General features: G+C 43.5%; 1 protein-coding gene and 1 long non-coding RNA gene across 2 annotated transcripts; one reads left to right on the top strand and one right to left on the bottom strand.

Moving 5' to 3' along the window:
* The first annotated feature begins 9,350 nt into the window (after window positions 1-9,350).
* Window positions 9,351-11,071, top strand: LOC124679516. The gene is made up of 3 exons (XR_006995005.1): window positions 9,351-9,408; window positions 9,804-9,910; window positions 10,962-11,071. It is a non-coding gene; the product is annotated as an uncharacterized LOC124679516 (long non-coding RNA).
* Window positions 11,072-20,423: 9,352 nt separating this feature from the next.
* Window positions 20,424-35,102, bottom strand: LOC124673635. The gene is made up of 6 exons (XM_047209677.1): window positions 34,679-35,102; window positions 33,941-34,155; window positions 20,814-21,353; window positions 20,749-20,766; window positions 20,545-20,639; window positions 20,424-20,433 (listed from the first exon to the last, which is right to left on the bottom strand). Exons 1-6 carry the CDS (start codon window positions 35,100-35,102, stop codon window positions 20,424-20,426), a joined length of 1,302 nt encoding a protein of 433 aa, XP_047065633.1.
* Between the last annotated feature and the right edge of the window lie 15,672 nt (window positions 35,103-50,774).

The raw sequence follows: 50,774 nt of genomic DNA, 5'->3' as shown, positions 1-50,774 counted from the left end.
AGGTGCCTTGGGCTCTGCTTCCATAACACTCTGATCTGTCAATGAGACCAGGACATTCTTTTGGTCAATTTCAGGGCTGAGATTGTGTGAGCCTTTTGATGCCTTCTTTTGGTCAATTTCACCTTGTTATTTTGGTAAATTTTATATGTGTATTGAAATATGCTTAAAAGGTGTTGGATGAAAAGGCAAGTGGACTGCAAGTATTCGTGCGGAGGAGAAATGGGAGAGGGGGTGGTTCTAGAATCTGGAGATGGAGCCTGGAGGAGGGAGCTCGAGAAGCGCCGCAGGGACGGAGGTGGAGGATCAGGGAGCGGCTGTACTGGCCTAGCGAACCAGAGGGCGTCGATGCTGACCTGATACACCGCTGAATCTGTTCTACAATTTCTCCTCTCCAGGTATGGCAGTAGTTCCCTATATATACAAAGCAGTTCCTCACCTAAAATAAAGGGCAAATAACCACTGTACATATTCTCCTCTGAAATAATTGGTAAGGCTCACGTACACGTGCTTTCTGTATATAGTGCTGAAGCTTAGTCAAAAACTGGATCCTAAAGTGCAGTCATTTATCTGACAAAGACCTGATGTACATGTCCCTCTGCCCCTCGTAGCAATATCATGGCTCGTTTTATCGTTTTGTCAAGCCAAGCATGCAACAATACATTTACAAACAGGCCAACACCACACAAGCATTTAGTTTAAGGATAGATTACAGTACTTCCAGAGATAGATGCATGTTATAATATGCTTATCAAAGATTGAGGTCAATAACTGCAGTATTGACTCATCAAAGATTGAAATGCTTTGAACTCAGTATGTGACAATATTTAATATACGTGAGGGTGACTATGGACTTAGTCTTTGTGCTTCCCAGTGCTGTCAACCATCGATGGAGGGTATGATCATTGGATTACTGGTTCCAACTTTGTTTCATCATCATCTACTAGAAATTACCTTGCGAGTCCGAAGTTACTCGACCATGGGCTTTGTACATGTTTTAATTTTTTTGGTGCTACTGGATTTTACAATTGAAATTCCATTTTTAGCTCTAATTGTCTGTTTCTACTAGATTTAGCACTCCCAAGTGAACTCCAACCTGATGGTTCTTGCCAGGCCTGTGAAGAATCCGCTTATTATGCATCTGTTCTACAATTTCTCCTCTCCAGGTATGGCAGTAGTTCCCTATATATACAAAGCAGTTCCTCACCTAAAATAAAGGGCAAATAACCACTGTACATATTCTCCTCTGAAATAATTGGTAAGGCTCACGTACACGTGCTTTACGTATATAGTGCTGAAGCTTAGTCAAAAACTGGATCCTAAAGTGCAGTCATTTATCCGACAAAGACCTGATGTACATGTCCCTCGCCCCTCGTAGCAATATCATGGCTCGTTTTATCGTTTTGTCAAGCCAAGCATGCAACAATACATTTACAAACAGGCCAACACCACACAAGCATTTAGTTTAAGGATAGATTACAGTACTTCCAGAGATAGATGCATGTTATAATATGCTTATCAAAGATTGAGGTCAATAACTGCAGTATTGACTCATCAAAGATTGAAATGCTTTGAACTCAGTATGTGACAATATTTAATATACGTGAGGGTGACTATGGATTTAGTCTTTGTGCTTCCCAGCTGTCAACCATCGATGGAGGGTATGATCATTGGATTCTCGGTTCCAACTTTGTTTCATCATCATCTACTAGAAATTACCTTGCAGTCTGAAGTTACTCGACCATGGGCTTTGTACATGTTTTAATTTTTTTGGTGCTACTGGATTTTACAATTGAAATTCCATTTTTAGCTCTAATTGTCCGTTTCTACTAGATTTAGCACTCCCAAGTGAACTCCAACCTGATGGTTCTTGCCGAGCTCGTGAAGAATCCGCTTATTATGCATTTCCTTACTTATTTTACTTATTCACGATGAGGATAACTCAATATTTAATTTTTTATTTTAATATTTAGGTGCTAATGTGGATATACTTTTCATTTCAAAAACTCAGAGGGCTGATTCAATTCCATATATGCAGCCAATTATTGTTGCTTCAGATGGGGTAAGGCCCTGAAAAGTGCCTATACTATTAGTTCTCCCTCCCACATTTAAATTTCCTTATATCGTTTGTGTCATAAAAATTGCATTCAAGAAATTGTTCTCATCCGACCTTCTTGAAATGTTTATAGGCAATGGTGGCTCATGGAGATCTGGGTGTTGAACCTGTGTCATCTGGTGAAATTAATTCTTTTTTGGCCCACTTCATAGATTTCCTCACATAATCTGTCAGAGGCCGTTCATTTTCTTGTTTGCGATTTATTATTATACTGATGTCTGTTATCTGCCAAATGAATCTGCAATGAGTGTGCTCTATTGTTCTATTTCTTTTATCATTTCTTGTGATGGATCTTCATGCCTACAGCCTACTGCCTGTACAGTCAGTTTATTTTCTATTTTATGGTGTCCGAGTAGTATACGTAAACGTTAATACCTTGCTTTCCGTAGAGAATCTGAATAACTAAGGAGTGAATTTAGAAAGTTTGAGAGTGAAAATATGTCAGGTCACACATGTTGTGTGCAACATAGGTTACTTGCAAATTGTTTTCTGGTTACTACAAGGTTCTTTTATGAATGTTCCCTTTGCTCACATTGGATATTCCAGATATAAATTATTAATGTACTTTCATCGCGAAGATTCTATGAGTCAAGATGCACGGTCATCTTAATACTATTCTTGCACATTGAGTATGTTTTCTCCGTACAAGGGATATTGGTATTTTAAAAATAAAACCATTTTAATGGCATCCTTCAAATTTATTATCATAGACATATGGTGTACTAAAGTTGCCCTTCACTGAAAAATGTACTCTGAAGTATGCTTTCTTGACAATGTGAGTCTTAGGTTTCACTGGAATTTAAGTTATTTTTGTATGTTTGACAATGTTACTCTTAGATTTCGTTTCAACAAAAGTCCGTTCGACGGGAACTTGATTTGATTGATGAAATGCCAATGGTGGTGATGTAGAATTATGATGTCGGTGTTCACCATTCCTGTTCTCGGGCAATTATGTTCTAAGGCAATTATGTTCAGTAAAGAGTTATGGCTTAAGCTACACAACAAGGGTGCCTTTGTTCTGCAGTTTGGTAGGGTAGATGGCTTGATGTTCTTTTAAGTTCCTGCAGTTAATCATTAACAGTGTGGTTCTACAGTTTGACCCGAGATGGATGCCTTTGTTCTGCAGTTTGGTGGCCTGATAGGGTACATGGCCACAAGGACAACTGAATCAACTCGTGCATGTGTTTCTAAACAGGGGATGTAATTAAGCTCTTATTCCTGATAGCCTACAACCGGTATGATCGGCTCGTGTATGTTGCTTACAGGCTTGAGTACCATTTGACCTTTTGGGACTGTAGGACAAATCAACTGTACTACTATTTTCCAGTTGCTCCTTATTTTGGTAGGATTGGAGTTTTCTGATGCCAAGTGTATGCATGTGTTACACATTGAGTTCTAAAAATTTGCTGGTCCTTTTTTCACTGCTTTAGCTCTTTGTTCCATTACAGGAGATATCAACTCACTTTTCATAAATGTGGGTCTATCTGGAATTATACTATCATATAGGAAATAATATTACTGTGTTAGCCTTCGGCTAAGATGAAAAAAAATGGTGCTACCTTCTCGATACAAATATGTTGACAACCAATAATGTGTAGTTCTACCTTTTCTTTTTGCAGTTTTGGCTAAGATGGAACACCAAAACTTAGTGTATGTCAGGTCCACAAACACTGAAGATGGAGAATGAGTCCACAACCACTGAAGATGATGTCAGGTCCAAGGAGTAACATATCTTTGTTTCTATTTTGAGAACATCTTCGGGGACATTTTTGTTTTGGTTTGAGTAAGATCGTGGGGGAGGGGAAGAAAATAAGCCGGACTAATCCAAAGCAAATAAATGGGTATGTAAGCCAACGGAGATGTTGGCGATGTTGGATGCTCCCGCATCCCCTTCGCCTCCTACTATAGTCGAGTCAATCGCTGCTAGATCTGTTGGTTCCTCGACAACATAGCCGGTGCTGGTTGAGCTGATGATGGCCGGGCTGATGACGTAGGCATCCACGACGGTGGACCTCAAAGCACCCGCGCTCATGGTGGACTCTCATTTTCCACGCCGCCCGCTCTTCTCCTAGCTTCCATCGCCGCCAATTGTACTAGATCCGTGCGAGAAGAAACCTACACTAGCGATGGAGTGAGGGAGAGGGAGAGAGGTTTTTGGTGATTTCGGCAATGGTGGTTGGGGAATGGGGGGAATGGATGAGGTTGTGGGAGACGAAGGTTTTATATGCGCTGACCCCTCCGCTCCCTCGCCACGTAGATGTACACGTCATCGACCCCTCCGGTATTAGTCCTGGTAAGCCCACTCCCAACAAAAGAATATTTGAAAGTTATTAAAATGCCTTGCATAGGTACACTTAGCCAGATCGACGAGATTCTAATATTTCGTTGCCATCCGTTCATAAAAGTCTTCAGTTGTAATGCAATCAAGTGACCAAAAAATGAAGTTTGTTATGCAATACACCAAATTCAACTACGAGTAGCTCCAATGCCCTGCTTCCCGAGTGTCTCTAACAAGTTGAAAGAGGAAGAGGCAAATGTGCATGTGACAGGAAGAAGAAATCGCAGCCATTAAACCATACCGCTCGAGTGATATCAAGTGGGGTATCCAAAGGAGATTCGAAGGGAGACACTGAGGGCATTTTCTTCGGCCTACCCCATCGATTATACTATAACTCAACCGAAGCAAACGGAATAGCCAAATGAGAGTAGAAGGGTCGTTGAGGGCATTTCCTCCAACGAAACACACTGAATATTACTATAGCTCACCATGGATGGCCATTTCACCCTAATACTCCCCCTTGCTATTGCGATGATGGCGGCAGTCGAAAGAGCTACACTTCACGCTCCCGAGCCTCCGGTATTGAAATAAACCAAGACTTATGGTGAGAAAACACAGTAACCAGAGAAGAGCTCCAACACACCCCGTCGGATACTACTATAGCTCAAATTGGATGCCCAAGCTCAAATTGGATGCCCATTTAACCTTAATACCCCTTTATTCAGTGGAAGAGCTCCCCTACAACCTTCGGTAATAAAATAAGCCAAACCTTATGGTTAGCCTCTATCATTTGCGCGATAGCGCAATGGGTCATCTAGTATCAGAAAGGGCCGTGGCCCGTGGGTTGCCAGGCGTGAAGCAGAGGCAATCCTCAAAGGAAAAACAATGACCGTGTCTGGTTGGGGCGTTTTCTATACACCGACCAGGTCCAGTTAGTGCATCGCTAAGAGCAGACGCCAGGGTCAATTTCCTGGCCGTCTTCTTGGGTCGCGATCTCCTCTTCGTCTTGGGTCGCGGTGACCACCTCGTTTGGCCTGCCGACTTGAGGAAGAGTCTCGTGCTCTCGTCTCGGCCGAAGAGTATCGTATCGCTGCCAGCCTGCCTGTCTCCAGCAAAGGATCGTTTTCCGTCTGTTGGCTGCTCCAGCCACCGTCATCGAGTGACACCTGTTGGTAGCAGAGGACACCACCCATTTGCGCCCGAAGCGCGCTCGTTAATTTGGCCGCCCGCCCGATCGGAAGATGTGAGCAATTAATCCTTCCCACTTGACGTTTTGTTTCTCGGATTAATTACTCACGCGCGTACACATGCGTGCGTGCGCGACGGAGTCCTTCTCTTCTCGTGAACCAAACTTGCAAATCGTTTCGATGGCTGGCTGTGCTTTACTGCACACGCATTCCTTTTAATTTGTTCACCAAATCCATCCGCTCAGTACCTGTTTTTTCCCCCTCTCTCTCGCTAAATCAAAACGTTCCTTATTGGGCGGGCGCGCGGGCGTGTACAAACAATTAACTGCAACTTAATTTGTTTCTTCTTCTTCATGCTTGGCCTCAGCGTCCATCGCTTGCTACTCAGCGTTTCTTCTTCTTCATCCTCTAATTCTGGCCAGCCAGACTTGTTGTTCCAAATCAACCTGTACATTTCTTTCCACACATACAAATATGTCTAATATACCAGCTAATGAATCATTATTTCTGCATACAATTAACCACATCTAAAAATCCACTCCAGCACAAGTTCCTCCAATTACAGCCTCTGATGCATGCTTTCAACAAATAGAGGACCTACAAATATGACACTCCTGGACGATCAACACAGGCAACTGAAACCAAGCGCCAAATGCTCAAATAACGGGACAAAACGAAGCAAAGTCCCTATTCTTCCTCTTGCAATTCAGATATTACGAGTGAGGAGTCTCACCAGCTTCAGACATTAGGAGCTGTTGCAACCAAAGTGAAAAGCAGTAGCATCCTAAGAAACAAAACGCCCCAATTCTTCATCTTGCTAGCTGCAGCTACTTGGCTATTTCCCCTTGCTAGCTAGTATTTGACTAGAGAAATTAAATCACGGTTCCTATATTCTAATTCTTGCAAACAGCAGTGCATTAATCCTCTAGCTTGGTTGATCGTATCAGTACAACTAGTGAAAAAGTTACTATCAACATTTTACACACAAGCGTGGTTCTGTATATGAAAAGAACTGCAGCGACTGAACCACACTCTGACGAAAAGAGATGACAAGTCTCACCAGATGCAGGAACGGCCTTTACTCGGCGAGCACATCGGAGACGGAACCCAGGCGCTGCGTCGGGCTGCTTTGCGGAGCCGGCTCATGGAAAGAAGGGCGCCGGATCTCGCGTCCACCGGCGCCAGGAACTTGGCCATATCCTCCTGCCTGCGTCAGATGGACGGTTCTTCCCTTCGTGACGCGCGTCCCCGTCGCTTCGTCCAGGTGGCCGGTGCGCCATCGCCGGCATGCAACGCCCTTCCAAGATCCGCGACTCGGTCCGGCGAGCTCGACGGAGCTCCACGCGCCAGCATACCGATGCGCACGCGCGTCGGCGAGCAAGCCGGCCGGGACGCCGTGATTTCGACCGCGCCGCCGTGATGGTTCTCGTCGGGAGTGGAAGAAGCCGGGACGGCAGAGCAGAAATGACGAGTACCGTCCATCTGGATCGAATTTGGCTATGAGCAGCGGCCCACGTGGGCTTCTGCCCATGATTTCTACTGTATTTTTTTCTAGCGAATTTGCTCATCCTTTGTATTCAACACGTACATTCTATATTGTACTAAAAAATATTATCGACGAGTGACGCACGTAGTACACTTCATGCAGCCCAACATAGCTCATCCATGGCAGTATCAAGAGAGAAAAAAAACTCCACCTCACTAGCTTTGCACGTAGTAGCAGCAATATTTGTGTTATAGTCCGATGCAACCCGACCTCCGCTACCAATATGCTGCCATTACCCATAGATTCTATGCTTCCGAACGCCATGCATACTAGCTAGGAGTCGGAGCTGGACTTGTCGGAGAAAGCGATGATGAGCCCATCACAACCTAGTTTCCCATGGTGGAGACTCCCACCCTTGGACAGCCTCCTCGGCATCAGCGAAGGTGGGGTGAATCGAGGGATGGATAGGAAATGAAGCTAACTAGGCATGACCATTATTTACTTCGAGCTAGGAAGTTTAGATGCTTGGATCCAATGTTGTTTTGGCAGACTATGTACATCATCAGGTGTGTTTGGTTGATGCCCACACTAGCCCTACCAAATATTTGGCAAGAGTTGGCTGCCAAATTTTTGGTCAAGGAATCCTTGGCCCACGTTTTGCCAACTTTTTGGCAAGAATCTGTGAGGGGGAGAGATGGGCATGCATTGGCACCCAAAATTTTGGGTACAAACCAAACAATAACTACAACTCTATGGGCAACCAATTTTTTGGCGGGGCAACTTGGGGAACCAATCCAAACAAGTCTAGATAAAAAGTTGAGTAATAGCAGTACATATATACAATCTTTGTTTCTAAATATAAGACATTTTGGCATCATTTAATATGTTCTATATTCCTTGATCCGATAGTAGGGGTATATAAGGGTGGTGTAAAGAGAAAAATAAGATGGAATGGCGCGAGAAAGGGTCGCGGGACCTAGGGTGTAGAGATTCTTTGAAATAGCCCAGGATAGGGTTGAAAATATTTCCCCTCTTGCATTGGGTTCTAATATGAGTATATGAGGGTGGTGTAATAGGAAACGGCGCGAGAAAAAGGTTAGAAATATTACCCCTCTTCCATTGGGTCATAATATGGGTATATAAGGGTGTTGTGAAGACAAGAATCATATTGGATCACCACTTTCGACTGAAAGCTAGGAGTAGACATTGTGGGGCCCATAAAATGGAGCTAGGAACGGTCGAAAATCTTCCTCCTCTTGAGGTGGGGGGGAGTCCTAAAATCACATGGAATCACCACTTTCAATGAAAAGATAGGGGTAGACGTAGCAAGACACACTCGAATGAATATTTCCATGAAACAACATAAGCAAGGGTATAAAATCTTCCCCTCTTGCATGGTGTCCTGATATGGGTATATAAGGATGGTGTGAAGATATAAACCAAATATAATCAACTTTTCTGTTGTAAGCTTGGGGTAGACGTCATGGGGCCCACAAAATAGGGGTTTTATGTAATTGATACGAGGAAGGGTCAAAAATCTTCCTCCTCTTGCGTGGGATCCTAATATGGGGGTACATAAGGGTGATGTAAATAAAAAATCACACAAGAATCACAACTTTAGACAAAAAAATCAAGCGGTAGACGTTGTGAGACGCCAAATAAGGTTTCTCCTCAAAGAACATGCGAAATGGTAGGAAATCTTCCACTTTTGCATGGGGTACTAATATGGGTATATAAGGGTGGTGCAAAGATAAAAAAAAAATCACATGAAATCACCACTTTTGATGGGTATAGAAGAAAAAAAATGAAAAATGTGAAACCATTCTCTCATTGAGGAGTATGTAATGTAGGTATTGTATTGTCTTCCTGTTCACATTCACCTAAAAGAGTATATCACAGGTCCGTCATATATTTTAAGGTGTCTCGTGGATCACCATAAGTAATAGTACCTGGTTAGTAGACCAAGAGAAGCAACAAAGGTGACGCCACAAGTTGGGTAGAACTTCACGCGGAAGAAGTAGGAATTGGGTTCTCGATGATGCGCTCGATCGAGGTGGCTGAAATAATAGGCGAGGAACTGATATTATTTAACTTATTTCCCCTTCAAAACTTAGAAAGAAATAGTAACTCCCTTGCTAGGAAAAAAACTCAAATCACAACAATTTATAGCTATTTGATCTAGCTGATTAGTTTTTTCATGAGCAATAAAGAGGAGCTCGATGCAGCATGCAACAACTGCGGCTTTGCATACACACATGTCGTTGTGACTCGTGATTGGAATAACCTAGCTAGAAAAATGGTACTTGGTCTGCAGTCTCCGCCGTCAGGTCCCTAAACTTTAAAGGTATACAGTTTAGCATGCACGAGACTGTGCAAGTTCACCATCAGTATTGTATGTTGGTAGTACAACTCTAGGTTTCACTATGAGATAGATCAATATGGTCGAACTCTGTTTTGGTCCAAGCAGTACGTACATATTGGCACGCAAGTTTTAGTGTCCAAGCGTTTTTGCTTGGTAGGTAATAACGAAAGAACAAATGCATGAACAGTTTCGATTTTTTTGCTTCTTTATCTCTTAAGCATCCCAAGAACAGTTTGGGTCACCCCTGTTTCCATTCCAGATCGATCTAGAATTTAGAATATTGATATCTAGGAAGCTGTACATTTCTTAGGCTTTGTTGCAGTATTTCTTCACTTTATACCCATTGGTGTTGCTAAGCGTGCACAATGTATTTGCAGGACGTTGGAGACGTGGGGCTGGAGGTGGCACTCCAGGAGGCCTTCATCTACGTCTCAGGATAAGTTTCTCAGGAACCTCAGCTTTGTCCTCGCCGGGAACATGGCCGGTGAGATGCCTCTCGTATTTTCTCTCTATCCTCATTTGGAAGTATTGGAGAGGAGTGTCGATTTGGGTAGAACGAACGCAACTTGATCTTTAGTTTTTTAAGCATAGTAGATCATGACAGTGCTCGTTGCATGTGTGTGCTAGTCCTAGCATATTAGAGATTGAGGGGATACCTATTTTTTTCAAAGCATGTCGCTCGTTGCATGTGTTTGCTTGATCCTTAAATTAAGAATGTGCCAGCATAGCGGTGAAAGGTTTTAGTTACGCTAATCATCATCCGGCTTTGATGCTAACTAACAAAAGGATCTCTCCTGGCATAGGTTGCATTGGTTGCCTTGCCACGAGTAAAGTTAGTCAAAGTACTAGTACCCAGTATAATCTCTGACGCTCTAAGAATTAGTTTGATCCAGCATGTAAATTTGTTGCTAGCTAATTGACTAAGTCCCTTAGCTGGCACATGATTCAAACTTGTGATTTTCTTCTTCTTCTGTTCTTCCTGTGTACTTTACACAGACTACACAGACTAGTGTATTCGATATAGCATTCTGCTTCACTGGATCGGGATTGATAATCCTGGTAGTGTAAAAAAAATGATCTTGCCTGGTTGTTACTGTCTCTTAGTGTTTGATACTTGTAGTTGCTGTTTGTAGGTTCATGAGGACATTTTTGATTTAGCATGAGTGCAATGACTTTGTATAGATTGGTCTGGGTAGGAGCTTACACATTTTTTTATCCAAGGTCCGCAACTAACCAGCAATTCTCTTGTAATGTGAGCACATCGGATCCTGAAGTCTGTTGATCCTATGATCTCAACCTTATTCTATTTTAGCTAATAGGTATACTTGTTTGCAACTAAAATGCACTTGTTGTGGTATGCATTGAAGCATCATCCTAGTAATTTCTTATTGTTACATGTGAGGTGACCAGGAAGTTTATCTTCATGGGCACCTGCAATTTCTAATCACAGCTTACTAGTTATAACAAAATAAAGTTTAAGGTTGTTGCATCTTTCGCAAATTTGATCTATATTCTCCTTTTTTTTTGGTCGCTAGGGATTTGGCTTGTGAAAGAGGATGCCTTGATTTTCTCCCAGTTCAGCGTCTCGTGCATGGCAATGATCCCTGTAGCAACTCCTGATATCAAATGACTGCTGGAACCCTTCTCTTGCAAACAACAGATGTAAGTTCTCAAACCACAGTACGCATCCGGTATATTTCACATCATAAGTGCTGCATATGAAAGCACAATAAAACACGCGTTCCTCATTTCAATTGTTTTGTCTGTATTCGGGTGGTGTCAAGCTGCTTGTCAGGAAGGCTCACCGTGGTGACCTCGACAATGCATCCAAAGGTACCTCCTTGGCCATGCTCAAGTTAATTGCAGCATATAATTTCATATGCGGTGCAGAATCTTGTTCTCCATAGTTTTGTCTGGTGCTTACACAAATTTGATTGCCTCACGCTTATATTAATTGGATTGAACTAAGACTAGGAGTAAAAGGTTAATTAGTGGTTTTGCTCATGGTTTGTTTGGGCTGCACTTTGATGTGTTAGCTAGTTTTTGGTTTGTAAGTGCTCTTGTTTGTGCTAGCCATTGCGCAAACGTGCAATGGAGTCGTGGCCGCTTGATCTTGTAGCAATGAAATTATGGAAACCATGGCTGCCGAATCCATGTTTTTCTTCTTGTTTCTTCAATTGATGTTACAGTTGGTTGGTTAGGTACTAGAGAGTGAGATGTATGGCCTGGAGCATATTCAACTATTTTTTTTTGCATGCTTCATCTTATTTTACCACTGCTAGACCAATTCGTCATACTATGCAGTGTTTTGCTGAATGGTTTGTATTGAATCGAGTCCATTCCAGATCGATCAAGAATTTTAAAAAATTGATATGTTCGAAGATTGTACATTTCCTTGTGGGGAAGAACAAGCTAAACAAAGTTGTTCTTGTTAGGCTTTGCTGCGGTATTTCTTCACTGCATACCCATTGGTGCTGCTATGTTTGGTTTTCCATTTCATTGCCAATATCCGTTGACTTCTAAATAGCTAAAAAAGTTGTTTTCTTGTTGTTATGTGTTCCTTGTTTCTTGGTATTCCGCCGGCATGTCTGTGAACACGCGAGATTGCTATCACTAAGCGTGCACACTGTATTTGCAGGACGTTGGAGAAGTAAGGCTGGAGTTGGCGCTCCAGGAGGCCTTCCTTTGCGTCTCGGGATTAGTTTCTCCTTGTTCCTGTACGGCTTTGTTGTGGAGATATAGACAGCGGCGACACCACGTCCTCCTCAGCAAGGCCGCTCTGCTGCAGCAGGCCGCGGAGAACTTCGGCCCTGTCCTTGCTGGGAACATGGCCGGTGAGACTCCTCTCGTATTCTCTCTCTATCCCCATTTGGAAGGTCTTGGAGAGGAGAGGATATTTGGGTAGGATGAACCCACCTTGATCTTCTTCGTAAAGTTTTTATGCGTAGTAGACATGACAGTGCTCGTTGCATGTGTGTGCTAGTACTAGCATAGAACATAATGGGGGGGGGGGGTACTACTTTTGTTCAAAGCATGACACTCTCCATGTCCGTCTACTTGATGCTTAAATTAAGAATGTGCTAGCATAGCAGTCAAAGGTTTTAGTGACACTAATCATCCAACCTTGATTCTAACTAACAAAAGGATCTTGTCTGGCATAGGTTGCATGGCTTGCCTTGCCACAAGTAAAGTTAGTCAAAGTACTAGTACCCAGTATAACCTCTGACACACTGAGAATTAGGTTGGTCTATCATAGTATCATGTAAGGTTGTTGCTAGCTAGTTGACTAAGTAGCTTAGTTGGCCCATGATTCAAACTTATGCTTTTGTACTTTACAGACTAGTGTATTCGATAGAGCATTCTGCTTCACCAGACTGGGATTGATAATCCTGAGAGTGTCAAAAAGATTGATCTTCCCGGTTGTTACTGTCTCTTACTGTTTGATACTTGTAGCTGCCGTTTCTAGGTTTTGTTCATGGTTTGTTTGGGCTGCACTTTGATGTGTTAGCTAGTTTTTGGTTTGTAAGGCCAAGTTTGTGCTAGCCATTGCGCAAACGTGCAATGGAGTCGTGGCTGCTTGATCTTGTAGCAATGGAATTATGGAAACCATGGCTGCCGAATCCATGTTTTTCTTCTTGTTTCTTCAACTGATGATGCAGTGGGTTGATTAGGTACAAGAGAGTGAGATCTAGACGGACTGCTGCAGTAGGTCATCGTTATATAGCCTGGAGCATATTCAACTATTTTTTGCATGTTTCATCTTTTTTTACCACTGCTAGACCAATTTTTCATGCTATGCAATGGTTTGCTGAATGGTTTGTAATAAATCATGTGATGTTTGTTTCATCGAGACAAAACTCTGGTTTGGTTTATACTGAATGACTTGAGCTTATTCATGTCCTGGATCTCAGCGTTGGTTTTTCCAACGGAAAACAAGAACATTCTGTATCTTTACCAATTAACCAATTTCTTGACCCTGTGCTCAATTATTTCGAGCACGCTAAAGAGGAATCCCTCGCCCTAAAGTCAAATGAAGGGATAGGTAATTGTCTATATCTGGGAGCTAGCACTTAGCTACATTTTATTTTTCAGCCACTCGTGTGTTTTGAACTTTGGCCAAGTCGACTAGGGTGGTAGTTCCTGTTCATGCTAAGTTGTGGCAGTCCATGAACTGTTATTTGGTACAGAATTTGGTATAGAGTTGGATCTCTGATTTCAGCAAAGTTAAATGGAACGTGAATGATTCCTTCATGTCTTTTTTTTGATTTATTATTACACTTAATTCTAAGGAACATGTATAATTGAATGGATGGTAATATTGATTATTTTTTGCTCTTTGCATAAACAAAATTTGCTGGCTTCGTTTGAATCAAGGTTGAAAAGTTCCTCCTATAGAAGCTTAAGTTTTTTAGTTTGTATTTTGTTTTGGTTTTTCGTATATACCATACTGTTCTGCTTCTCTGTTACATATGAAAGATAAAAATGTTTCCCATTGTTTGAAAAATGAAGTGGCTATTTACCATGTTTACAGCCATTTGATGTTTGTTAGTAGAATAATCACTTAACACTTGGACACCATCTATTGCTTTGTAATTTTCCATTTGCTATAGATTATCCCACTAGTGATATGCTCATGACAAGGATTTTGCAAGCTTCTGTCAATTTCAAGTGAATCTTGACGACATATAGCACTTAGTTTCATGTATTTTTCTGGAGGTTAAGCTTTGCTCCATTTATTTTTAAGGTACATGTTTATGTCTAGAACTTTGGCCAAGTAGATTAGGGTGGCGGTTCCTGTTCAGCTTAAGTTGTATTGATCCATGACATATATTTGTATTCTCTGTGCATGATCATGAATGGGTTGGATCTGTATTTGGTAAATTTGAAAGTATTTTTTGCTTCGAATAATTAGGTGCCTAATGGCTTGTGATGTATTCGGGTTCCTTGTGAATCTCGATGGTGCTGACGGTTATGAGCAGCTGGAGTATATCCAACTAGATGTTCCGTCAAGAACGTCATCAAGGAATCTTTTTTGAGGAGCTGGAGAATGCCCTGGACGACGAGGGCATCTGACTAGGTCAAGATCCGCAACCGGATGCAAAACACCCCTTGCAGGCAGCAGGTACTCTCCGGCTCCAGTTTCAAGGTCTAAAAGCTAAAGGCCCCAGCTCACCCCCTTTCGTATGTATCCTGAAATATGTGTCATGTTCGCTGGATGCTAAAGTTTGAACTCGTGGATAATGTTGAAGGGTGCATGGAAGAAACATTAGCGTTAACCGCGTAAAGTCTGTCGTCATTGAGTTTTACAAATCTTAAAAAGAAAATCACTAGATTGTAGTTCTGTGGTTGTGCTTTTCTACTTAATTAATTTTGATGGTTACATGCACTTATCTTGCTTGGTTGTTTGCTGCAGCTCAAGAGTTATTGGTGTGGGCCGGGTTCAACGCCGATGACTTCATCGCCAGCAGCTGCACCGTTCCTGATGTTGCGGAGATGTCCCGCTCCTCGGCAATGTTCTTCCTCGGGCAGGTAGAGATTCCATGCTTGGTTCTTTGAAAAGGGACATACCTTGATCCGTTCTCGCCTCGTACTTGTGTTAACTGAATTTACTAGATACTAGATGGACATACCTTGATCCGTTCTGCCCTCTGTACTTGTGTTACATCCCTTAGAAACCAGAATATGATCGTTTATGCGCTTAATTTGTGACCAATTGGAATATCAAGAAGGTTGTTCCTCTTTGAACAGGGACATACCTTGATATTTTCTCTGCCCCTTGTATAGCAGCATTTACAATTCTTGATAATTATTTGTTGCAGGTTTCACTTGTACAGCAACAAATAGGCTCTGGAGGTATGGCATTTGGCGGTGTGAAGAATAGGTATGGCATTTGGCGGTGTGAAGAATAGCTATGGCATTTGACGGTGTGAAGAATCTGAGATCGTGAGTGTGAGGATGCAAGTACACTTGAGAAGGCAATAAGAGGCTGCATATTGATCTTTGCTAGCTGTGCAACACTTGTGTTAAGATATGTAGTGAGCATTTACCTAAAATTCTTTGAGTTGAAGCTTGTTTTCTCTTGTTTTAGATGGTAAAAAGAAATCAGTGGTTGAATATGCTTGTGGCGGCTGGAATTTGAGACTCCAATTTGCTCCAGGCTGGTGGTCATGTGATGGTCCAACTCATGTAGTTTGCACTTGGCTCCTAGTAGCTAGGTGATCCAAGTTTACTTGTGTATCTATGTTGTGAACCAAACAAAGTAATGAATAAAATTGGAAATTTTCTGGCTACATGTTTCAAGTCTGAAATCTTTACTATTGCAAAATGTATGTTATGAGAAATCTTTATAAGTAGAAGCATGTGGTTGCAGTCCGTGTGCGGTTAGCCCGTGTGATAATCAAGAATTGTTTATCCATGGGACCCGAACTCTTTGTCAATGAAAGCAAAAAAATTGTACTACTGTACATGAAAGTTGGAAGCACAAAGCTCATTTGTATTTATTGGACGCACGTTCCTAATATTTTTAAATTATGTAAACTCATGATGGTGGTTCTTTGTAATGCAAATAAGTTTGTATTTGGTTAGAAGCGCAATCATAGTCCGGTTGTTTCTGAAAGGGAAATACCTACAGCAGATATGTTGTATATTAAAAGGAAGCAAGTTTAATTCACCAAAGAAGCAAACTAGTCAGCCCGATAATTTGAGTACATGTTCATCTGACGAATAGTTTAATTAAAATGATGTTGTATATATTATCTATGGTAGTAGGTAAAATTAGTGAAATATGTAACCAAGAAATTAAAGAAATGCCATGCCATAGCTAGGCACTCTGATTTTTGGAAGCTGGGCCATAACTAGGCACTCTATTTTCGAAAGAGATAACACCGGGCCATAACTAGGCACTCTCACTTGGAAAGAGATAACTCCTGGCCATAACTAAGCAATCCGGCTTGGAAGAGACGGAGATTGTAGAATAGGTCATCACCATAACTACTACAACCCAGAAAATGAGGCGGGGACAATGTAATCATTTACTACTACCAGTGCATGCAACTCATAGAATTAAGGCCTAATTGATTTGGTGCGCGTTTGGTTCCCTAGAACCTCCCTCCTCTTCATGTAATCATTTACTACTATCGTGGAGTTAGCAATCTTTTAGCCGCCCGTCCCCTCCTCTTCTTGAAGCAAGCCATGCATAAAGATAACTGAAAATCTCATCTCTTTTCCCGCTAAGAATTTTGGCTCGCAGAATTCAATCCTGGATGGCTATCTCTATAAGTAGAAGCCCGTGGTCGCAGTCCGCGTGCGGTTAGCGCGTGTGACTATGACTTAGACTTTGACTCGTCGAGAAGATGAGAGGAGAGCGAGCACCATGGCCGGACAACGGAGATGGATACGGCCGGACACCGGAGATGGCCCGGCGGTTTTACTCGTCGAGGAGAGCGAGAGCGAGCACCATGGCCGGAAAACGGAGATGGATACGGCCGGAGACCGGAGATGGTCTGACAGCAGCCTGGTGGCGATGGGTAGTGCATGCGGCGGCCGAGATCCAGCAGGTAATTTACGGAGTGATCCTCTATTTCCTTTATTTCGGTGAATTGGTTCTTCTTAGATGAATATATTTTTCTAGTTTGTTTTGAGTTCTTGGATAGGAAATTCGTGGAGGTGTTTCCTTTTCTTTTCTATGTGCGAGCGAGTATGGTTTCTTTCGTTTGGTTTTCACAGATCGATCCATCCATAAGGCTAGCTAATTTCCCAACACACAATCAATGGTTTCTTTCGTTTTTCTGTCGATCGCGTGACGGTGACTGTGACGGGCATGAGAAACAGCGAACAGACGGAAAACAACGCGCGCGCTTGTAGTTGTAGCACGCTGGAGCCAGGCTGACAGAGATGCATCCATGAGGGTCCATGGTCGCGATGGCCTAATTACACTTGGAGGTGGCACTGTTTCCTGGAAGTCTTGCAAGCAGACCATCATTATGAGGTCAACTATGGAAGCAGAACTCACAGCATTAGACACAGCCACTGTTGAAGCATAGTGGCTTCGTGAGCTCTTGATGGACTTACCTGTGGTTGAGAAACCAATACCCTCTATTCCTATGAACTGTGATAATCAAACTGTGATCATCAAAGTAAACAGTTCTACGGATAATATGAAGTCATCAAGGCATGTGAAGAGGAGACTGAAAACTGTCAGGAAAATGAGGAACTCCGGAGTTATAGCGTTGGATTATATCCATACGTCTAGAAATCTGGCAGACCCCTTCACAAAGGGACTATCACGAAATGTGATAGAAAATGCATCGAGGGAGATGGGTATGAGACCCACACTATGAGCTGCCCACGGTGGTAACCCACTCTATGTGATCGGAGATCCCGTGAATTAGAGCTGGGAGACAAGCTGTTGGTCAGCTGGGAGGAGAGTATATATCCCTATAGCAATTTTACCACTCCGTAAGATGCAATGCTCTCCCAATCTGCATGGCAGGTTGATAATTATCTTAATGTGTTCTAAGTGGCTTATTTTAGCAGAGATGTTGTCCTGCAGAACATCTTTGAAGAACACACTTATATGAGTGTGATTATCGAACGTTGCAATCTATGAGAGTTGGGTGCTCTCTAGTAAACTCATGAAAGGTCCTGGAGTATGACGTATAAGCTCTAAACCGCGAGGAAGCCTCGCGGCAGCCTAGTATCGGTCTAGGATTTGTATGAAGCTAGTGCGCAGAAAACTTGTAGTTCAAGGCATAGTACACTATCTAAGTTGCAATCTAGTGTAATATGAAGCCTTAAGTGGAAGTTCAACTTAACAGTCTCCACGACATACCGATATATAAAACAATGTTCTGGAAACTTATTGATGAGATGTGCCAATGAGAGTTTGTGGGGGATTGCTGGAATTTTGGGCATTTGGCCTTTGGCCCATGACCCATTATCAAATTCTGAAACTCACATGGCCCATTCCAAAAAACAGTGGCAGCACTAGTGGGGGCTAAAGTTTAGTCCCACATTGCTAGTTGGGAGAGAGTTGGAGTGGTATATAAGGTTGGCTGTTCTAGTCCTAGTAAGTGAGTGAGAAGAGAGAGAGCCCTCGCGCACTCCTCCTCCTCCGCCGCCCGCCTCGCCGCGCCGCGCCGCGCCGCGGGTTGCGGGAATCTCGCCGAGCCGAGCTTATCTTTTTGCTGTTTGGGAATTTAATTGTGTAATCAATTTTTGAGTCATTAACGGATGCGTTACTCAGCCGTTTTGCCTTCCGGTTTTTCTGGATCGTGGCTGTGCCGACTCGGACGTGGGTTGCGTCCCACGACCTTCCCGAACCGCACTACATAAGACCCTGCTCAACCCTAGCCGTCGCTACTAGACGCATACGCGACTACCTATTTCCAGTTCATTGCGACGCCGCCTTCGTCTTCCTCATCCCGTCCGTCGGCGTGCACCGACTGCCGGGACAGTAGGCCTCCGGAACCCTGCCTCTCGTGAACCTGTACGGGTGAGGGGCAATCAGGTTTTTGGGGAGCGCTCCGGCGCGACTACTGGCATCACGACGTCGTCATCGGACGACGAGTTCCTCCACACCGACAACTTCTTCCCGGACCTCAGCGACTTCTTCGACAACCTCAATATGAGAGACAACGACGCTGCTGCGAAGTATGTGATCTTCTCATTTCTCTTTCAGTTTCTGTTAGAGTTTATTCTTCTAGTTTCTGTGGTAGATGCGATCGATTTGTCTTGTTTAGATGTGATCTGTTCATCTACCTTACTAGTCTGCACGATTAGTTTATTTGTTATTTTCATAGTCATGGTTTATCAATTACTTGTACGGATTATTTCATATGGATATTTGCTTATATATTCAACACGGGCATGATCCTTTTGAAGACCTCAATATTATTATACACCTGTCAGCTCTTCGAGACGTTTGGGGTCAGACTATTGACGGTAGACACTGCCACCAAAAAAAATTCTAAACTTGTAGAAGACACAAACATTAACATTCTTTAAAAAACAAGTTTTTTTTAGAAATGTATTAAGCATTTTCAAATGTTTTTTTTGGTAACGTGAGCATATGCTCCTAGCATCGCATACGTTTTTCTCTGCCGCAACTGTCGACTCTCACTAGCGAGTGCGTCATTTTGGAGTACGGACTACATGGAGCCTGCTTTTCGAATCTTTTTAGAATCAACGTTTTGAAGTTTCAAAAAAATCCAGAAACAAAATCTTAGATGTAGATAATGATGATTTCTATCTGTGCGCAAAAAAATAGTAATGCGAAATATTTTGTATTCTAGGCTGTGTAAAAATTACAAATTTTAGATCTAAGGTACTGAACAATAAAGAAAAATAAAAAATCATGAGATTTATCAGTATTTGTAATTTTGTGTTGGCCAGAATCAAACTATATCGCGTTGAGATTTTGCAGGTTTGTAGAATCAAAATTTCTCAACTAAAATGGGTTTCTTTCACTTTTTTTTGCACTGCTCACCTATAAGGTCAAGATTTCGATAGGTTTGTACGTTGCCTTAAGGAATCAATGTTGTTTCCATAAGATCCCTTGACATCAATATGTAACCACTGCATACGTGAAGTATGGATAAACATGCCATCTCTACCCAAAAAAAAAAAGTAACGCCCAGTAGATGTCCTCATGCAAACATCAAATAAAACAAGAGTATCTGGTCCGCTTTTCATACTGATTTGTCAAGTCTACTGCATCTCTTTCTTTCTTTTTTCCACGTTACCCACCACAGTAGAATCGATTTCTATTAAAAGGCATAACGGAAGTAACGCTGCATCTCTTTCTTGTGACACATGTTCTACTTACTAACTCCTGGTCAGTTGACAGCTTTGTTAATTCAAAACTGGGCTCATCGAGCCTTCCATTTTTTTTAAAAAAAAAGCAGAATCTTAATTCAGTCAACGAAATAGTCACAAGAATTGAACCAAAAACATGTAAATACTGAAGTGATCAAGATAAAGCATTTGCTATCTTTCCTCTATTTATACCTGGGAGTCATACATCGAATGTTGCAAATGGTTCCAGTTGTTTGTGAGCCATCTATTAAAGCGTTGTATGTGTTGTTGCCGCCTGTTGGGTTGGTTTTTTTCTGAGCTGACTGCCTGCTGGGTGGCTTGTTAGCAGAGAAGTGGTAAGCCATGAGGCAGGAAACAGAAAGGGCTAGAAGCAGCAATAAAGCTAGGGGAGTGAAAAGCTAAGAGGCAACATCAATAAATAAAATTCTAATTAGAGACCCAGACCAGTCAGTAACAACATATGATTTGTGGTTCAACATACAGTGCATAACAGTAGAGGGCACATACCAGTATTACATCCCTGAACTGTACAGATAAAATCCAATCTAGAAACTTATTACGGACCAAGTTACCTTCACACCTAACTTAACGGCACCCCAATCAAATACATCACTCTGGGAACCACTGAGGGATGGAGTAAATTTCTTAACAAGGGTATCCACACCTTCAGGTTCAGCTGAAATAAACAGCACCTCATCCACACAGACAGCTAGGACACGACGCAACAGTTCGATAACTCTACCATCAGAAGAGGTCACCGCACCACAAGCTCTGCTATCATGAAGCAACATCCTATCATGAATTCTTGTGGTGTGAGCTGTGATTTTACCCTTGAAGTCTCCCTTGAGAACTTGAAATTCCACAGTAGCCTCCGTTGCTTCTTTAACTAGTGCATATCTCACCTCCACGGTGCTGAGGCTGCTCTCAAGGGTGCAGCACTGAACCTCAGTCGTGGGCACCCGAGGAGCCACTCGGCCATCAATGTCAATCAATCCTATGCTAAGTTGTTTATCCTTCCCTTGGCCAAGCTTCATCTTAAGATCGACCTCAATATAAATATAGTCCGTTAGGACAAGTCCTCGACTTGGGCCAGTTAAGATCAATGATTGATCCTATGAAAATAATACATAATAGATTAGTGGTGAGCAAGAATACTGCTGCAATGACAGTAAGAAGCAGCTACTGTGATCTGCTAGCTAGGTGAGACATATTGTGTATATCATGTTCTAGACTATAGCCAAATAGCCAAACAATATAATCTATTCCTACCAAACATCAATCTTGCCAATTTTTCACACACTGCCAAGTGGCAACACATATGATGTGCACAAGCATCATATTTTACTTACATTTTTTCTCAATAATAATTAGTGCTAATGATTCATCTGAAGTTAAAATGTGTTCCACAGACTATAAAAACACATGCACATGTCTACTAGCAAGCAAACTGAGCACATTGTTGAGCAAACTGCCAATCGGAGGCTTTTGAGAAAATGTTGTACCTCTGAATTAATGAGCTCAGAATCCCTTCTGGTCGGGCGGTAGAAGAGATAAATGCACTTCTTGTCGAGGTTGTCTCTAAGAATAATATTGCCATATACATTAAGCGGGAAGCCTTTGTCTGAGGAAACTATCTTGACCGATAATACATTTATAGAATTAAAATATGCACGATCGTGTATCTGCTTGCCAGTGTTTCTCATGGCAAGTATAGGCGCTGCGGAAACAAAAGCAGAACAACATCATTCATATGATTTTGGGAGAATAAACAGAAAGGATCACAACAAGGTCAAAGAAAAATTAAAATGTCCATGTATAAAAAATTGAAGACGGGCACTACTGCAGGAAAAGCAAAAGCATCAGCATTCAAATTATTTTGGGAGAATGAACGTGCAAGGGGAAACAAGGTAAGTGCAAAATTAAAATGCTCTTCTATACAAAGTTCTGTTGAGAGGAGAATTGGTTATTTATCCAAAACTTCACCATCCTTGGATCATCTACCCAAAGTTCACTAAACATTGGCAAAATACTAGCAAGGACTTAAAAGCAAAATAAGAATTACACCAGGACAGAGCTGGTCACGAGAGGTGGTCACGAAGCACAAGGATAGGATCTATTAGATGGAGACCCACCAGTTCAGCATTAAGCTTCATCAACATTGTCCGACCGCGATCGCTGCCGTTGTCGCCGTCCGCATGTACGTCTCGGCGCTCTGCGCCTTGATCGTACTTCCCGGCTCCATGCGCCTTATGTCTTTGATTCCATCTTAATTCTGCTATTTCTAATGTTGTTGTACTGCCGGACCAGCGCCTTTGAAAATTCGTTGGTCAGTATAGGCCGAGTCTGACACTTGATTAGTATTCTTCAGTCAGAGATAGTCGATGAACTAATTCATATTGCTTTGGAGCCTCATGGAAGCCATATACTTGCTTGTGATTAGCTGTAGCAAACCCATGGAAATTTGCATGCTTGCATATAAATGCAAGCCCACGTGCATGCACATTTGCACGTACATAAAGATCTAATTTGGGACTTTGTTTTTTATTAATATATAAATGGATCGTATGTACTATCAGCATAGAGAACAACAGTTAGTAGAGGTGAGATGCAACAATTTGTTCTTTAAAAAAAAATCTTTTGTGTTGCGTAGGACATGTCGGACACTAACGACAATGTTGGAGATAATGATGCTAATGCATCGACAACAGGCTTTGGGACTGTGGACTGGTCAAGTCTTGTCATTGAACAAAATGATGCTGTTGGATTTAATTCTGTTCGCTTTTCTTGGTTTGAGGGACGAGGATGAGCAACCAATGCAAGCAACTTCGTTGAATGATACAAGTGTTGATGGCACTAATATTGATGTTGCAGGCAACACGAATTATGAAGATGTTGACACGGAAGGTGCAGCCATCCCAATTGACGATCATGTATCTGAGGAGGAGAACATCGATTATGACATGGATAACCCAAATATGGAGGAAGGCAGCAACTTCCCTTCCATGGAGATATTTAGAGTGGCAGCACCTTCCCCTCCATGGAGTTTGACATAGGGACTCTAAGATCTGAGCTGGGTAGGTTTGAGGGTAGTTGTAAAGCTGAAAGATGCAAGTGGAAGATTAAGGCTAAAAAGGTGCAACACGAGGGTGCTATCATGGTACTGAACCAACATCTGACTAATGTTCTTTTTAATTGATCTCTTTATTTATCATATGTTATTACTTGTAGTGATTCTCTTATTATTTACATGTACTTCTAGTTGCAAGTGACTAATGTAGGGCCTGAACACTATTGTCTTACTAGCAGCAGGAAACCATCTAGTATGGCATCTCAGAGTTGGATCGCTGATAGGGCACTGCCTATATTGAGGAAGAAGCCTGAAACGACTGCCGCGGAACTGCAGGAGAAATTGGAATAGAACTTCGGTATCATACTTAATTATTGGACAGTACGGAAGGCGAGAGAAAGAGCAATGAATAACCTCTATGGTACATGGGAAGAAAGCTTTCAATCGCTTTATAGCTTGAAGGCCGAGACTGAGCTAAGGTCTCCAGGGAGTGTTGTTGAGATTGACACTAAAGATGTCGATGGAGAAGTACACTTCAGTAGATTGTTTATTGCAATCAAGCCTTGCATTGATGGATTTTTGAGTGGTTGCAGACCATACATAAGCATAGATTCGACACATTTAAATGACAAGTGGAATGGGCAACTAGCCGTGGCTACAACTTTGGATGGACACAATTGGATGTTTCCAATAGTTGATACGGAAGCCACCTCTATTGGCTGTGTGCACAGATGCTTGCAAGGGTTTGGAGAATGCACTCAAGGTTGTTTTCCCCAATGATGAGAAAAGAGAGTGTATTAAGCACCTTTTTTTTTCGAAATGGGAGCATCGCCCCAGCCTACATCTAAAGGATGCACACATCTTTTCTTTATTAAATTATTCGCAAAGCCTTACAAGGGAGATACAAAGGGAGATACAAAGATCAACTCGAAGCCACCTTTCCAGCGACAACTCGCTATATATACCTACAAGAGCGATGAAGGGGGTGACCATGAATAGGGCCATTACCCTGACAATACACCAATGCATATCATCTAAAACTGAATGCCTTCCCAAGCCGCTCATTGGCGGGTGAGAAGCACAACCAGTCAAGCAGATCCTAAGCGCACACCATTACACATGCCACAGAAATCGCTACCGCCGTCTTCCTCGCACCCATCTTCAAGAGGGATCACCGCATTGACCTTGCCAGACCTGCCGTCGATGTCACCATGACACCAGACAGCTCCACCATCCTGCACGCGTCCAACAGTCCGCGCCCGTCTTCGATGCCCTGCAGCTCCACGCCGCCGAGAATCATCAACGTCAACGTGGTAGCTGAACACCACTCCACCAAGATCTACCTCCATCCAGCCACTGCTCCAAAAACGATGCCCCAAGAGGTAGAACGACGCAGGAAGCACCGTCATCATCCGATCCGGGAGACCCGGATCTAGGGTTTCCCCCGGAGCAGCACGAGTGAGTACCCGCAGACTGCGATGCATTCAAGAAGGAAGCGACGCTTAACGCCACCATCGCCCGCTAATCGTGGCACGGTTTTCACCGACAGACGCGAGTCCCCAACTCGGCAAGAGCAAGCGGAGAGGCTAGCAAAGATGATGCCTTCGCAAGGGAACGACGCCAATAGCCACCGCCATCATCCACCAAGAACGATGTCAATGCGCGGTTTTCACCGGTGGCCCCTTCACCTCTAGCTTGTCGTCGACTAGATCTTCATCGCCGGAGTAGACGGATCTCGTGATCCACCACCCCAGCAACCAGCCGACCTCCTCCGGCAAAGAAGGAAGCCACCACCGCCAAACCCGGATCAGATCCTGGGCGCCCTCTTTGACTCAGAGATAGCCAAGAGGAAACCCTGCAACCGCCGAAGGTCGGCAGCACCGCCGCCCGCCGAGGCCCAAAGGGTTCGGGGCGAACGACCACCACGAACATCGTCGATGCGTTATCTCCCCAGTCGCCACCATCTCGGATCGCTGCTGCTTGAAAGGAGTGGAGGGACGCCGCCGCACCCCGATCGCCAGGCTAAGGAAGGCCGCCGCCGCCGCGCCACAGGGGCTTTGCCCGGCGACGCTCCGGGCGACGGCGGTGGAGAGGAGACCGCGCAGAGGAGGGCTAGGGGAGGGAGGAAGGGGCGCACCGGCGCGGCGCGGCGGCCGCCGCGCGGACGCGAGGGTTAGGGGACGCCTTCTAGAGCACCTAATACAAAATTTTGTTAAGAAATTCTGTGGTAAAGTATATAACCGCATGTGGCCAGCAGCTAGAACATATGAAAGAGAGATTTGGTCACCACATGGGCAAAATATTTGCAGCAAGCGTTAAGGTAGCACCATACCTACTGGAGTACCATAATTTGCTATGGATGAGGTGTTTTTTTAGCTCTTGCAAATGAAATGTTCATTAACTAACTCTTGTTGCACACACTTAATTCATCTTGCTTTTTCAGGTGTGGGTTTAATCCAGATAACAAGTGTGACTCCATAACTAATAATCTTGCTGAGACATTTAACTCTTGGATTAGGGATATACAGGATTTACCTATTGCACAACTAGCTAACAAGTTGAGGGGGGAAATTATGGTGCTTTTTAAGAAGAGGAGAGCAATGGGAGCAAGGTTGCAAGGTAAAATACTACCAGCTATAATACAAGAGTTGAATGTTCGTTCTAGAGGATTAAGCCATCTTAAGACGGGTGCATCTAGCGAGTGGAGTGCCGAGGTCAAAGATACTACAAAAAATGATCTTCGGCATGCAGTGAAGTGTCTTGCACATGACTGTACTTGTCTAGAATGGCAGCACACAGGCAAACCATGTCAACATGCATTGGTTGTATTAGCTGCACAAAATATCAAATTGGAAGACTTTGTGCATAGCTACTATTTGGTGGCGAGATTCAGAGAAGCATGGGGAAATAGAACCACTAACAAGCAAGTTTCAGTGGCCTAGTGTTGATCCTGGATTTGTGTTGAAACCACCAATATCCAAAAGAGGGAGAGGGAGACCTAGAAAACTGAGGATCAAGGCATGTACAGAAAGTGGTTATCAAGGAAAGAAAAAGCTTCAAACGGGAGGCAAGAACAGATGCAAATGATGTCAAGAGTTAGGACATAGGCAAGCTGGTTGCCCTTTACTTGGTACAAAGAAAAGGTACAACGCTCCAAGTAGCATGCATTTTGTGACATCTTATCCCACTTTTATAACTAATCTGTACACAGTCCTTCTACACCTATGAGGACGTATCTCCTGGTCAACCATCAATAAGCCCTGGACGTGTTACAAGAAGGTGATATTGAATTGCCAACTCATTTTTTCTGTAGCCTTTGCATTATTTGTGACATCTTCCTACATTTTTTAAGCCAATCCACTCTTTTTGGAGATGGGGGGTCCCAGCTAGCGTCCACAACATATCCAGCAAGGACTCCGACAAAAGCAAAGACACAAATTGCCAAGAAGATTACTCCTAGGAAGAAGAGGAGAATAAATTAAAACTCGTTATTCTTCGATCGTTTTGTGATGTGTGAACTTGACTATATTTTAAATTTTCTTGTGATGTACACTCGTCGCAGCTCTATTTTCTTTTTTGGTGAACTTGTTATTACAGATTTTTCTATACATATATGCCTATGAATGCTATCCATGGTGAACACCTTCATTTGGTCGGATAAATTTAGTGCACATATTCTTCTTTATTGCAATGTTATCGATCAGCTTTTAAATCAAGGCAAGGATCGGCGGTCTCACTCTTCCTGTTGGTATACATGGCATACGTGGTGAATGTCCAATCACGGTATACAAAAAAGTTAGTAAATCATTAGTTGCTGACAACATAATGCACGCTGGTACATGAGCTTTGTTAACAGGTGGATGCCATCCCAGAGACTGAACGCTTTGTGAACAGCTTCAGTTAGGGTCCTGCTGAATTCTTATTTTGCTGGGTATTTTGCCAATGTACAGTGAACTTTTGGTAGATGATCCAAGGATGGTGAAGTTTTGGGTAAATAACAAATTCTCCTGATAGGATCTGAGATCCTACCAGGCCGGTTACGTAGATTGTAGGGGTGGAAGTGTGCTAGACGAGGGAGAGGAAGACGGCGCCGGCGGCTGGCCGCGTCGCGAGGTTGGAGGAAGGCGGCGCAAGGGAAGGAGCGGCGGCTAGGGCAGGGAAGACCGACTCCTCAAGGAGTCGGCAATAACGATCTATAAGATCTGTTTATTGCTTGATCGATATGGTCTATTACAACTTGTATTTATAAGAGAATTGCGAAACCCTAATCTGCTAACTTGGGCTAAGCCCCTAACAGAGGCCTGGCCGGTTGGGCCACCAGGCCGGTCATAACATCTCTCCCCGCCTTCTCAAACAGCTCGTCCTCGAGCTGGATAGCTGGTGGAACTCATCCCGGAACGGTGTCGGCCTGGGAGACGGCCGCGTCAGCCAGCCCAGCTGCGACGACATCAGCCGCAATGTCGTCTACGGTCTCCAAGTAGAACAGGCGTGGACAAACGTGGCCCGGTACATAGAGCTCGTCGCAGTTGAAGCATAACCCTTTACGACGGCGCTCGAGCTGTTCGGCCGTGGTCAGCCGACGGAAAGGCCGCGTCGCAGCCTGGATCGGAGTACCCCGCATGAGTCACGGCCGTGAGCGCCCGGCCTCGGTGGTGTCGGGGGAGGGCGGTCGGCTGGCCGAACATCGCTGGCCGGGAAGGCCTGCTGCATGGACCGCGCGCGCTGCTCGAAGGCGCGAGCGTAGTACATGGCCGACTGCAGGTCTTGGGGATCCCGCATCTCCACGTCGACGCGAATGTGGTCCGGCAGTCCGCCAATGAAGAGCTCGGCGCGCTGCTGCCCCGTCACCCCGGGCGCATGGCATGCGAGGGCCTGGAAGCGGTCGGCGAAGTCCTGCACCGTGGTGGTGAAGGCCAAACGCCCGAGTTCCGCCAAGCGACTGCCGCGAATCGGGGACCGAAGCGTAGAAGGCAGAGCTCGCGGAAGCGGTCCCATGGGGGCATGCCGCCCTCATCCTGCTCGAGGGAGTAATACCATGTCTGGGCGGCGCCGCGGAGGTGGTACGAGGCGAGCCAAGTCCGGTCCGAGGCGAGGGTGCGCTGCCCTCGGAAGAACTACTCGCATTGGTTGAGCCAGTTGAGGGGGTCCTCGACGCCGTCGTACGTGGCGAAGTCGAGCTTGGCGTAGCGTGGGGGGGTTGGGCCGGCAGCGCCCGGTACTCCGCGCGTCCGGCGGAAGGCTCCGCCAAGCGCGAGTATGCCGGCTCCGGAAAGGAGGGCCTCGGAGGGTCCCCGGCGGTCATGTAGACGGGAGGAGGCGCCGATGCGGACGAGTAGACGGGCGGGGGCTCCGTCGCGGTCACCCACGCCGGGAGCCGCGAGGGCGACGGCGGGAACGACACCCGCCGGATGGGGACGCCCGGGGCAGCGAGGCGGGCCCGGCGCCGGGGGCCGGCTGCCACGACGACCACGGCGGTGGGGGCGGCGAGGTCGGGGGCGGGCGGGCACGCCCGGACGGGCGGAAACGCCGGCGCGGCCGAGTAGGCGTTGAGGGCCGGCGGCGGCGGCGGCGGGGTCATCCCCGAGTGCCGATCAGGTACAGGCGGATGCCTTGGACGGCGGTGGCGAGGTCGCGGATGGCCGTCGAGAGCTCTTGCTGCGAGAGGAGGGGGGCGGCGCCTGCGACATCTGCCAGGGCCGCCGCGACGCCCGTGGAGGGCGGCGGCAGGGGCGCGGCGGCGGAGGAGGCCGGCGGCGTCTCGGAGGCGGCGGCGGTGGTGGCGGTGGGCTGGCTCGAAGACATGATCGTAGAGGTCTCTGATACCAAATTGATAGGATCTGAGATCCTACCAGGCCGGTTACGTAGATTGTAGGGGTGGAAGTGTGCTAGACGAGGGAGAGGAAGATGGCGCCGGCGGCTGGCCGCGTCGCGAGGTTGGAGGAAGGCGGCGCAAGGGAAGGAGCGGCGGCTAGGGCAGGGAAGACCGACTCCTCAAGGAGTCGGCAATAACGATCTATAAGATCTGTTTATTGCTTGATCGATATGGTCTATTACAACTTGTATTTATAAGAGAATTGCGAAACCCTAATCTGCTAACTTGGGCTAAGCCCCTAACAGAGGCCTGGCCGGTTGGGCCACCAGGCCGGTCATAACATCTCCATTTGTTGAGAATGAGTGGTTCATATACTCATAGGCTTATCTAACCCTGGAGACTGAGTTACGCACATTAATTCAAATAAAAGAGCTACTTGCGAATAAATAGATATGAATTACCGTAGTTGATGTATTTGGTAGTTAGTGGATGAGGACGGTTTTTGTTGCGGTGATGAGGACTTTGGTTAAGCAATGGGAGTATCAATTACAGGCAGACTTGAAGATCAAACCAGACAAATAAATCGAGTTGCTCATTAAAATCGAATAAAGGGGATGCAGATGGTAATAATTGGACATACATATCTCGTTGAGGTTGAACTTGGAGAAATCCGCGAAGGGGAACCGGATGTACTCCACACGCTTTGTCTTGGTATTGTACTGGCGGATCGAATTGGCGACCTCTTCGTGTTTCTTTCGCCTCCAGACGGCCTCCTCCTTGAGCCGTTTCCTCTCCTCCGCCCGCCGCTTCTCCTCCTCCGCCTCTTGTGCCTTCTCCTCGGCCTCCCGCCGCCGCCTCTCAGCCGCCGCCGCCGCCGTCGCCGCAATCTCCGCGCACACCTCCTCTTTGCTATCATAGAACAAGGGCAGCACGCAGCGCATCTTGTCGTCGTCTTCGTCCTCCTCCGGGTCTAAAGAGTTCTCTTGAAACGTCCTCTCCAACACCTCGAGCTCCTTTCGGGTAGCCATGGGAGACCTGCCTGCAAGCCCTCAGCCGTCGACGGTAACCCAGTCCTGATTTGTTCGCGACTCAGGAATCGGGATGGTGCCGCTCTGGACGGGCCTTCTTACCGGTATATCAGAAAGGGCCGTGGCCCGTGGGTTGCCAGGCGTGAAGCAGAGACAATCCTCAAAGGAAAAACAATGACCGTGTCTGGTTGGGGCGTTTCCTATAAACCGACCAGATTCAGTGCTGGCCATTTTTTTTCTGTTTCTATTTCTATTTTCTTTTATTTTCTATTTTTTAAGATTTAATTTAGAACGTTAAATTTGGAAAAACTGTATATTAAAAACACAATTTTTTTAAAATAATATTTTTCGAAAAGTATGCATATTTTAAATTGTTTAAATTTCAGAGAAAAGAATTTTGAAAAAAGTGTTCAAGTTAGAAAAATGTTCAAATTTCGAAAAAAACAAATTTTGAAAAATATTCAAAGTCAAAAATTGTTCAAATTCAAAAATTGTGCCAATTTGAAAAAACTTCAATTTGAAATTTGTTCAAATTTGAAAATCGTTCAATTTAGATATTTGTTCAAATTGAAAACCATTCAATTTTGAAATTTGTTCAAATTCAAAAATCGTTCAATTTTGAAAGTTGTTTAAATTCGAAAAAAATTCAATTTGAAAATTGTTCAAATTTGAAACTGTTCAGATTCAAAATAGATAAAAAAATGGAAAGAAAAAATGAGAAAGGAAAAAAAACAAACTGGGCCGGCCAAACTTACCTGGCGAGGGTGTGCGGTAGTCCGTCCGCACCGATCTGGTTGGTGGACAGGACCTCCCGGAGGACAAGGCTCATTGCTCAACCCGTAACTGAAAAGGCCAACATCGCGATCCAATTTAGCTCGCAGGAGCTGATACACTTTGGAAAAAAAAAACACGTTTGAAAAAAGATTTTTTTTTAATATTGCATGCCTACGACACTACATATGTTTTTTAGGGGGAAAAACATTTCATAGCTCACAAGAGTTTACAGACTTATGATTACATAATTCCCTAATAGCCACTGGAACTGGAGCATACCAAATACTGCTACTATTAGTGTTCCTAGCAAGTTGAGCTAAATTATGGGCAGCTCCATTACATTTTCTTCCAATTTTAGAGACAACAAATGCGGGCATGATCCTTTTGAAGACATCAATGTTATTATACACCTGCTAGTTCTTCGAGACGTTTGGGGTCAGACTATGCTACTATTAGTGTTCCTAGCAAGTTGAGCTAAATTATGGGCAGCTCCATTACATTTTCTTCCAATTTTAGAGACAACAAATGCGGGAATGATCCTTTTGAAGACATCAATGTTATTATACACCTGCCAGTTCTTCGAGATGTTTGGGGCCAGACTATTAACGGTAGAGATGCCAGCAAAAAAATTCTAAACTTGTAGAAGACACAAACATTGACATTCTAAAAAAACCAAGTTTTTTAGAGAAATGTATTAAGCATTTTCAATTTTTTTTTTGGTAACGTGAGCATATGCTCCTAGCATCGCATACGTTTTTCTCTGCCGCAACTGTCGACTCTCACTAGCGAGTGCGTCATTTTGGAGTATGGACTACATGGAGCCTGCTTTTCGAATCTTTTTAGAATCAACGTTTTGAAGTTTCGAAAAATCCGGAAACAAAATCTTAGATGTAGATAATGATGATTTCTATCTGTGCGCAAAAAAATACCGATGCGAAATATTTTGTATTCTAGGCTGTGTAAAAATTACAAATATTAGATCTAAGGTAGTGAACAATAAAGAAAAATAAAAAAATATGAGATTTATCAGTATTTGTAATTTTTTGTAGGCCAGAATCAAACTATATCGCGTTGAGATTTTGCAGGATTGTAGAATCAAATTTTCTCAACTAAAATGAGTTTCTTTCACTTTTTTTTTTGCACTGCTCACCTATAAGGTCAAGATTTCGATAGGTTTGTACGTTGCCTTAAGGAATCAATGTTGTTTCCATAAGATCCCCTTGACATCAATATGTAACCACTGCATACAAGAACTATGGATAAACATGGCCTCTCTACCACCCCCCAAAATAAAGTAACGCCCAGTAGATGTCCTCATGCAAACATCAAATAAAACAAGAGTATCTGGTCTGCTTTTCATACTGATTTGTCAAGTCTACTGCATCTCTTTCTTTCTTTTTTCCACGTTACCCACCACAGTAGAATTGATTTCTATTAAAAGGCATAACGGAAGTAACGCTGCATCTCTTTCTTGTGACACATGTTCTACTTACTAACTCCTGGCCAGTTGACGGCTTTGTTAATTCAAAACTAGACTCATCGAGCCTTCCATTTTTTTTAAAGCAGAATCTTAATTCAGTAACCGAAATAGTCACAAGAATTGAACCAAAAACATGTAAATACTGAAGTGATCAAGATAAAGCATTTGCTATCTTTCCTCTATTTGCACCTGGGAGTCATACATCGAATGTTGCAAATGGTTCCAGTTGTTTGTGAGCCATCCATTAAAGCGTTGTATGTGTTGTTGCCACCTGTTGAGTTGGTTTTTTTTTCTGAGCTGACTGCCTGCTGGGTGGCTTGTTAGCAGAGAAGTGGTAAGCCATGAGGCAGGAAACAGAAAGGGCTAGAAGCAGCAATAAAGCTAGGGGAGTGAAAAGCTAAGAGGCAACATCAATAAATACAAGTTCTAATTAGAGACCCAGACCAGTCAGTAACAACATATGATTTGTGGTTCAACATACAGTGCATAACAGTAGAGGGCACATACCAGTACTTTGTTCCATGGGAACCTGTACAACGGTAACCATTACATCCCTAAACTGTACAGATAAAATCCAATCTAGAAACTTATTACGGACCAAGTTACCTTCACACCTAACTTAACGGCACCCCAATCAAATACATCACTCTGGGAACCACTGAGGGATGGAGTAAATTTCTTAACAAGGGTATCCACACCTTCAGGTTCAGCTGAAATAAACAGCACCTCATCCACACAGACAGCTAGGACACGACGCAACAGTTCGATAACTCGACTACCATCAGAAGAGATTGCTGCACCACCACATGCTCTGCTATCACGAAGCAACATCCTATCATGAATTCTGGTGGTGTGAGCTGTGATTTTGCCCTTGAAATCTCCCTTGAGAACTGGAAATTCCACAGTAGCCTCCGTTGCTTCTTTAACTAGTGCATATCTCACCTCCACGATGCTGAGGCTGCTCTCAAGAGTGCAACACCGAACCTTACTTGTGGGCAGCCGCGGAGCCACTCGGCCATCAATGTCAAGCAATCCTATGCTAAGTTGTTCGTCCTTCCCGTTGTCAAGCTTCATCTTAAGATCAACCTCAATAAATATATAGTCTGTTAAAACAAGTCCTCGACTAGGGCCAGTCAAGATCAATGATTGATCCTGTGAAAAGATTACATAATAGGTTAGTGATATGCAAGATTACTCCTGCAATGAGAGTAAAAAGAAGTTGCTGAGATTTACTAGCAAGGTGAAACATACTGTGTGTATCCTGTTCTAGACCATAGCGAACCATACAATCTATTTCTACCCAGCAGCCAGCACCATCAACCTTACCCATTTTGTAATGCACTGGCAACACACATGATATGCATAAGCATCATTTTTTACTTCTATATTTTTTCTCAACACTAATTAGTACTTAGAATACATCCGAAGTTAAAATGTGTTCCACAGAATAAAAAAGATATGGATATGTCTGCTAACAAGCAAACTGAATACACAGTTGAGCAAACTGCCAATTGGAGGGTTTTGAGAAAATGTTATACCTCTGAATTAATGAGCTCAGAATCCATTCTGCTAGGGCGGGAGAAGAGAAAAATGCACTTCTCTTCGAGGTTGTCTCTAAGAATAATATTGCCGTATACATTAAGCGGGAAGCCTTTGTCTGAGGAAACTATCTTAACCGATAAAACATTTATGGAATTCAAATATGCACGGTCTTTTATCTGCTTGTCAGTGTATCTCATGGGAAGTACAGGCGCTGCGGAAGCAAAAGCAGAATAACAGCATTCAGTTATTTTGGGAGAATGAACAGAAAGGATACAAGGTTAAAGAAAAATCGAAATGTCCATGTATACAAACTTCAAGAACAGGCAATGCCGCAGGAAAAGGAAAAGCATCAGCATTCAAATTATTTTTGGAGAATGAACGTAAGGTAACTACAAAACTGAAATATTCTTCCATACAAAGTTTTGTTGAGGATGAATGGCTTATGTTCACATAAGGCCTATCTAAACCTGCAGACTGAAATACTCAAATTAATCCAATTAAAACAGCTAAGCTATTAGGGAAAACATGTATATGTGAATTACCGTAGCTGATGTATTTGGTACTTAGTGGATGATGACTTCGGTTATATGCAATAAACTAGCATCATAGATATCAAATTCAAAAGAAAAAACTATCATAGATATCAATTACACGCAGACCTGAAGATAAACAATTAAATCGAGTTGCTGATTAAAATCGAATACTGGGGATGCAGATGGTAGAATTGGACATACAGATCTCGTCAAGGTCGAACGTGGAGAGATCCGCGAAGGGGAACCTGGTGTATTCCACACACTTGGTCTTGGGATTGTACTGGCGGATCGAATTGTAGACCTCTCCATGCTTCTTTCGTCTCCAGGCGGCCTCCTCCTTCAGTCGTTTCCTCTCCTCCGCCCGCCGCTTCTCCTCCTCTGCCTTCCGTGCCTTCTCCGCGTCCTCCCGCCGCTGCCTCTCAGCCGCAGCCTCTTCCTCCTTCACCGCCGCCGCGAACAACTCCTCGTCGTTATCATAGAACAAGGGCAGTACGCTGCGCATCTTGCCGCCGTCATCCTCATCCTTCTCCGGATCTGACGAGCTAAACCTCTCCAACGCTAGGTTATCCTCCAAAGCGGGCATCTCGAGCCGTTCCTTGGTATAACGCGCCTTCTGGGGAGCCATAGGTGATCGGGTGTGTTTGGTTCACGCCTGCAGCTGCCTTGCCAATGGTTGGCTTGCCAATTATTTGGCGGGGGAATATCCGTCCTGGGTTGGCCAAAATATTGGCTGTAGTTTGTGAAGGAAGCAAGAAGAGATGCATAGAGAGCTAAAAAATTGGTAGCAAACCAAGCAAGAGTATGGCACGACCAATTTTTTTTTGGTAAGGTGAGTTGGGGCCATGAACCAAACATGCCCTTAGTCGCCCGCCATCGACGGTAACCCTAGGCCTGATTTGTGTGCGCTCCCATCGATTTATCAATTATTACCAGTCATAGAGCATCTCCAACAGGCTCGGTATCCAGCGCTGTATCGAGAGGCGTAAATTGATGCTCTAACAGATGTTGTAACCGGTGCTGTAAAGTGGAGCGCGCTGCAAAAACACTATCCCTTCCCCCTGAGGAAATCATGATCGGGATAGCGGACGTAAAGCTATTGAACTTAGGTATACTCTTTCCTTTTGTCGAAGTGGAATCGTAGAGCACAATGTGATACGATGAGATAGAATGCAATAGAAATAGAAATAAGGATAGCGAAGGGGTTACCTACTCCTAAGGGTCAAAGCAAGCCCACCTAGTTGGCATTGATAACAAGGATCCAATAAATTATGAGTTTAATAGATCCCCTTTAGCAGAAAGACCTATATTCCTTGCTCATTATCAGACAATCACTTACTCATGGAAAACCCTTTTCGTTCCGCTTAGCCCTATCGGGTATTTTAGCGATAGGTTCTATAGGAACTGGACGATCCTATTTGGTCAAATACCTAAGTGCACTATATCTATCGCGTCGAAAAAAATGCGCGGTACAAATTGCACGCAGAAACAACTACCCAATTTTACAGCTCCAAAATTTATATCTTCTGTCGGAGGAAAATATGGCCTCACGCGCGAAACACGGAGCGCGCTGCAAAATACATTTACAGCGCCAAAATTTAACGCAGTTGTTGGAGATGCTCTTAACGATGGTGCTGCTCTGCACGAGCCTTTGTCCCGTGGTCGTCCTGCATGAGGCCGACACATCACACATGTATATCATGATCACGATGGAAAACCCATCAAACGAAGGCCGTAACTGTCAGAAGCTGGCGGTTGTGATTGCCTTCAAAGTGAGTCCACTCACGACGCCGGAGCCGAAGGCAGATGAAGGGTCTTCTATTTGAGTAATGAAGCGCCGGAGCCGAAGGCAGATGAAGCGTGTTCTATTTGAGTAATGAAGCGCCTTTTATCGAAAAAAATGAAGTGTGTTCTTGACAACTGCAAGATGGAAAAAATGTTCGAGGCGGATTTCTTGGTGTTGGTTCCCGTCGTCTAGGGAGGATGTGCAGCAGAAGTGGAAATTGTTTCTCGCCCCGAATCCTGTTTTCAGCTAGCTCCTCTTCCCTCTAATATCTTGTTACAGAACCTGATGCAGTGAGCGTTGTTGGTTATAAAATGTTGAGGCCGGCATGCCGTTCAAGGTATCCGTTTTCTAAAATTTCAAGTGGGATGGGATTTTTCACAAACTAGATAATACCCCGCGCGTTGCGGCGGAGTTTGTAGCAAAAAATGATCCAGAAAGAAATCTTACTCTCCTTGAGAAAAACAATGATGCATACATAACTATATGACTACATTACAAATGCAGAATCGTACTACCTACTACTTTGTGTTCAGATTCTGTTTTACATCTGTCATATGATTTTGATTGAACAAACACCTATTCAAAATTAATGTTATGCCATGATACTGCAGTAATTAAGCCTGCATATAGGGAATAAAACCAAATTTAGATCAATCTTCAGAAGAGCCAGCAATACAAAAAGCATTTTTAATATACATTTAATTTCTCAGTCAGCATGAGAATAAAATGATCTGGTAATTGATCAGGAAACTAACCATACATAATTTCAGAGTAGCTCAATTGTTTCCGCTAAACCTAAGTGGAAAATACGTAATTACGAATTATATGTGGGCATCAACCTCCACCCTTTTATATTTTGAGACCGATGAACATCTATCCTCACAAACCACTGATTCAGCTATTGAGGTAGTGGTACACTCCTTACAATAATCCTAATGTCGTTTACAATTTGTGTAGTTAATGCAACAGCTGAAACATCAGTAATATTTCCATGGTGTTTGCTTCGATGCAGCCCTAAATATACCCTGAAAAAATCCATTGAAACTTATCAATTAATGAAGCCAAATGAGAAAATAACTGAATGTCATGGTTGAGCGAATAAATACCTTATTTTTCAGAAACGTAATGTAGCAAATTGATGAGCAGCTTCATTATTTAAATAATCATCGTCTGTTTACCAAAGCTGAACCTAGAAAGAACAACCGTCTGTGTACCAAAGCTTATTGTATGAGCAGGTTCACCTTCAGAGTACGTACATGAACTTGAGATGTTGCGCATGAGTCCCAAAATTGCCATGAAACTACATATAGATTCTTTAATATTCAGAATAATAAACCATTTGAAAGTGTGTTTCTCAAATGATTATGGCCTTCAGTTAATTGTTTCAAACTCTCCTGCAGAAGAGGATACAAAAGGTGATCGAGAGTGATAAACATTGTAAATGGGGAAAATAAACTATATTGGAAATATAGTAGCAGGAAACTGATTTTGCGTGCAGCATTGGTTCATAGGGAAAAGAGCGTAGAATCAATCAGTAGTTTAGTACACTTAGTTACAGGCAAAAGAACACACAGTATATCAATCAGTTAACTTATAATGTAGGAACTAACTAATTGGAGGCGTACATCGGTTGCGGAAACTTGTACGGAGTACTTGCACCCAAGATGTGATGCCTTATTTGGAGGCATCTGAGGCTCGTTCGTAAAAGGGATCGTCAGACTGGACTAACAGTATGTTGATGCTCCGAGCTTCTTGTGCCAACATATCCCATGTCTGAACATGTGAATGAGCAACAATTGGAGAGAGGAAAAGATTAAGATCGATAGTACCTCTGTGAGGGAAATACATGAGCGACGTAGAGAGAAGAGACGTGAGGGGAGGTCCTCCACCACCACCGATCTATCCTGATAAGTGACATCCTGAAGCACGGTGGTGAAACCAGTCGCTGTATGGTGGAGTCGCGGAGATTGCGCTGTCTTCCCGAAAAAAGAATCTGCTGGCATCTTCTGTGTATAGGAGGAACCGACGAACTTGCAGGGGAAGCGATGCGACAATGCTCGGCAGAAATATTAAACGTCCAAATGCAGAGATCGGGGCTGATCGGGCCTGGGTGGTTAAATAGTGGGATGGAGTGCCTGATTTATTGCTACGGAATAGTGAGGCATATGGTGGCATGAACTGATTGAGCAAGAACTGAAATTAATGGGGAGGAAAGATGGAGCGACCGGGAATGAAGGGGAGAGGTGGAGACCTGCGCACTTTCATCAGGAATTGATTATTTGAGGCAAGTTTTCTGTTATCGACGGTAATGGCCAACTATTGGAGTAATGGAAACTGAAACGGATCATCAACTGATGATGTGATTTAAAAAGATGACATGTAAGATTGATGAGATGGCCTAGTACGTTGCATGATATGTGGATATTTTGCTGAGTTGGCAGCTGGATGCCTTGCATGTAGAGAGAAATAGAGTAGTGGGGGACTCCTATTGAGAGATAAAAGATCCCCCGTCCCATCCTATCCCATCCCACTAGTATCATCCATCCCTCTAACAAATTCCAGTAATCCTGCACGGACTGAATGGGACGAGCCCACCTAGCCCATGGGCAGCCCAGGGATCCCGATAGTCTTCCTACCCCTATCCTCTGAGTACTGTGTCACGCCAGAGGGGATCCGGCATCCGCTCCAGCGCCGGTTCGCTACAAGTGCAAGGTCGCTCCACGATTGGGCTCGCCGGCGACTCGAATCATGGCGCGTTGTCCTCCTAGCCAGCTCGCCCCCGAGGGAGATCGGCTGAGGTGCCACCTAAGGCAGTGGCGGCGCGATCTGTGTGCCCGGTCCACGATGCGGGCGTGCAGCTGGTCAACGAGGTGTGCCAACGGAAGAAGTGCAGCCACCTGCCACCGCGTGTTTCTCTCGCCACGCCGGCAAAGCCGGGAATGGCCCCTTCGCCACACAGATAGGCAAAGCAGGAAAGGGAAGAGGCACGTGTTGTGGAGCGCGAGCGCCGGTGACCTATGCGCCTAGCTCGGCCGCTGATCCGCCATCCCGTTGTTCCTTGCCCCGGAGGTCGGCGTTGTTCCTGGCCCCGGAGGCCGGAGCGCTTCCGCGCCAGTTCCTCGCTGGAATAGGAGGGGATAGCTAACACGAGCGTCCACAAATAAGTGTACACGCGGGTTTTTCAAGACAAATTATGGAATGGAGTAAAAAGTACATCGGGAAGATGGATCTCTTCTCTTTAATGCTTTCACCTCCAATAAGCTAAGTGCATGTAGAAAACAAGAAGAATATGTGATTAATATTATTGGGCTTGATTTTCGTGCGATGAGAGAGAAGCAATTAAAATGCATTGGGAAGATAGGAATACACTTTTTTGTGGACAAAGTTTAGAGCTAGATGTCCACTTATTTGTGGACGGAGGGAGTAGGTATGTCCTTAGGGCACGGGACAGCTCCAGGAATAATCAATAAGATACGTGATACCGTAGGGATACGCGTGATTTCGGTGGGACAAGTGGGACATGGATTCATGGGAGACTGGGATAATTGGATGATTAACTAACGGAGCTGGACATCCCGAACCCATCCCACCTGAAATCCTAGGGACCAACATGTTTTCTGACCTGATTCTTGCGGTCACCCTCGATAATCATGTTATGCATGATCACATAATCCTACATCACCTCCCATATTTGGTCGTGAGACCAACTTAGAGCAGGATGCCGGACGATTTCAAATTGAGCGTGAAGCACACCAAATACCCACACCAAATGCACAACATGATCATCGAGGATGACCGCAAGGATAAGGTCAGGAGACATGTTGGTCCCTATGTGTCAACACCCGGATTTTTAAGTCCAGATGCCTATTATGCCATACATCGCAATCCCAGGAATATTGTTGTTGCGAGACATAATAGTTGAATATCATAGAGTCATAATTTATTACAACACATAATCATCTTACAAGGGTAGATCACATGATCCAATATTACAATAGTAGTTGATCTATCGATCAACGAACATCACAAATAGCGGAAGCGAAGTAGTAGTGGCTATCTAATCCACAGGCCAACGCTTGACGTCAGGAGTAGTCCTAGTTGTGGTAGACGTCCTGCTGTCCATCTTCCTCGTATCTGTCTGTTCACCTTCATAGTCCGGCCATTTGAATAGCCAGGGGACAAAGCCATGAGTACTTTTAAAGTACTCGCAAACTAATACTAGTGTAAGCACCATCAATTATAGTAAGGGGATACTAAGCTCTAGGTTTATTTGCATAAAGCCAAATTTATTTCATAAACATTTAGTAAAGATGCTTGAATCACTATACTAACTCCAGTGGGAACATTAGTGTCATTCCCAAAACTCTGTTGTGATTCAATTCAAAGTTCACCATTCACCTTTCAAAATCAAATCACAAGTCATGTGTCACATTTTTGAAAATGGTCTGATGACGGAACAGTATGGCCTTTCCAACCGTCCATAACCGTGGACACGGCTATTCGAATAGTTCTACACTCTGCAGAGGTCGTACACTTGTGCCACAATATTTGCAATAATCCGTCGTGGTTAATCGGCCCTGATTTATCATACTCCGTATGCGGACTACCAACCATAACCTTTCACTTACATACTCTAGTATGAGCACCTCTCCCCATGAGCTTGGCCTCCCGGTGAAAACCGCAGATCAACCCGGAACTGCACAGGGCTTGGGCCGGACATTCACCTCATTCCACATCATATCGCATCGTTTTGTTTGTTGTAGAGGCAGCCTTCGGCCTAACCCCGATGACGCTTGTTTAGAGGGAACCCATACTAAAGCACATAAATTTCTAGTTAAGCCCTTACCCATATTGGGTATTGTGGGGGTACTTTCAAATTGGAATGGTATCGCATCCGAACCCAACCATCAGTTTTTGTAAAATTCACCAAGTCATTCACAAGTCATATTCACCTTCAAAATCTTTCAATACAATGAATCATCATTCCAAGGTTTTCAAAGTCATTTCATTTCACAAGTTCCCATCTAGAGTAATCAATTTTATTTATTTAGCAATAGCAACTAGTCATGAGGGGTGCTAACTAGCTTTTCTTGCTCTAGGCTAACTTTGATTCTCTTGTTCTACTCTATATCTAAACCAAGTGAATCATGAATCAAAAAGTAAACTTTGATAAACAAAATTTAGAAAAGCTTGTAAAGTAAAAAACTTGGGATAGGAGCATTAAGCATAAAGTAAAAATAATGGTGCCTTGCTCTTGTAGAGCTTTGCACAAGGGAACCTTGCAAGAGTGTTAGCTTGCAAGAATATTAGCTTGCATTAGTCTAGCTTGCCTTGATTGGTGAGGTGATCAAAGTTTTCTGGCTCTTCCTCCTGGTAGAATACCTCCTCCTCTTGATAGTCTCCGGTACTAGCGTCTATAAACGAATACGAGGATACAATCACCAAACAATACTTAAGTAAACTTAATTAGCCTTAATGGCTCACCCAAATGATCTAGCATCACTATTTAATATTTATCCAAGAATTATTCTAGGGTTTCCTTATTCAATATTAGGAAAATAATCTCCTCTCATTAAAGATTGGAATTAGGGTTCTCTTTGGTTTGGGAGAAATAATGTCCTCTCATTGAAATCTTCTTAAGATTTAATCTTCTCAAATAACCAGGGAGGATCACATGTTGACCAAGGTCAACACTTCACACTTATCATTTGAGAGAAAAGGTTTAAATGAGATTCATCATCTCATGTGATTTAAATAACCATGGCAATATTAAATACTATTTTGATTTAAATTCTACAAGTGAGCAAGTATGAACCTATGCAGTAGAAGTCATCATATTACTTCATATCACTTGAGAAAGGGTTTTAAATGAGGTGCTATACCTCATAGATTTAAATTCCTAAAATTTGGGTATAGTTTAAATGGGCTAGTTTTGACTACATAGCCAATATTTTGATTCTAGCCCATGATCATGTACAGAACCCATATCATATTTTTACATAGTAAATTAGAGTTTGTTAAAAGTGAATTATTGCAATTGGATTCACTTCAAAATTCAAATTGGTTGATTTTTAGGATTTATTTGAATACATAAAAGTCTCTGTTTTGTTATTTTTGCTATTCAAAAACTACACAAGGTATGAGTTTAAATCCAGTGGGGTTAGTTAGAGCAATTCATAAGCTTTCCAGAACATTTGGATTTGCTAAATTTGAGTTTGTAGAATTTGAACTATTCAAATTTGAAGTGGGCAGCAGTATTGGATTTGAACTAAATGGATTAAACCAAATTTAAATTACTGGGCCACGCGGGAAAACCTAACGGGCCTAAATGAAATAACCAGGGTAGCACGGCCCAGCAACACAGCCCATGTGCGTGGGCCGCCTGACGAGGTGGGGCCTGCCTGTCTGTGACTCTTAAACGCCGAAGCGGTACTCGGCAACGTGCGCCGTTGGATCGGATGGAGATCGCACGGCTGAGAGTCGTCGTTGTCGACGGGGAGGGGAGCTCGCTGCGCCGGCGAGGTAGGGGGTCGGCGGCACGACGGAGGCTCCCGCGGGGTTCTGGTGGGGGCGAGGCGGCGTTGTCGACGGCGAGGAAACGTCTGGTAGCGGTGGCGAGGCCCGGGGCGACGTAGACCGGCGACGGTGAGCTGCGGCCTCCGGCGGCTCCGATCTTGAAATTCCGGCGGTGGAGGTGCTAATCGGACTAGCTAGTGATGCGAGGAGAACCAGGGGTGAGAGGGGAGGAGAGTTTGTGAAGAAATGGTGCCCGGAGCTTCTCTATTTATAGCGGGAGAGGTGATGCCGCGGGTGCTGAGAGGGGTCGCTCATGGCGTGGCGTTTACGGGACGGCGAAGGGGCAAGCTACGATGCGCGTCGGGTAGGCGACGGCTAGGCGGAGCTAGCGCGCGTGATGGCGTGCGAAATGATGGTCTGTGGCGTGCTAGCGACGGAGGTGTCCTTGCGGTACCGCGGCGGAAGGTTTTGATCATGGCGACGTCGACTGGTCCTCCGCAAGCGAGTGGGCATGTCTAGCGTGTAGCTGGAGTGGTGAGGATGCGTGATGCAGAAATAGGGAGGTAGGGGAGGACTGAGGCGACGACCCGGCTCGCCGCTCTGGCGTGTCCAGCGCACGGTGAGCGTGCTCACTGGCACGTCATCGGACGTGCATGGGCGCGTCTGGTTTGGCCAATGTGGGCGTCGCGCGAGTTCTAGGCTGGGCAGTGGTGATGATCAACGAGTACAAGGCGTGCTCCAGGACATGATGATCGAGAGAGAGGAGGGCCAGAGAGGATCAGGGCTTGTGTGTGTGTCATGTGCACGACATGGCCAAAATTTTGCTGTCTCCCCACTTTATTCAGCACTAGCAAGGACATGCACTGATGCAGGGAATGCAGGGGAGCCCAATGATCACAAAATTAAAGTGGTGGAGGCAAAAATCCAGTGGGTATAAGCATGTAACACATTTCCAGATTTGTGCACCCAAGGTGCTCGACACAATGGCCGCATGAAAATTCTTTTCAAATTTTGAAATTTTTTTTGGTGCAACTCAATTGTATAAATAAAGTGAAAGAATGGTGGTGGTGGTGGTGGATTTGGTTAAGGTTTGTGAGATTTCAAAATGGGGTTGATCTTCACATTAATTCAAAGTCTCCACTTGGCACCTCTTTGCTGGTCAACCTGGTCAACATCAGTGATGATGGTCAACATAAAAGTTGTTCACTTTCATATGGTCTTGGATGACATGACTTTGGTTGACCAAGGTTAGTTGAGAAATCAGAAGAAAAATTGGTGCAAAGTGGGGAAGAAAATAAAATTGGGACATGTGACCATTATCACATGTATGTGAGTTTTGAATTTTCCTTTGATTTGATTCTTGTTTCCTTGATGCAATTGTGTTTATTTATCATATATAAGAGTTTTACAAGCAAGGGATCAAGCAATGGTGGCCTTGGTTGAGGATTTGCAAATTTGGCTAAGTGTATGTGAGGTAATTTTGGGGATTTTCTCACTATGTGATTTCTCTCCATTTGATTTGACTTTGGTTGACTCTAATGTGATTCTTATGGGTTTAGAAACATTTTAAAATCATTGAAACCAATTCAAATGGTCTTGTTCAAAGATTTGCAAATTTGGCCTTAATACATAAGAGGTGAGGTGTCAAATTTTACTAAACTTGTAAGTGGGTGATCTTGCTTTACTTAGACATGGGTTAGGGTCAATTTAGTGTTATATTAGGTTGAGAGATGGTTTCCCATCCTTTGGTCAAGGTTTAGAGTCATAGGGAAAAAATTGGTGAAATGGCTAGGTGCCACATATGCCTCTATGCATATGTTGCATTTAAAATTTAATTTGACTTGGATTGGCCCAAATGGTGTTGTTGAGTGTTGAAATGGTATATGGAAATGATCCAACCATTCACAACAAGTATTAGGGTCAAGGTTCTTAAATTCACATATTTGCATTTTACTCTCATATGCCTCTATGGCATTTTTAGTTTCTTTTTATTTTCTTTGGAAACAACTTGGATTAGGTTTGATAAGTACTAGGTAAGGTGTGTGAAGGTTTTCCAAACCTCTAAACAAAGTGGAAGGTTCTAGGGTAAAGATTTATAATTATAGCCATAGGCACATATGCCTTTTTCTTATTTAATTTCCTTTTATTTTATTTTAACTAGGATGGTGAAAAGAGGGGTGAGGTTTAGGGTTTTAGATCACTTCAAATACTAATAACAAGCAATCATGGCAATTGCACAAGAATTAAGCAAGATCACTAAGTATCATACTCTATTTAATAAAAGTTTTTGTTGGTTCCAAAATTTGGAACTAGGGAAGTGCATTGTCTTTGTTTTGAAATTTTTGGGATGTTACAAACCCTTCCCCCTTAAACAAATCTCGTCCCGAGATTTTAAGAAAAGTTAGGTTCCTAAGAGAGATTGAATATTTTATTAACAGGAAGACATACTTGGCATGGTCTGGGGTGCTTCCTGGGCTTCAATGGCAGTCATGTGGTAGAGGCGACCGTTGTTGTTGTTCTGGTTCCTTCTACCGGCGAAGCGGCGATTCGTTGTCAGGCAGGTGCAGCGGTGTTGGCGGCAATCTTGGCAAGCTTCTTGGGATACTCATTGGAGTAGTGGCCCACAACTCCACATTCATAGCAGTTGATCGTGGATTTGTCCTTGGGGTTGACGGGAGCAGTGTTGCTTCTAGTTATTGGGGCAGTGTTGGTGTTGGTGTTGTTCCCATTGTTGCTGTTGTTGTTGTGGTGGCTGTTATTGTTGTTTTTTTGAAACCTTGGACAGTAGGGCGAGAAACCCTACTGACTTAATGCATTAAACTGGGGCAATGACAGTTACATATGTACAGGGGTGGAAGGAGGGTGTGAGGGAGGATCTATCTAAGGACCTTTTTAGACTAAGGACCTTTTTACAGAGAATCAACTACAGAAGTAATAAAGGGATGTAGCTCTTGCTTAGTCCTATGAACCAGCAAATGAAAGTCCTCTTTGAAGCCAAGGATCCAGTTCTTCAATTCTGGATTAATCCCTCTAAAATGCCAATTATTTCGATCTTCCATATATTCCAGTCGACACTATGAAGATCTCCATGAACATTGGTTTTCTCCAGTTGTTCTTCCCCTGTGTGATGATCTGTAATCTATCACCTGACTGAGCCCAAATACAATCTAGACAGTCCCAGCATTGCTTAGCAAAATTGCAATGGAATATAAGGTGTTCCACTGTTTCCTCAGGGGGATTGTGACAGAGCATGCAACCAAATCCAGTACTCAGGACCATATTCCTTCTTCTCAGCATATTTCTTGTGTTTAATCTGTCTGAAATAAGGAGCCAGCAGAAAAATTTCATTTTAGGAGTACATTTAGATTTCCATAACCAGCCATACGCTGCATGTACTGTGATATCCCTGAAGCAATATTGATAGTATTTCTGGGAGGTGAAGACTGTGGCTCCCCAGTCATAAACCCATCTATCTCTGTCTTGTGAGTCCAACACCAATTCTCTGGATGCATTTTGAAGATCCCTAATTTCCTCTCTAGCTTGAGATGATACAGGTAACCAGAAGTTATCAGCAAGAGTGGGAGCAGTAATAAAATCTTGGACAGATTTATCTGCATCAAGTGCAAAAGAAAAGGCTCTTGGGTACTTCTCAGAGGCAATGTTCTCCATCCAACTATCTTTCCAAAATAGAACATTTGTGCCATCACCCACCTGACAGGAAGCTATACCCCTGAATAATGGGGTGAGTTTGAAGATATCTCTCCACCAGAAGGAGCCTACTGGAAGCATGGCATGAGGAACCTTTTCCTGATAGTATGACTTCCATAATAATGTGACCCAAGGTACATCTTCACGGTTATAGAATTTATGTAGATGCTTGAGAAGAAGGGCTTCATTTTGTAGCTTAAGATTTAACACTCCTACTCCTCCTTTTTTCTTTGGCCTACAGACTTTATCCCATGCAATTAATGAGAAACATTTCTCTCCTTCATCTGTCTTTTTATTCCAAAGACAATGTCTCCTCAACTTCTCTATGTGTTCAAGGATTTTGGGGGGAATCTGTATGGAGCACATAGCAAACATTGCAATAGAGGTAAGCAGAGAGTTTATTACTGTCACTCTTCCACTGTAATACATCATCATGTAGGAAGCTGACATTTTCCTCTCAATTCTATCCACCAGAGGCATTAAATCCATCACTGTAGGCTTAGTAGTACCCAGAGGTAATCCCAAGTATGTGAATGGCATCTTCCCAATGGAGCAGCCAAAGTTTTGGGCCATACTTACAGCAGTTTCCTCTGATAAATTAATTGGGATAAGCACTGATTTACTATAATTAATATGTAGACCAGTGGAAGCTGCATATTTGTTCAAAATATCTTTCATGATCATCACTTGTTGAGTACATGCTGGCATAATGATGAGAGTGTCATCAGCATACTGTATCACAGGGTAATCCATACCATAATCAGGAGAATAGGGGGCTTGTAGTGTATGATCCAAGAAGGCTTTGTTAATGGCAGATTGCGGTAAATCAGCAACTAGAACAAAGATAAGGGGGAGAGTGGATCTCCCTGTCTTACACCTCTTTTTACGAAAAATTGTCTCCCGGGGACTCCATTTAATAATACAGACCGATTTTCCAGAAGCAAAAATGATAGAAATCCATTGTATCCATTTCTCATCAAATCCCATTTGTTTCATTATTTTGATCATTGCTCCATGATCAATTGTATCAAAAGCCTTTGCAAAGTCCAACTTAAGCAAGATTATTTCCTTTTTGGATGCAGAGCATTGATGGATAAATTCAAAAGCCCAAGCAATACAGTCTTGAATGGTCCTTCCTCTAAGAAAGCCATACTGATTTTTGTGCACAATTCTCAACACCACTTTTTGCAGCCTATTGGCTAGGATCTTTGTGATAATCTTGAGACAACAATTCAAAAGAGTAATTGGCCTGAAATCATTAACAGATTGTGGAGAGGCTACCTTGGGTATAAGTGTAATATGACCCATATTAATACTCTCAATGTCCAACTTCCCCTCATAAAAATCAAAACACAGTTTATAAATATCATGTTTGATAATATGCCAGCATGACTTGAGAAATTGCCCATTAAAACCATCAGGACCAGGAGCCTTGTCTATTGGCATATGTTTGACTACCAAATCAATCTCCTCTGTAGTAAATGGCACAGAAAGTTCTTCTAACCCTGGCACAGGCTGAATCATCTCTGCTGCAGTTCAAATAACATCTCAGGAGCCTGTGATGTGCCTAATCTTTCTTTATAGGTATTAAAATCAATTGTTCTTTCTCTTTATGCTCAGTAACAACAGTACCATCTGGTAAAGTGAGTTGAGAAATGGAGTTTCTTCTATATCTTTACGTAGCCATTGATCGAAAGAATTTTGTGTTCTCATCACCAAATTTAGTCCACCTAACGAGTGCATCTCTTCTTCCAATATTGTTGTTGAAAATTCAACGGACATAATAAATGTTTCTTTAAGATTTTCCTAAAGTTACTCTACGGCGAGTTAGGCCTCTCAAATCCTCTAGCCGATCCAGACCTCGGTAGAGCTTTATTGGAATTCTCAATGCAAACGAGATAACTTGGAAATTGACTTACTCCATTTTTTCAACTCATATCTCATCCTTTTGAACTTTTCATTCAAGTTTGCAGCACTTGGAGCTTTTATGTGTAGGTTTAGCCCAAGTTTTTGCTACAACTTCTAAAAAACCATGGTGTGCCACCCAATAATTCTCAAATCTAAAGATCTTACTGCTAGGGATTGATGATTGAATTGACACCAGTAAAGGAACATGATCAGAGGTGGGCTTTCCTTGTGGCAAAACTACTGTAGCTGGATAACTTAGAGTCCAATGCATAGATGTAAAAAACCAGTCCAACTGTTCCAGCAATGGATTATCTTGCATGTTGCTCCAGGTATACTTTCTTCCTTTAATAGGGATTTCAGTAAGGTGTTGCTCTCTGATAAAATCATTAAAAATCATCATATCATTAATATTGCCACCAGCTTTATTCCTATTGGATGGGGATCTAATAAAATTAAAATCACCCATGATTAACCAGTCCTCATCATCTGGTATATTCAACTCAAAAAGCCATTTGACAAAAGCCTCTCTGTTTTGTCCTTCACAAGGTCCATAGATATTCATAATTGTGAGGGAATGTGCATTATGTGTTGAAGTTAAATAAACAGATAGGGCAAAAGAAGTACAATGCATAACCATTCCAGAGAACACAGAACTTTGCCAAATGATAATTAAGCCCCCAGATGCCCCAACAGAAGGGACATACACAAATTCATCAAAGCTAGATGGACAACACTGCTTAATAAAAGCCAGATCAAAGTGCATTTTCTTAGTTTCCTGCAGACAAACAACTGAACACCCACTAGAAATGATAGCATTTCGAAGAGCTAAATGTTTATCACAACCATTCAAACCACGAATGTTCCAACACAAAACAGACCACTTCTTAAGCTTATACATAAAAGACACTACTGACTATTGTCTTCATTCTCCACTTCCTCAGACAGAAGCTTCTGAGAGGAGACCTCTGAAGGATGAATACCACAAAGGTTGACACCAATAGACTGAAGGATAGGGACAGGAGTAGGAGAAAGATCTTCCTCTTCATTCTGCAGAATCTTCTTCCCCTTTTCCTTAGCAGTGTACTTGATGGCAGGTACTTTCCTTGGCATGACCTTAAATTTAATCACTTTAGTATCAGAAACCAAATGCACTTTGAAGCCATCATATTTATTTTGCCTTGGACTCCTTCTCACCATAGCAGTATCTGATGGCACCTCCATCTTCCTCTTCTGCCCAGCTACAATTCCATCAGAAGGCATAATATCAGAGGCAATACAAGGGATAGCAGATATGAGATTATCCTCAGTAATACTCTTGATAGTAACCCTAACAGCTGAGGGTCCAAGCCCCACAGATATCTTTCTAGCCTTCTTTTGTACTACTGTCAAGTGCTCCTCAATCAGTTCATACATCATAGATTTAGACATAGTTTGAGGCATGGCAAAGAAGAAGCTGTTATCCAGATGTAGCCTAGGTGCCAGAAAAACAGAACACACTTTAGATGCAACAGAGAAGGCAATGAGAGCGAGAGGCATTTGCATCATAAAACTGCTGTTGACCCTTGCGAAGTTGACGAGTGATAGCGAAGATTCGCAGTCCTCATCATCCCTGAACTGAGCATCAGAAGAGGTAGTGATAGCCCCAGAGTCTGTCCAGGCTTGCATAGGACTATCAACCACATTATTCCTAGGTGGTGGCAGTCCAGCATAAAAAGGCACCCCTTGCTCTGCTAGAAGAGTCTGGAAATTAAAGAGAGGAGGCTGCATTTCCACTTCCATGTCCTGGAACTCTATCTGCTGCAGTTGCTGAAGCTCCAAGTGCTACTGTTGCATCTGTTGTGCTGCAGGAGGAGGACCCTGATGTTGCATACCATGGTGATGACCATACTGATGCCCTGGAGCTGCATTTTGCTGAAACCATGCTTGCAGTTGCTGTTGGTAAACTTGTTCAGCAGTGACATAGGGGCCATACAAAGGATGAGGGTTTCCATCCTCAGGAGCAGGATCTTCAGGAGGAGGAGGCAGATCATATGCATGTGCATTCCAGTCAGAACTCCTCAGCATAATAACAGGAACAGTCCAACTATGTCTAGCCCCTCCTAGCTGATGTATAACCAAACTCTTAGGAACAAACTTAGGATCTACCAGCTTCACCTTGACCAGCACATATTTCTTGTTTCCCCTAGGGTTATGCCAAACAGAGAGGAGACCAAAGTCTTCCACAGCACTTTCAATATAATATGTTGTCTGAAAGTCAAGTGGGAAGGCAAGGAACATAATCCAAGTATCTCTACCAAAACCAGTTAACCTCATATTCTTGGCCTCATTATGCTTAACAAATGTCACGATAATCTCATCATCTACTTCAAACGTTAAGCCACG

The sequence above is a fragment of the Lolium rigidum genome, chromosome 7 (genome assembly GCF_022539505.1).
Source record: "Lolium rigidum isolate FL_2022 chromosome 7, APGP_CSIRO_Lrig_0.1, whole genome shotgun sequence".
NCBI lineage: Eukaryota > Viridiplantae > Streptophyta > Magnoliopsida > Poales > Poaceae > Lolium > Lolium rigidum.
The sequence above is the reverse complement of the archived record's forward strand: the minus strand, read 5'-3'. Positions and strand labels throughout refer to the sequence as shown.

Bases quoted from the DNA above. Each gene is read 5' to 3' on its own strand.
- LOC124673635 (XM_047209677.1), bottom strand. From the start codon at position 35,102: ATGGCTCCCCAGAAGGCGCGTTATACCAAGGAACGGCTCGAGATGCCC. The intron at 34,156-34,678 runs GTATGTCCAATT...TTGCTTCCGCAG, and splicing joins GTTCGACCTTGACGAGATCT to CGCCTGTACTTCCCATGAGA. The intron at 21,354-33,940 runs GTATAACATTTT...TTATTTTCATAG, and splicing joins CTGAGCTCATTAATTCAGAG to GATCAATCATTGATCTTAAC.